A 71,762-nucleotide genomic window follows, 5' to 3' on the forward strand; every position below is an offset into this window, starting at 1 on the left:
TTAGCTGGGAAGTATTATTAAGTTCAGGCTGTCAAATTGTATGCTTGTTTTGCTTTCCTTGCTGATACCCTTGGTTGCTATTCTATCTTATCCAGAAGGAATTGCTTCCTACTACCACAATAACTTAGAGGGGATGAAGTAACTGCCAAATGTACACAGAGCTGATCATGGGGAGGCCAGGAGGCCCACTGGGTCTCAAATGTAGACTCATTTGGAAGCAATTCCATGGAGGTTTCCCAAATATATATCGATAGGATTGAAAGAAAGTAATGTTATGTTTATCTTATGACTTTAAATTTGTGTGTTGGTACCAATACGTTATAAGTTATTATTTCCTACTGTAACCAAACCAATGTGAATTCCTCCTTGGTGAGTCAGAAACTGCACCAGGTTCAGTTGTTGCACAAAGAAAACTTTATTTGTAGCAAATAAGAAGATGACAGGGAATAACTTCCAAAACCATGACTCTGAGCAAGGGTGAGTTTATTTAGGGTTACTTATTTAGGGTTAGGATGAATATTTAGATAAGGAAACTTTGTCATCATATGTAGAGGTGGGCACAATGTCACCCATGTGTCTTAAGGAAACATGCATATAAACACATTGTATGTTATGTAAACGAGGCTTATGCTCCTCCTTGGATGGAGATTTTAGGATTATAATGAGGTAAAGGTAGTTGTCAGTCATTCTAGGGGGTCACTCCATGGCCCATCTGTGCAGGTGTGAGTCAGGGGTGAAGCTCAAGCTTGTCTGGGTGGCCTGGGCCAGCTGGATCTGTCAGGGTGGTAGCTATTGCTGGAGGTGCAGTTTCACTTTCCATTTGCCAGAGTTAAGAGATAAGCCGGCAAGAAGAGCTTAAGGAGACATACGGGACAAAGGCCCTTTAGTACAAGCAGGTGGACAGTAAAGGTCAGGTCTTGAGTTCTAGCTGGTGACGCTTCATTTTACCTCGACCTTGAGTACCATATGTGGAAAACTCATGTTTCTGACTCATCATTCTATGACCTGCAACTGAGTTTGTCTCTTGGAGGGTGTCAAGCCAAAAGACAATCGAGCCAAAGAATACGAAAATCAAGTTTTACTTGCAACAAGTAAAGGAGAACACTGGGGATATTTCCCAAAGCAGAGTCTCCTTAATGACAAAACTGGGGAAGTATAAGTTAAGAGTTTATGCATATTAATGAAGGGGCTTGTGCATGGGGAATTCAGCAAGGAATTTGGGAGCAAAAGTCATGTCAAGGTGACAGAGTCCAGGTTAAAGTTATGAGGGTCAGCAAGGATCACTATCATCAATTCTCTGGCTTTTTTGGGTCAGTATCTGACTGCTCAAAAGGATTTAGATCATGCAAAGATAAGTCAAGAATGTATGTCAGGTAGGGGTGCCTGAGTGGCTCAGTCGGTGAAGCAACCAACTTTGGCTCAGGTCATGATCTCACGGTGGGTTCCAGCCCCACGTGGGGCTTTGTGCTGACAGCTCAGAGCCTGGATCCTGGATCCTGATTTGGATTCAGTGTCTCCCGGCTTGTTTGTTTTTATGTTCTTTCACATAAAAGATGGATAGGGGCCTAAAATGACTTTTCTTATGTCAAGAAAGCTATTGAGACAGGAAAGCTTAAGGACTCCATAAAATCTGCTTTTGCTCCTTTTCCTGCATCTCTTCTTGCAACCCCACCGGGCTTTACACAAACCTTGTAAGGCAAATCATGTTTGTTCACCTTGCAAGGGACAAGAAATTAATGATTTCTCTCAAATAGATAACATCTGAGGAAGGACCAGGTAGGAACGAAAGGAAGAAGCTATCATATGCATAGTCCAAACCACTAGCGCTAGATATCTAGATACTAAGGCCCCTTGGCTCCAAGGAATAACACCTGGAAACCTGTCTTTGTTCTAACGGGTTCCTGGATGTTTGAGGGGGACATGTACATCAATTACCCTCAATAAAACTTCCCAGAAACAGAAAAAGAACAAAGACAAGAGTCATGCTCCTTTCCTTTCCAAGTCTCCCAGATGCCTCGACTGTATCAGCTCTTTATCTTCAATAAACTCTGCTCTCATTTCCGGCTGGGCTGGAAATGATTTGATTTTCATCCTGCCCTAAGCTAAGGATTCTCAGGGCCGGTCCTGTAGGACTCCTTCTGGGTCCTCTGGCTCAGCCTGTAGGCATCACTACATCTGGCCTTTCTTTCCCCCAAGACCCTTAACTCTTTCTGTTTACAAACCCAGCCAACTCTGCAAGCATGTTGTACATGGAGTACCCAATTTCCTGGCAATGATGTCTGTGTTACAGTATCATTATGTTACAGTGGAGTGAGAGAGACGCTATTCCTTGTCTCATGGAGTCGGAGGATGAATTTCCCAACAACAGTGAGCAAAATGATAAGGTTTACTGAGGAAAAGTATAAAGCTCTCCAGAGTGAGAGGGATCCCGAATGGGTAGCCGCTGAAGATTTTTGTTCCTGCCTTTTTATCGGGACCTTATCATAAAGTCTGTGAGACTCCACGCGTGGCACCTAGCCAAGGAAGGTCCCGAATACATTTTATCTTACCCTTTTTCAACCCATTCTCCGCTGCCGCTCCTTTAGCCTCCCACTTGTGCTGCTTCTTGTCTTCCCTAAGGTCCTTTATCTCTCCCTGCCTAATGTTTTTTTTTTTAATAGTTTATTGTCAAAGTGGTTTCCATATAACACCCAGTGCTCTTCCCCACAAGTGCCCTCCTCCATTACCACCACCTCCCTTCCCCCTCTCTCTCCCCTTCAACCCTGTGTTCGTTGTCAGTATTCAGTAGTCTCAGGTTTTGCGTCCCTCTCTGTCCCCAACTCTCTTTCCCCCTTCCCCTCCCCTTGGTCCTCCATTAGGTTTCTCCTGTTCTCCTGTTAGACCTATGAGTGCAAACATATGGTATCTGTCCTTCTCCGCCTGACATTTCGCTTAGCATGACACCCTACTCAGTTAGCTGTATGGACTCTACATCTGGATTGCCTAGGTTTGAATCCACCACTTGCAAGATCCGAAACCCTAAGGAAGTTACGAAACCTCTTTCTGCATCATTTACTTCATCTGTAAAACGAGGAAGGCAATACCTACTGTTGAGTTTTGTGACCACTATTAGTTAACACATGAAAACTGCTATTTGTTTGCTATTCGCATTGATTGTGTCAAAACCAGAACAAAGACATTGTAGTTTTTATTATAAAAAAAAAAGGAAGCTCGGGGACCTAAGCCATTCCCGAATTCTGAGAGGTCTTAATTATTAAGACCGATCAGCAGCCTTACTTAGAATTCCGTTTTGGGCAGCCAGAAAACCAGATTCGTTTTCCAAAAGGAAATGCCCTTTGCATCCATCCTGGTAGGGCTAATTCCGTGGGGTGTGGGGCGGAGCTTTTCGCCTAGCGGTCTGGGGTGTGCCGGGCGGCGCGGCCGCACGGGGCCAGGCAGACGCAGGGCCCGGGCGGAGGCCTTGGGCCTCTCACTCTCTCCACGTCGGTCGGAGGAACCACCCAGTACCCCCCTACCGCTGCCAATCGCGCGGCACCACCTCCTGCTCCCGCCCTCAAATCACAAAGGTCTCCAGCGGCTTGCAGCGTGCTGGACGTGACAAATGAAAGCCGCACGTCCCACCAGTGTCCTCGCAGACGGACGGCGCCACAAAGCAATGGCAGGGCGTCGGCGCCTTCGGGCCGCGGCCAATAGTGGCGGCTCTGCGGGGCGCGCGGGAGGGGAAGGGGAGGGCTGGTAGGCGGGGCGGGGTGGCCCAGCCGCTCTCTGCATTCCGCACGCGGCTCGAGTGCAAGTTGACTGCTTTCTTCTCCGCTGTTTAAGCCTTCAGCCTTGCTGACATTGAATTGCCAAGATGTCGCTTTCTAACAAGCTGACTCTGGACAAGCTGAACGTGAAGGGGAAGCGGGTCATCATGAGGTAATTCTGCACATGTGCTGGTGCTCCCTCAAGGACTCTGCCGCAGCCTCTCTGGCCGCAGCCAACTTGCTTCCTTGCCTGCCCAAAGTTGCTTTAGTCCTTGGCTCGGCACGGTAGGGTTCTAGCCCTGCTGAGTGAGGCTGTCCACCATCGTGGATGAGGCTTTGCCCCAGTTTTACGATTTGTAATCTTTTGTCCCAGCCCAGAAAGGGAGCCGGTTTTGCCCTTTGAAGGTGGATTCGCCGCGGAAGGGCTCAATTCCGGGATCCATTTTGCCCTCTTTTCTATTCCTGAGATGAAGTTCCGTCGCCTCCACTCCCTAGACGGCGAGGTGGGGCCTAATGCTTAGCCTGCAAATCCCTAGGCCCCCAAGAAGGGGACCTTGAAAGGTTATTTGGTTAGTTTCCCTTCCCCCACCGACCTAGACCATCCCAGATAAACGAGAAAAGGCCCACAATCCAAAGGTCCCTGCACAAAAGGAAAAATTTCTGTGAAGATGCTGTTGATTTAGATATTCAAGAGTGAACCCCCAGAAGCATTGGGGATGGGAGGGTGGGATGGTGTGCACAGAAGGAGGCCCTACAGAGCTTATGTAACAGGCCTCTATACACAACACCGACACCGTTGAACTACAGACATGGGGTTTACATCAGAATTGTGACACATGGCTTGGTGATGGAAGAGTAGGGTGTGGTTGCTCACTCTTTTTTTCCAACCTTACCTCACAGGGGGCTAGAGGGACAGGATATTAGAAGTGAGGATGACTACCCAGGCACTTCGGGGTCTTGTACCCTGCACATGTGGATCCCTGATCACTTCCAAATATGGTTTCTCCCTTGTATGCCCAAATTAGTAGTTTGGGGCATGGAACTTTTGCATTTATCCTTTTTGTAACGTGCACTATATTTGCATGCCAAGAGCAAAGTGCAGGAGGACACTTAGGTATCTAACTGCTGGACTTTATTGTTGATATTCCTTCATAGGATCCAAGGGTGGTGTGTTTTGGGGGCCACAGGGCTTGCATTGATAGCGTTGTACAGTCTTGTCCTTTTTGGGAAATGGTTGATTGATGGGCAGGCATGTGAATGGTGTGATCCAGCCCCTTTCCCAATTCGGGATGGTTCAAGTGAGGGCATCTTTTGGATATTAACAGACACATAAGGCAGTAGGGAATCTCCCTTAACCCTAGGCTTAAATATAGGGGGGCACTATGAAATTCAGAACTCTGTGGGCACTGTAAAACTTGACGCAGCTCTCCCTTTTTCTCTAATTTCATGATGGCCACTTTTAGTTTGCAAGTTACCTTCTCTGCTTTGTCGTGGAATAGAAAAATATAATTATTTTAGGGCCATGAGAAACACCTGGCGTCCACATTTCCCCAAATGATCTAGGCATTTGCATTCTGGACTGAGTAGGAATCATAAGCCATCCTGGTATTAAAAACGGGCCCTTTCTACCCCTCTGATGATCTTAAGGAAAGGGGATAGATTCTATAAAAATCGGCCAGATGGACATTGGCATGCAACCGGATCTTAGGTTTTAATTATTGCCTCCCATCTTTACTGGGCTCAAGCTGACCTTTCTTGAGATACATAAACCAGCTGGAAGACAGGGGTTGGGGCGTCACACTCACTAGTCACCTTCCTGCAATTCCAGTCTTGGGTTTTATTTTCTCTCAGGGAAACTTGTTTGAGGAATTAACTGGGCTGGCAGAGAGTGGGTCTTTAGGAGGTGCTTATCTTGTCTGCCTCTGGACCCAACTTGCTGTCCAAGGGCTCAAAGTTTCATTCAACACAGATTAACCCTGAAATGATTGGCTAGTCCTGTTTTGCTGATGGAAAATTACCTGTCTAGGGTCACTGAACTACCAAATTAGTGGCAGAGCTAGGACTAGAATTTGGGTCTCTTTGACTGCCAACCAGATCCTCTAAATACTCAACATTGTAAAAAAGGACAGGTTCAAAGAGACTGTCTGCTGAAGGTTGAAATCCATATTCCCCTACCCCCCCCCCCCCCCGCCCCATATGCTGGATGAATTCTATTCATTTGGCCTGAGGACAGGAAGTGACTTTGTTCCCTGATTATTAATGTATCTCTTGTGAACAGTGTCACATTTGGTAGGACTACTTTTTGGAAGAGCCTAGGCCAGCTATGCCTTGTCAGCTCAAACTTCTTTTTTGATTCAATGCCTTTGTGTGGTGGTTGCTGGCAGTGATTCAGAAATGGGGCCTCCTGAGTCGTGGCTTCACTGACCTCCTCTCTTTGTCCTGCAAAAGAAAACTGATGTTTGCTGAGTCTTCTGGCTCCTGCTTCGAATTGCCCAGGGATACTGACTGATTTGTTGAAGGAACTTCAGAGAGCCAGAAACCTCTGACTAGTAATTACCAGGTTCCACCTCCGTTTTTGAAAGGATTCCCGTCGACTCTACAGCCTTTTGAGTAAACTTCCTGCTTATTTTTGCAATGTCATTTCCTTTCTTCCCATCAAAGATTGCCAGTCTTACTCCTTTGCTGTCTTGTGAAGCACTTCCCTTTTACCTGCTTCTCCACACCCTGTTTTGTTTTAAACTTCAGTTTCTCACACTTGTTATAACTTGTTAAGCAACAGCTTTGATGTAGTGGAAAAAGAAATGGAGAGGAAAAACTGAGCAGAGAAAAAGTCTTTAAGATCCTTATAATACCCCAGTTTTCCAGTAAGGGGATATTTCCAGTGAAGCAAGAGTGGGCATGGTACTCTTGAGAGGTTTTAATGGGCCTGGAGCCCTGAAATTTCAGGTGCCAGAGACTTGATATTCTGAATCTAAATAAATATTTTAACATTTTATTTTTAAATACTCACAGATTCACAGGAGGTTGCAAAAATAGTACAGAGAAGTCTTTGTTCACCCAGTTTCCCCCAGTGGATACATCTTACAAAATTCTGGCACAATATCACAAGTAGGAGGGTGACATTGGAATAAAGTTCTGTGCTGTGTTATCACACATGTAGATTTGTGTAACTCCCACTACAGTCAAGGTGCAAAACTGTTTTGTTTGGTCACCACCAAAGCCTCCCTCATTCTACCCCTTGAGAGCCACGAGCCCACCCCCGCCACTCCTTCCATTCCAACCCTTGGTAACTACTGATCTGTTCCCTGTCCCTAAAATTTTGTCATTTCAAAAATGTTACATAAGTGAACCACACAGTATATGACCTTTTAATATTGGCTTTTTGTTTTCACTCAATACCCTCAAGATTTACCTAAGTTGTGTGTATTAGTAGTTCATTTTTTATATTTGCTGAGCAGTATTTTATGGTATGGATGTTGCACAGTTTGTTTAGCTATTCACCCATTAAAGGACATCTGGCTTGTTTTCAGTTTGGGGCTATTACAAATAAAGCTGCCACGAACACTGAAGATTTATGCACAAGTCTTGATGTGGACATAGGCTGTCTTTTTTTTTTTTTTTTTGGGTAAACACCTAGGAGTGGAATCACTGGGTCATATGCTTAACCTTTTGAGGAATTACCAGGATGGTTTCCAAAGCAGGCACACTATTCTACATTCCCATCAGCAGTATGTACGTGAGTGATTAGTTTTTCTGCATCCTCACCAGCATTTATTTGGTGTTACTGTTTTTTTATTTCAGCCATTCTGATAGGTGCATAGTGATATCTGAGTTCAGGCCTGAGGCTAAGTTCAGGAGTGTTTTCAGGTGACTGGAAATGGAAGGGGTGCTGATTTTACATAGAACAGAAGTGGAATGTGTAGGCAAGAGTAGTTTCTGTGGTAGAGTCCTCAGAAAGAAGCTTTTTAGCTCTTGTTGAGAGTCTGGGAGATGATGAAGAGAGAGAACCTAAAGGCAAGGAGAAGGGAGAAGTCCAGTTCTCATCAGTAAGCTATGCCACGGCAGCTTGGATAGATGACAGAGAGTCTTGAGTTTTTCTGCCGAAAGAATTTCCTCCTTGTAAGGGACGGAATAGTGAGCCCCTCAAAAGTTGTCTTAGGGCTCGGCCTATTGCCATGAGCACTTTTGACCGTGGGCCTTTCTGGGAGGCTGCAAGAAGGGAAAGGACACGGGTAATGCAATACTCTGTCCTCTTTGGAATGTACTTTAAGGCTGGCAGGGGCCTTGTTCAGGATATTTAGAGAAGATGCTTGGAACCACAATCAGGTAGCCTGAAACTGAGTAGAGTGTATTTCTGAGCAGAGGCATACTGCTTTTATTTTTGAACATTTTTTTAAATAAAATGTTTGAACATAGAATTATTCCTTCAGCCCACCTTTGCAAAGGCTGCTCTTCAGTGAGGTAGAGTGGAGTACTGTCCTAGGGGATATAGGAATTTGGTGGTCTTCCTAATAGGTCTAGGGTTTTGTAATTGTCTGCCAGGCCTCAAGCGTGGCAGCAGTCTTTTCCACTAGGTCATGCCTTCCTTGCAGTGTGCGGCCTGCTAGCTGTTTTTGTAATGGTTGGAGAAGCGTTAACGTACATAATAGTAGCTGACATTTGTATGGCACTTACCATGTACCGGGTACTCTTCTAAGCCCTTTACAAATCACTAACTCATTTAATTCTCACAATAACTATGAGGTAGATACTATTATCTCTATTCTACAGATGAGAAAGACAGATATTTGAAGAGGATTTTGCAGGCAACACTTAGACCTTACAACCGGCTATCCCACATAGTTGTTTTCAGTCAGATTGAATTAGGCTCATGTTCCAAGGAGTTCAGAAGAAGAGAGGAGGGATCGTTGGTTCTTAAAAAATGAATGGTAAAGCAGTAATTTGTTTGGTGAGAAAGAGAAATTATTGGCTTGTGCCATCTTCATCACTTCTCTTGCAGTTGCCTGTTTGTCAGGTAGGCGGGGTCACATACATGTTCCACCCTCTCCTATAAGGTTTTTTAGAAAGAAGCTATCTTATTTTTATTGTGTGTTTTGCTTGAAGAATCCTGAGAACTCAGAATTCGACACTGGGTTTTTTTCTGGTCACAGGCCTCATGCTTTCTCCAAAAACAATGATATTCAATTGATGTTTTATTTTTCCAGTTATTTTTTTTCCTTTGAGTGATGTTAGTTAGCTTCATTAGAACCCAGAAATAATATCAAAGGAATCAGAATCAAAATGTACTCCTTAATTACTCCTTACCCCATCCAGCTGCCATGCATTATTAGCTCCTATCATGCTAGGTCCACATAAAAATTTTTTTAGATGAAACTGGTTTTAGTTTACCAGGTCTTCAGGGCTACTTCCTATGATTTCAATTGGGTTTGATTTTTATTTTTAAAAATTCCTCTTTTGGGGCACCTGGGTGGCTCAGTCAGTTAAGCGTCCGACTTCAGCTCAGGTCATGATCTCACGTTCGTGGGTTCGAGCTCCGTGTCAGACTCTGTGCTGACAGCTAGCTCAGAGCCTAGAGCCTTTCTTCGGATTCTGTGTCTCCCTCTCTCTCTGACCCTCCCCTGCTCACACTGTCTGTCTGTCTGTCTCTCTCAAAAATAAATAAAAAACATTAAAAGAGGGGGGCCTGGGTGGCTCAGTCGGTTAAGCCTCCGACTTCGGCTCAGGTCAGATCTCACGCTGGTGGGTTCAAGCCCCGCATCAGGCTCTGTGCTGACAGCTAGCTCAGAGCCTGGAGCCTGCTTCCGGTTCTGTGTCTCCTTCTCTCTCTGCCCCTCCCCCTCTCATGCTCTGTCTCTGTCTGTATAAAAAATAAATAAAACATTAAAAAAAATTAAAAAAACCCAAACATTAAAAGATTTAAAAAAAAATTCCTCTTTTATAGTATGAGATACGTACCTAAAAGGACACAAATCATAAGCTCAAAGGCTTATCACAAAAGGAACACATTTGTTTAATCACCCCGGTCAAGAAATACACCGTAATCCCAGAAGCACCCTCTGGTGTCCTATCGCAGGCACTACTGCCACCTTCCTCCCCATGGCTACTATCTTGACTTCTAATAGCACTGATTTTTAAAAATTTTTTAAATGTTTATTTAATTTTGAGAGACAGAGAGCATGAGCAGGGAAGAGGCAGAGAGAGAGAGGGACACACAGATTCTGAAGCAGGCTCGAGGCTCTGAGCTACCAGCACAGAGCCCAGCGTGAGGCTTGAACCCACTAACCGTGAGATCATGACCTGAGCCCAAGTCGGTTACCGACTGAGCCACCCAGGCACCCTGAGCACTGATTATTTTTAACGTGGATTATGAACTCCCACCGTATTTACCTGGCTCACTAAAAGTGCCTTTCCTAATATTTGAGAGAACAGCAAATCGATCATGGCTCTAAACCTGAAATTTTCTTTTTTTTTTTTTTTTTAGAGTGGACTTCAATGTTCCTATGAAGAACAACCAGATAACCAACAACCAGAGGTAAGGTCTCTGCTAAACCTCGAGCTTGGTTTAAGATGTGTGTGTCCATGGGTAAATAGGATGAAATGGTTTTCCTTTCTTATTGTAGAACTGTGGTAACTTAAGCCATATAATCGTGGCTTTCCACAAACCCATAACTGGTCTGCTTTCTTATGAGGATATAAAAATTGGGAAAAGTCATCTTAAGAAAGTGATTTTTTTTATCATCTCTCCATTTATTGAAAAATTGAGGGATATGGGGTTATGCATTAAAAAAAAAATAATCCAAGTTGAAGGTTACTTGCAAAATGAAGAACTGTGCAAGAGGATTGTTTAATACTAGTAATTTTTAAGTTTGCATGTATTTTTCCAGATGGCCGAGATACAATCAGTTTTTGAGCATTTTGATGTAAAAAAAAAGGACTTGAGAAGTATTTTCAGAATATTTTCAGTCATTTTAGGCTGTTCTAAATATCTTGGTTCCAACATCAGGAACAGAAGTTTTACATGGTAGTATTGATCTTAATGTTTTTATTAATTTTGAGGGAGAGCGAGACCTTATGAGTGTGGGAGGGGCAGAGAGAGGAGAGAGAGAATCCCAAGCAGGCTGCATGCTAACAGCACAGAGCTTGATGCTAGGCTCCGTCCCATGAACTGTGAGATCATGACCTGAGCAGAAATCAAGAGTTAACCGACTGAGCCACCCAGGCGCTCCCCCTTTTGTAATTAATTTTTAATTTTAAATGAAGGGTTTGAGCTGAAAAGGTATTTTTCCAATGATCTAGAGCAGTGTTGTCTAATAGAAATATAATATGAACCAGATATAATTTAAAGTTTTCCAGTTGCCCCATTAAAAAGGTAAAAAGAAACAGGTGAACTTAATTTTACATAATATATTTTATTTAATCCAGTAAGTCCAAAATAATAATTTTAATATGTAATCAATAAAAAATTAGAGGGACATTGAGTCTTTTTGGACATGTATTTTTTTAAACATTTTTTTATATATTTATTTATTTTGTGAGAGATAGAATGAGATAGAGCATGAGCAGGGAGGGTCAGAGAGAGGAGACACAGAATCTGAAGCAGGCTCCAGGCTCTGAGCAAGCATTCAGCACAGAGCCCGATGCAGGGCTTGAACCCACCAACCGTGAGATCATGACGTCAGCTGAAGTCAGACGTTCAACTGACTGAGCCACTCAGGCGCCCCCCCCCCCCCAACATGTATTTTAACAACATTTTTCAGTCTGGACTAGTCGCATCTCTAGTATTTAAGAGGCACATGTGGCTAAAGGGTACCTATTGGACAGTACAGGTCTAGATCCAAAACACTTTCAGATATTGGCCCCAGAGTAGAGTCTGGCATTCTACCAGGTATATCCCTGCTGCGCCATAGTGGAAGGTCTTTGTTTTATACAAGGCAGCTCTGACCTTTCTTGATTTTCATTTTCTTCAGCACACAGAAAAGATAGGAAACAGGCCTATCAAGGTATTTTATGACTAAAAGGCAGATAAACATGTCTGAGTACATTTTTTTTCATTTTCAGAAAATCTGTGGAGTTCACAAACTGAAACATTAGAAAGAATAGAACTTGCCAATAAGTGATAGCCCTGAATGTTAATTTGTTTTTTTTTTTTTTTGGTCAAACTATGTACCTAATGAAGATTTCTTCTTTATTTGGTATTAGTGAGTTTTTATATATGTCAAATAGCATAAGATATTTTAGAAACATAAATTGGTTTTTTATTATTCCATTCTCTGCTGCAGTGTCACCTTATGAGACTTGCCCTGGCCTCCTTATCTAAAACCCCCTCCACCACTATTCCCCAGTCATTGTCTCTCTACCTTTAGTTTTTACACAGCGCTTATTACCACCTGATACACACATGCACACACACACACACGCATATTTATATATATATACATACATACATACATACATACATATATTGTCTTTCCATTAGAATTTCACTTCAATGAGAGCAGAGACTGTTTTATTCATTGTTGTATTTTCAGAATCTGGAAAGGTATCTGACATAAGAATTCAATAAATATTTGTTGAATAAATGAATGATTTTCTTCATTATCAATTTTAATTTTGGAGAAACTAGAAAAAATGGAAAGCTAGTATCAAATCTTTAACAAAAACTCAACATGTTTAAAGGAAGTTTAATAACATTTTGGTTAAACTATAATGTAGATAATGTGATACATTATTTAAACTATGTTCTACATAATTATTTTTTTCCTACAAAAAAGTGCCTTAGGATCTATAATGGATGCAAAAATGTTACTACAGATTTTAAATTTTTCCTCAAATTTCCTTTAATAGTGCTAAGATTTGGGAATTTTATGGTTTTTGGTTTTTTTTAATTTAAAAAATGTTTATTTATTTTTGGGGGAGACAAAGTGTGAGCAGGTAAGGAGCAGAGAGAGAGGGGGAGACACAGCACAGACTCCAAAGCAGGATTTTGGCTCCGAGCTGTCAGCACAGAGCCTGATGTGAGGCTTGAACTCGCGAACTGCAAGATCATGACCTGAGGTGAAGTCGGACACTTAACTGACTGAGCCAGCCAGGTGCCCCAAGATTTGGGAAGTTTGGATTTCTTCCTAAGTCACATAAGAGGGATGTTTTGGGGGTCCCTAAGACCACCCGCATATTTGGTGATTCACTAAAAGGACTCACAGGACTTCGCATATAGTTCTCACTGATAAGGTTTATTATTATAGTGAAAGAATGCATGACAAGATCAGCAAGGGGAAAGGACAGATAAAATCTGGACAAATCCATGCATGGGCTTTGAGTACTCTTTCCCTCTAGCAGTAGAAAGTGCAGTAGTTGTATGAGTTGTTTCTGCCCAGAAAAGCCCATTAGAGACTGGGCCTCCAAGATTTATTCGGGAGCTGGTCATATGGGTGCCCTCTGCCTAGCAACCAACAATATTCCAGACACTTAGAGGAAAGCAGGTGCTCGGCATAAATCAGGTAGTTTGTATACTCTCGGAGCAGTGGACAGCCCATATCAGAGCACCAAGGGACCACTTTGAAAGCCAGGTTCCCAGACACTGGCCAAGGGCCAACCTTGCAAGCAAGTCTTTCTATAGATAGCAGCCTCAGGCCTGCTGTGTTAACTCTTCTGCCTAAGGGGCAAAACATGATCAGATTGAACAATCCTAGGTAGAGAGTTGGCATCATAATTGATTTCTTTTCCTGAATGCGAGGACCATCACTGAGTTGCCAGCAGATTTGAAGGAATTTAAGAGAGGAAAAGGGGTTTTATATTTTATGAGACCATAAATAAAATAGCTCCCACTAATTCCTAGGAGTAACCTTGCTCTACCTCCTGTCTCTTTTTGGTTACAGAATCAAGGCTGCCATCCCAAGCATCAAATTCTGCTTGGACAATGGAGCTAAGTCAGTTGTTCTTATGAGCCATCTGGGCCGGCCTGATGGTGTCCCCATGCCTGACAAGTACTCTTTGGAGCCAGTTGCTGTAGAACTCAAATCTCTGCTGGGCAAGTAAGTGCCAGGGTCTGGAGCTGGTGGACTCTGACAGGAGATGTGTGAAGCATGTTGTTACTGGTTCTTTCAGAGTGCTCACGTGTCTCCATCTTGTGCTCTCTCCAGGGATGTTTTATTCTTTTTTTTTTTTCAGGGATGTTTTATTCTTAAAGGACTGTGTGGGGCCAGAAGTGGAGAAAGCTTGTGTTGACCCAGCTGCTGGGTCTGTCATCTTGCTGGAGAACCTTCGCTTTCATGTGGAGGAAGAGGGGAAGGGAAAAGATGCTTCTGGGAATAAGGTAGGATCTGGGACTTTGACATTACTGGGGGTGAGGAGGACTGAGTCTGTAGAAGACTGTGAACAGTAGAGGTAGTTCATGTTTACTTTTTCCTTAGACACTTTTTTATTGAAATAGACAACACTCCTGTATATGTATATATATGTATATATATAAATGCATAGCTGGGTGAATTACCAGAGTCCACACACCTGTGTAACCACCACCTAGGTCAAGGAATAGAGTATTGGCTACACTTGGGTATAAGAGTATTCAGTGGATATGCTTTTGCAATTGTTCCTTTGGTACCCACTTGGCCTATGATAACATAAGAGATTTTTTTCTGATATTATGTGATGATCCTCCTTGGGCTATGATTCCCGAGTGCTGAGAGCAGACATTCATAGGCAGTTGAGGGGGTGGGTGTCCATGCTGTATCAGGTAGGTGTTCTTTCAGCAGAGCCAGTTTTAGATTCTTTTAAGCCTGGGATGGTTTTTTTAAGCAATAGGCCCTAATGTATTATGGAAGGACAATGAATATTCTTATTTAGAAGAGGAATTAATTTAATGGTTGAGCTTAGTACTCATAAAACCATAAATTAAATGTGATATAATTGGGATTTTCTTATAAAAGAAGTATGTGAGTAGAAAAAGTGCTTTCTTAAGTCAAGTGGAAAGGGACTATTTGGGAAAATTGGTTATAGTTGGGTAAATGATGTTCATGATGATCGTGCCTTAGATTTAAGGCATTTTTAAAATTTTAAATTCTCTTTAAGATAAGGAAGTACAGGTATTACCATCATTTCATGAAGAAATTTAAGTCTCAGAAAGGCACTCATTTTTACTAAAGTTAGAGGCAGTGGTACTAAATCAAAATTTTTCTATCAAGGGCCAGACAATAAATATTTTAGGCTTTGTGAGCCATACATTCACCACTGTATATGGTCCTGTTGGAGCTATTCAACTCTGGTGTTGTGCAGAAGCAACCATAGGAAAAAACCACCAAAACCAAAAATAAACAGCGACTGTAGATAATCCACAAAATAGATTACTGTGACCTGACAACCAGAATTCAAATATTAAATGATAAAGCTGGCTCTTTGAGAATGGTTTAGAATTTGCCTGTTGGTAGAAGAGAAACCGAAGTCATCACCCTTTAGAACTTTCCACTCTTAAGGTATTTAATGTCTTGGGGAACAAGATTCTCTGAGGCTAGTTTCTCAATCTCCTATTGTACTTCTGGTGTTTCTTTTTATTTACTTATTTTTTAACATTTTATTTATTTATTTATTTTGAGAAAGAGCACTAGCAGGGGAGGGGCAGAGAGAGAAGGAGACACAGAATCCTAAGCAGGCTCCAGGCTCTGAGTTGTCTGCACAGAACCTGATGCAGGGCTTGAACCCACGAATTGTGAAATCATGACTTGAGCCAAAGTCGGACGCTGAACTGACTGAGCTACCCAGGTGCCCCTCTGGTGTTTCTTAAGGTCATTGGAGTACCTGCTTTCAAGCAGTTTCTTTTCTTAGCACCTCAAGCCTTATCCTGCCTTTGGCATGGTCTTGGTACAGTATTAGGAGTCAAGTGCTGACCTCAAATTTGGTATCCTTTTAGAGTGAGACTCACTTGCATAGACTCTAGGACTTAGAAATGGTAGCAAATTGAGGCAAAACCTTTTATTCAGGGAGTGATTAACTGTGCGAGCCTATGGCATTTTTAGTTAGTTAACTTTGCATTTAAACACACGTTAGTGTCAAGTGTCCAGTGGCTTTGATGCTTGAAATTTCAAGAGCCAGTAATAAGTTCAAAATGGATAAAAACAACAACCACAAAGCAGGGACATAAAATTTTTCCTTTTTCCAGTGTGCTCACATTGGTATTTTAGGAACATTTTCTTCTAGTTATTGGCAGATCAATAATGAGAAATGGGTTCTGATGATTGTTAATTTCTAACGTGCCTTTTTCTTGAAGAACTTCAATTTGCCCGCTTTTTCCTTAGAGGGGTTATCATGTCTTTTTGATAGATGAGATTTCAGGAACAGAGATCAACTTGCCAAAGGTTCTCCCAGTGAAGTATTGTTAGAGTTGGGCCTAGAACCCAGGTGTTCTGCCCTTTGGGCAGTGTTTTCGTTACTACATGAATAATCTTCTAGCCACCAGAGGCAGGTGATATTCCATTCTAGAAAGATTATGTGTGTTCTACAGTTTTTAGTTTTAGCATTAGGACCCCTGGATTCTTTGGGTCATTAGAAGAAAGCCCCTGTTCTTTGTGCAGCCTCCTTCACCTTGAAACATAGGAAGGTGGGATTGGGCAGTGACTAAAATGAACATCTGTGCTGTCTATTCTACAGTGCCACGTCCCCCTGTGCGTATTTCTCGGTCTCTTTCTGGGGATTCTTCGTCGATCCTTTCATCCTGCTTTATGTCCCTTTTTGGGGGGGGATCTGTAGATCCTCTTTTCTCTTAAAATGTCTCTCTAAAAGTGAGACAGTTTTCTTCTTTGAGAGAGAGGGTGCAAGTGAGCTAGGTGCATAAGGGCAGAGGGAGAGAGGGAGGGAAACAGAGAGGGAGAGAGAGAGAGAAAAAAGGCAGGGTTCAGCTGATACAAGGCTCGAACTTACCTGAAGTGGGACTTGAACTCTCATTGTGAGATCATGACCTGAGCCGAAGTCAGATGCTTAACGACTGAGCCACCCAAGGCACCAAGGTGACATTTCAAAGCCATGTTTTACTTCTACATTTTGCTTCTCTTTTTGGTAGAAGCATATTTCTTGTTTTCTTAGATGCCTAACTTCTAGGGAAGGTTCTAGGGAAGGTTCTAGAGGTTCTAGGGAAGGTTCTACAGGTCCTTTTCTGTTGCCATGTTTCCACCTGCCTTCTCCGTCCCAGCCTCATGAAGTATATGTGTAAGGGCCTCTCCCTTTGCAAAAAGGCCTTGGTAGCTAGAAGCCTGGGTCAAATATAATCCTGACTTTTACAAGGAGAGTATGTTAAAATGAGGATATGAGTTAAAGTAAGGAAAAATAATCAAAATCTTGTCCTAGGAGTTGAGGAAAGGTCAGTGGGATGTGGTTAGCTTTGTGTGACTAGAGGTTAAGCCATGGTTCAGAAATCTTAAGTTTAGAGTTTGAAGAAAGATGAATGAGAGCAGAATGTAGAAGTGACCAAAAGACCTGGAATATTTGGAAAAATAAATACATCCTATTGCTAGTTGTAAAAATTGCTGTCCCACCAACACTGACTGGGTCTTGAGAGATGTTCAAGAAGACTCTTGGTATGAAATGCTTTTATAGTTGTCTTTGGAGCAATCAACATTTTCTGTGTTTGTTTTTGCATTTTTGTGTTGTTGTTGCAGGTTAAAGCTGAGCCAGCCAAAATAGAAGCCTTCCGAGCTTCACTTTCCAAGCTAGGAGATGTCTACGTCAATGATGCTTTTGGCACTGCTCACCGAGCCCACAGGTACTAAGGGTCTTGTTTGATGTTGAACTGAGAACAGTAATCCTCTCTTTACTCGAATAGCCCAAGTTCTGGGTTGTTTTTGGAGATTTCTGTGTTATACAGAATGATATATTATTGACGTATTATCTACAACAGCCTCTGCTTGTAATTGGAACTTCCAGTTAGACTGTGGTTCTTTTTTTTTTTAACTTTTTAATGTTTATTTATTTTTGAGAGGGAGAGAGAGAGACAGAACACAAGTAGGGGATGGGCAGAGAGAGATGGAGACACAGAATCTGAAGTAGGCTCCAGGTTCTGAGCTGTCAGCACAGAGCCCAAAGAGGGGCTTGACCTCATGAACTGTGAGATCATGACCTGAGCCAAAGTCAGACACCCAACTGAATGAGCTACACAGGTGCCCCGAGACTGTGGTTCTTGTTGAATATACTTGGTCCTCATTTTATTGAGAAAATAAAAGTGAACATGTTGAGAATTATGGACCTTTTCATCAAACTTTAGGAAGAGGTTGTTCTTAGGATATTTCAGGTAGAGCCCTCCCTTTGTTAAAATTGTAAGATCAGAGTCTTTTAAAGTTATTTATTTATTTATTTTTGAGAGAGTGAGCATAAGTGGGGGACAGGCAGAGAGAGAGGGAGACACAGAATCCGAAGCAGGCTCCAGGCTCTGAACTGTCAGCGCAGAGCCTAATGTGGGGCTTGAACCCACGAACTGAGATCATGACCTGAGCTGAAGTTGAATATTTAACCAACTGAGCCACCCAGGTGCCCCGTAAGATCCGGGTCTTAAGCTGTCATTAGGAAGCAATCGAAGAATTTTCTCCTGTTGTCACCAATTGGCTGATTTGCTTATTATGGTTTAACCCTTGACTTGAAGATTATTAATTGGGTATCTTAAATTCTACTTAAGGTCATTGCTTTTTATTTGCTCCCTTTGGTCCTGCGTTATTAGTCAAAAACCTTATGTGTTTTTGTTGCAGTTTAAGGATGAAAACTGAAAGTATTTCAGAAATGAAAGTATTCCAGTGATAAGGAGATGGCTTCTAGAATTGGGAGAATTGGTAAGGGATTGACCAAAGGTTAAATGTCTCTGTTCTTTTCTAGTTCCATGGTAGGAGTCAATCTGCCACAGAAGGCTGGAGGTTTTTTGATGAAGAAGGAGCTGAACTACTTTGCCAAGGCCTTGGAAAGCCCAGAGCGACCCTTCCTGGCCATCCTGGGCGGGTATGAAGAACGCTTCTGAGATCATGCTTTAAATAGTGTATTTTCCTGGTAGTAGGCCATGACTTGGGAGGTTTTTTGTCAGAAAGCACAACAAAGTGAGTAACTGAGGAGAATTTAATAAAGGGGCTATCTACCATGGTGTGGGTAGGGGTCAGAGAAACCCCCAAAGGACAGTATAGTAAAATCTTGGGCTAGAAACAGCCATCACCATCCCTAGGCCTGAAGGGACAAAGGGAAGGCGTGGTTAGCAGAACCCAGAAAGGGTAGATGTCTAGAGAAAGCCCTCTGATGGAAACTGTAGCCTTGGTCAGGGGGCCTTGAGATAGCCAGGAAAATAAATACTCTCCTCTCCCTTCAATCTTCTGATGTGCCTCCTCTCACTTAAAATTGGCTGCAACCCAACTAGTAGCCAGATAGCCCCTTGATGGGGGTCCATGCAGGTCAGCCTCCTGGGACAAAACAAGGCCAAGAAAGATAGCAAGTGGTTTTGGAGGGAAGAATGGGAAAGATTTACTTTAGGTGTTCATCTCACTCTTTTTGAAGCCTTTGAGCCTTTCATGTACATACAGTCTGGCAAGAATAACTATGAAAATCTCCTCATATGTTTTTAATCTATCATTTGGAACTCATTTCTCCAAATTATATACCTTTTCATATTTTTCTCCTATGGGGAAAGGTACCCCATAGATAATATTCTAATGGCTTAGTTAGAATAGAAATTTCAGAATTGCAAAAGTTAAGAGGCTAGGAAGATAAATTTTCGGTGACAGAGTGGGCACAGGGACCTAGTGTGCCGCTTGGATAACATGAACTTCCTGTCACTTGACATGGCTCTCTAGGTGGCACCCTCTTTATGGCTGGATGCCACTGACCCTTCTGTGAGCATGTTTTTTTTTTTTTTCCATGGGATTGAACACACTCAGCATTTTCCTATGAAAGCTGACTCTGGAGATGAGTGTCAATTTCAGGTAGCACAGTTGCTCTTTAGGCTTCATGAGCCTAGTTTCAGGGTCCTAAAAATAATTCAGGTGGCTACAGGTTGTCATTTGTATCCTGTAAGCATTGCCCCTCTTGTGCACTGAGTTCTAAAGGTCAGACTCTGCTGCTCTGGAGATTAGGATTTGAGCTGCTTTTCTTCATCCTTCTGTAGCCCTGTAATATGGGAATGAGTGCCACCTAATGGTTATGATTAAAGTGTTAGGCTGACCTTGAAATAGCTGTTTTGGGGAAACTTGACGTGGAGGGTCTTTTTTGCCACCTTTCTTCCAGTTTAGTCTTAGACCATTCACAGTTTTGGGGGAAATTTCGCCTTTTATTTAAAAAAAATTATTGTGGAAGCACCAAACATGTACAAAAGTTGAGAGAACAGTGTAATCAACTCCCAGGTACCTAATACCTTGCTTCAACTATTACGGACATTTTTGTCAGGAGTACAGACTTTTCAAGCAAATCTTAGACATATAATTTCATGTAATAGTTCAGTATGTGTCTCATAACTGATCAGGAGATTTCTTTTTCAATAACCACCAGGTTACTCTTAATACAATTTAACAGTTCTCTTACTGTCATCTAATATTGTTTGTGTTCAGAAGTTGTCATCTCAGAAATGTGTTCTTAGAGTTGGTTTGGTTGAATAAGGATCCAGATGAAGCCCATGCCTTGAGTTTGGCTATTAGACATCTTTTATTATGTAATAGTCCCCTTTTCCTTATTATTTTCATTCCATTGATTTGTTAAAGAAGTAGGGCATTTGAGCTGTAGAATATATATGCCACATTCTTCAAAAGAGATTGAGTCTCTTTCCTTTTCTTCCTCTTGCTCATTTTCTTTCTCTTGTGCTCCTGTTCTGTGTGTGTATAGTAGTTAATCCATGTTTAACCCTTGGTGGTGACCAATCTTTATAGGTGAGATAAACTGTCTCTTGCCATTCAGTACCCCACATCACTGTTGTTTTGAACCTCCATTTCACAGACCGTAGCATAGGGCCTCTCACAGGGTAGGCATCATCTTGTATATCGAATGAAGATGGAAACAGGCCCAAGGGGATCTCTTGTTTATTTAAGTGGAATTTAGATATATAGGAATGTTTATGTTTAGGTCTTTTTTCTCTCACAGGGAGGTGAAAGGTATGTCTGTATTTATTGTCTTATTTACTTATACTAGAATAGAAGCTCTGAAGGTGTAGGGGTCTTTGGTTTTTGCCATGATATTTCTCAAAGAGCTAGAGCACTCTTTGGCACAGAGGAGGTACTCGATAGATATGTTCTGTTAAGTTGTCCAATAGAATAATGAATGCCATGTCCCAGCAACTGAACACAGATCTAAGAGTGTGGATATCTGTTTTTGCTCAGTATATAGTTGTTTGTTTTATGATCTGATCCCTGCTGTAGGGTTGGGACAATTTTGAGTGAGCTAAGGGAGCCCACAGTTACTAGTCTTCTTCAGGTATAATTACCTGTCTTGACCTCTGGTTTTTTTGGGGAGGCAAAATAGGCCTGTTTAGGTCTAATGGTATCTTTAGACAGTAGTAGGTCTTCTTTCTTTCTTTCTTTCTGTCTGTCTGTCTTTTTTTTTTTTTTTTTTGAGCTTGAGTGTGAATGGGGGAGGGGCAGAGGGCAGAGGGAGAGAAAATCTCAAGGAGGCTTCACGCCCAGGCCTAGCATAGAGCCTGATGTGAAGCTTGATCCCAAGACTGAGATCATGACCTGAGTCAAACTCAACTGTTGGATGCTCAACTGACTGAGCCACCCAGGTGCCCCAATAGTAGGTCTTCTAAGTCCTTTTTGGTGTAGAGGTTTTCTTAGAAATAGATTGGCCTTTTGGGTTGAAGAAACATAGGGCAAAGTTAGCCAATACTCTTTTTTTCTTCCAAGTTTTTATTTAAATTCTGGTTAGTTAACATACAATGTAGTATTAGTTTCAAGTGTAGAATTTAGTGATTCAGCACTTCTATAGAACACCTAGAGCTCATCACAAGTGCCCTCCTTAATACCCATCACCCATTTAACCCATTCTACCCATCTACCTCCCCTCCAGCAACCCTCAGTTTCTTCTCTATATTTAAGAGTCTGTTTTTTGGTTTGCCTCTCTTTTTTGCTTCCCCCATGATCATCTGTTTTGTTTCTTAAATTCCACACGAGTGAAACCGCCTGGTATTTGTCTTTCTCTGACTTACTTTTCTTAGCACGATACTTTCTAGTTCCGTCCACATCATTGCAAATCGCAGGATTTCATTCTTTCTGATGGCTGAGTAATATTCCATTGTATGTATATACCACATCTTCTTTATCCATTCATCACTCCATGGACATTTGGGCTCTTTCCCTAATTTGGCTATTGTTAATAATGCTGTTGTAAACATCAGGGTGCATTATCCCTTCAAATCAGTACTTTGTATCCTTTGGGTAAATACCTAGTAGTGGAATTGTTGCTGGGTTGTAGGGTAGTTCTATTTTTAACTTTTTGAGGAACTGTTCTCTAGAGTAGTTAGCCAATAATTTTGTCACTTGGGGGACATTGTCTTGTTCCTGTGCCTTGATATAAAAACTCAGGTACTATGTAATATTACTTCTTTAGTCCATCTGTTCTTTTGGTGATGTTCTTGCTTTCCCTTCTAGAGCTAAAGTTGCAGACAAGATCCAGCTGATCAATAATATGCTGGACAAAGTCAATGAAATGATTATTGGTGGTGGAATGGCTTTTACCTTCCTTAAGGTGCTCAGCAACATGGAGGTAGGAAACCAATGCCAAGTGGATGTGAAATGGCTTTCCATGAGAAATAGCAGGTTATGTAAATTTAAAAAGAAAAGCAGCTTCTGACATGAGCCCTAAAAAACTCCAATTTTTATTTATTTTGAAAAGTTGTTTTTCTTTTTTCTTGGAATTAATTCTTTATGCTGTATTATATCTTATTCCTGTGCTTTGTGAGGTAATTATGTTCTTAGTGTAGAGGCTGATCTTCATTTTGGCTCCTGTGTGTAGATTGGCACTTCTTTGTTTGATGAAGAGGGAGCCAAGATCGTCAAAGATCTGATGTCCAAAGCTGAGAAGAATGGTGTGAAAATTACCTTGCCTGTTGATTTTGTCACTGCTGAGAAGTTTGATGAGCATGCCAAGACTGGGCAAGCCACTGTGGCCTCTGGCATACCTGGTGGCTGGATGGTGAGTCACTTGAGTGGTTGGTAATATGAGTGAACAAAAATATTTTGATTTCACTCATTCATTCATACAGTCACTCACTCCTTCAACCAACCAGCAAACATTTTAAAAGAAGCTCTACATGAAATCTGTCACAGAGGGCTCCAAATGAAGCAGAGAGAATCCATGGGGGGAAAGCAATAGTATGATTGCTTCTGTCTTTATCAGTAATGTGGGGGCAAAACCATCTTTTATTCTACATTTATTTAAAGTTTATTATCAAGTACTTGACTATGTGCTGGGGATGGTGCTATGTACTGTCATGATTTGGGCTGTTCTGGATTATGTTGGTACCCAGAAACCTGTATAAGAAATCTTATATGAAAACATTGACATAGAAATATACAGATTATAAAGAGGGATAAAGATGTATGTACATTAAAGACTAAATAGTGGATTGTAGTGTTCTCCACATATTATCATTTTTTTAGAGAGAGAGTGTGTGAGCAGAGAGGGGCAGAGGGAGAGAAGAAGAGAATTTCAAGCGGGCTCCACACTCAGTCCATAGCTGGACTTGGAGCCTATTCTACAACCTTGGGACTATGACTGCTAAGCCAAAATCAAGGGTCAGATGTTCAACCAACTGAGCCACCCAGGCGTCCCTCCACATACTATCATTTTAATAGTTGTATAAAATCATATCATGTTGACAAACTAGTTTGTTTACTCATTTTCTTTTTGTTAAGCACATAGGTATTATTTATTTCAGTGTTTCTCAAAGTGTGGTTCCTAGAATAGCAACATCAGCAACATATTTGAACTTGTTAAAAAAAATGCAAGTTTCAGGGCCCTCCCCCCAATTTACTGAATCAGAAACTCTGGGAATTGGGCCCAGCAATTTTTGCTAGAACAAAATTCTAGCATGGTGATTCTGATGCATGCCAAAGTTTGAGAACCATTGAATCTAGATCATTGTTTCTCAGTTTTGGTACTGTTGGCATCTCAGGTAGTTTTTGTCGTGGGGAGCTGTCTTGCACCTTGCAGGATGTTGAGCAGCATCTCTGACTTCTACCTGCTAGGTGCCAGTAGAACCTCCCCCTTGTTCCCAAACTGTGACAACCAAATGTCTTCGGACATTGCTACGTGACCCCTGGGGATGGGCAGAATTGACCCTGGTTTAAAACTACTGATTAGTTCTTCACAGTCATAAATAGTGTGTTTAAGAATTTCTTTTAAATCAAATAACCTGAGGTTTTCCAGGTTTATAATTTTAAAGACTGAAGGGTATCTTGTGGTTTTACAAGAAACTCTAGTGTTCAGCCTTGAGTTCAGGTCTTGGTGGAGGTGGTATTTGCTCCTCTAAGTAGCTTTTCTTGGTAGCTCATCTTGTTTATCTCTGCTCCCTAGGGTTTGGATTGTGGTCCTGAGAGCAGCAAGAAGTACGCTGAGGCAGTCGCTCGGGCTAAGCAGATTGTGTGGAATGGACCTGTGGGTGTATTTGAATGGGAAGCTTTTGCTCAAGGAACCAAAGCCCTCATGGATGAGGTGGTGAAAGCCACTTCCAGGGGCTGTATCACCATCATAGGTAAAGGATCCTCTACAAAGTTAATGCCAGTGTGATCTGGCTGAATTCTGATCAGAAGGAAGTAGAAGGGAAATTATTGACTTTTAGTGGGTTTCTTGGTGCTGGTTGAATCTTGAGAGCTGAATGGGTATGTATAATTCATGGAGGAACGTATTAATGAGATGCAGTTGGCGGTTCATCAGCTACCTTTTGGGCTTAAGAGCATACTGTCTTACAGTTTGGTGCCACTCCTTTTTAGTTTTTTTCTTTTCACTTCGTTTAACTTGGCTTTCATTCAACAGGTGGTGGAGACACTGCCACTTGCTGTGCCAAATGGAACACAGAGGATAAAGTCAGCCATGTGAGCACTGGGGGTGGTGCCAGTTTAGAGCTCCTGGAAGGTGAGACTCTTCTGTTTCTTGGCTCGTTTGGGGGAAGGTTGGGGGTTATACAGTGAGAGGTGGGTAGAATGGAGTGGAGCTAGTAGGTAGTGCTATTGTTAGCATTCATTATTAGTTGGGCAGTGCAAATGAAGGAACTTGAAATAAGGCTCCTGGCATCCATTTTAGGTGGGGAGGGGCAGAGAGGAAGACTCTAGTAGACCTGGGATCCAAAATGTAAAAGTTAACCAATGCTTGGTCATGGATCTATCCTAAGGAAGAGCAGACATGTTATTGGGACATGTTGGGAAGGTAGGAGGCATATCTGGCTTAGTGGTTCCTATAGTAATGCTGTCTGTGTGTGTGCTCTCTCAAAAACAGGTAAAATCCTTCCTGGGGTGGATGCTCTCAGCAGTGTTTAGTACTTTCCTGCCTTTTGGTTCCTGGGCTCAGCCCCTAAGTCAACTTAGCACTTGTTGCATCTCTACTTGGCATTAGCTAAAATCTTCCCCTATGTCAAGATTCAGCTAACGGACAAAAGATATAGTACCAGGAATCCTTAAACAGTTGCACAGCATCTCAGCTCTCCTTTACTGCACCCTGGATTTGCCTACGTTCTGCAAGATCCCATTTGAATTTCTTAGTATAAGCCATTGTGCATTCTAGATTGCATATATTCATATTTTGTCTGTTAAAAGAAAATGAGCTGTGTTAGCTTTTCTTTTTGAAGTAGCTTATTCTGATTAGCTTTGTCATTGTTCACTGCTCAGCATGGAAATAAGATGACATTCTAATTGTAGGTAGGTAGGGAGACAAAGTTGGTGATCTACTCAATAAATAATAAATGTATCCATTGAAACTGGGATTATTTTTTCCTGTCATACTTTGTTAGGTTGAGAACTGAATCTTGAGGAAGAGATCAAATCAGCTACATTGTGAATGCAAGAAATGGGGCAGCAGTGGTGGGGGTGGTAGGGGAGATTAGATAAATGTATACTTTTATTTAAAGTCTTAAAATTTTTTTAATGTTTATTTTTGAGAGAGAGAGAGAGAGAGAGAGAGAGAATATGAGTGAAGGAGGCGCAGAGAAAGAGGGAGACGCAGAATCCAAAACAGGCTCCAGGCTCTGAGCTGTCAGCACAGAGCCTGATGTGGGGCTCGAACCTGTGAACTGTGAGATCATGATCTAAGCGGAAGTCGGATGCCTAATGGATGGAGCCACCCAGGCACCCCAGATGTGTATTGTTTTCTAAATGTTTATTTATTTCTGGGAGAGAGAGAGACAGAGAGAGTGAGTGAGTGAGTGTTGGGGAGGGAAGAGTGAGAGGGGGACAGAGGAACTGAAGCAGGCTCTGTGCTGACAGCAGAGAGACTGATACGGATCTCAAACTCATGAACTGTGAGATCATGACCTGAGCCGGAGTCAGATGCTTAATTGAGTGAGCTACCCAGGTGCTCAATAATTGTGTACTTATTTTATTGAATCCCTACTTTATTGCAGATAATGTGATAGGTGGTTTATTTTATTTTTTATTTATTTTTTGTGTTTTAAGGAGAATGAATGAGCAGGGGAGGGGCAAAGGTAGAGGGATAAAGAGAATTTTAAGCAGTCCTCGTGCCCAGCACAGAACCTGACATGGGGTTTGAGCTCAGTGAAATCATGGCCTGAAATCAGGAGTCAGACACTTAACTGAGCCACCCAGATGCTCTAGTGCTGTATTTTAAATTTTATTTTTATTTGTTACACATGACCATAATTTTAAAACGTCAAGGCTTATGACAACAAAATAGGCTTCAGCCCATTCCTCCCATTTGTGATTCCCATGCCCTGAGACGGCTGCTTTCAACTTTCAGCTTTTTTTCTGGTGTTTACCTCCATGTTTCTGTAACATACTTGACACTATTAAGCTCTTGATTTTTACAAAAGAATGATTATTAATGTCATGCATGGGAAGATTTAGCTTATAGCCTCTGTTCCACATATACTTCCCCTTCTTCATTCACCCATTATAGTTTTGTTATAATCCTAGATTACATCAGTATTCTACATCTACATTGTGATTATAAATAGTATTCACAGCTGAGCTATAGCATATGCTATGATTATATAATGTACCTTTTTATATTCTTTGGAGTTAATAAGTTTTGAAAATTTACTTTTTTTCTATGTACCTATCGCTGATTCATACCCAGAGTATTCAAACATGTGAGACAATTCTGTTCATTTTTATTAGAGATATCCTTCCTGGAATCCTCTGCTTCCACTCCAGGCTGCCCTGGCTGCCTTCTAGGTTTGCTGTTTAGCTGTTGCTCTGGGATTTCTTTTTCCAGAAAAAAATCCCTTTAGGGTAATCCTGTTGGGGATTCCTTTTACATCCTGTGTTGAGCCTCCCTTTTCCTGGATCCCTTTTCTCCCTTTTTCTTCGTTTATTCTCTTTTTTATGAAACATAGAACTCTATCTTCCTGAGGAGGAGAGGAGTACCTGGGAGGCAGAGTTTTTGAGACCTTGTATGTCTGAAAATGTCTTTATTCAACCCCTAATACTTGCCTGTTTGACTATATGTAGAATGTCAGCCTACATATCATTTCCCCAGATTTTAAGGCTTTGCTTCATTGTCCTTGCTTAAAACCTAATGACATTCTGCACTTGATCTTAGTGAAAAGGCAGAGAAGTGATTCTAATGACATTCTGATTCATGTATTATCCTTGTAACTTTCTCTCCCTTTTACTTTCCCGTCATTTTAATGGAGCTTCGGGAATGAGCAGAGGTAAACATGAGATTTCAAAAGACTGTTTCGTCAGTATTTCTCTGCATGGCATTTTACATATGAGGTGTGTATTTCACTTTTCTTAAGAAGATCTTGGAAATTATCACAGAGCTAGTATATAATAGCAGGGTTTCAAGTCTAGGTTTGTCGGACTCCAAAGGCTGCTTTTTCATTGTGCCTTACTCCCTGAGATGATGCTTTTAGTCTAGGATTATTTGATTAACCCTAGAGCGAACAGCAAAAGAAAATTTTGGTGGTTTCTTTAAAGAATTTTGAAGGCTTGAATTTTTTAAAAATTCATTTGCATTTTAATGCTGTCCCCATAGTTGTAGTAAATTTTAAAATGCACCATGTTTCTGCATACCTCTAATAATGGTGCACTATACCCTGGTGTGAGAAGCAGGAATTCTAGGCTAATCTTTTTAGAGGCAGCCCAGAGGTGCTACTCATAGATCCGGCAAATTAATGTCACAGCTGGGCTAGAACTGTAGTATACTGATGACTTTCCCCCCCTACTGATTACCTTTCCTGCAATATTTTATTATTTCATATGTACAGAGGAATTAAAATAATTGTACAAACAGCTGGAAACCTAACACTTAGACTCTACAACTCTGAATTCTTCCATCCACCAATCCCGGATCGTACCTTTTAAGTACTTTCTACTAGACTCTGCTTCCAGGATCATATTCCCCATTTATTTGAGTCGTTAATCCAGAGAAGGGGAAACACCAGTAGCCATTTGAGACCTGTTATATGCTTATTAGGACATAACTGAGGAAATAGAAGATAGCATTTATGTCCTGAAGGAATTCACCACCTCATTGGGAAGGATGGTATGTAACAAACAACTTGTGATCACATAAACTAGAATAGTAGTACAAGAATGTGCTTCCTAATTTAATACAGAATTCTGAATTATTGATAAAATATTGTAAAGTTTTAGCATTCATGTCACAGATTCAGTTTTAATCTCCCGATGATAGATGTATATGCCTGTATAGAGAAATTGTGATCTTTGTGTCATCAACTAAGTCTCTTAAGCTCAGTATTTCCTGCTTCCCTTGTTTTTTTTTTATGTCCAAAACTTCCCTCTAACATATGATAAAAAGTCAAAAGGGCTATACAATGAGAAGACCTCTTCCTACCTCAGTCCCCCAGCCACCAGTTACCCTCTTTAGAAATAGTCACCATCAGGGACACTCAGTCGGTTGAGCATCTGACTTCAGCTCAGGTCAGATCTCACCATTTGTGAGTCTGAGACCCACACTGGGCTCTGCTGACAGCTCAGAGCCTGGAGCCTGCTTCAGATTCTGTGTCTCCTGCTCTCTCAGCCCCTCCCCAACTTCTCTCTCTCTCTCTCTCAAAATTAAATAATAAAACAAAACAAAACAAAACAAAAAGAAATAGCCACTATCAGACTGGTTTCATTCAGTCTAGAGCTCCTAATATATATAAAAAGCTTATATTGATATACATATAAATTAGAATTTATATGGTAGCCTACTAAACACTGCTTTGAACATGTTCTGATTAGTGTCTTTACTAACTCTTGAGTACTTTCACTCTGGACTCCTTGGGACCAGTGTGCATTGTTTTTTATTTCCCCCACATACTGGCTGTATTCCTATATTCCTATTCACATCAAAAACACTTGTTTTCCACTTGTAAAAGGGAGATCTTGGGACAAAAATGTACTCACCACATTTATCATCAGTAACTCTTTTTATTTTAACTTAAAAAATTTGTTTACTATAGATTCAAAGAAACATTTAAGTATATAAGAAAATTTACGTATTTTTTCACATAAAATAACTTCAAAGGGCAGAAAGGTGTAATTTCAAGCTGCTTTCTTCAAAAATACAGATAAGATCATAATGGCTGGTTTGAGCAGTTTTGTTTTTTAGTGTTAAATTTTAGAGTTGAGTGATACGGATTTCAGAGCTGAAATAAACACCGTGTCATTTCCATGATGGATGATTCCCCATAGAGTATATTCATCCACTGGGAGAAGATTGGGGGACTTGATTTGGGAAGCAGAATGATGGTCAGTCAAGGGAGATCAATTTCAGTTAGTGAAAGTACTTGGATAATTTTTGCTCATATCATCCCTGTCCTTTTTGTTTGTTTTATTTTCCCCATGACACATCAGGGATCCTGTACTTGAAGTTATCTATTGCTTTCATGGATTTTTATGTACTTACTATTTACCTTAGCCTCTCTACTTTTTATTTTCTTTTTACCTTGTCTAAGCCCTGAGAAGAAATAATCTTTCATACACACCTTGTGCTGTTTTTCCCAAAATTATTCTTTGGGGTTATTGCAATAAAATTATATTTTTATGTAAAAAAAGTTTTTTTTAATGTTTATTTATCTTAGAGTATGAACAGGGGAGAAGCAGGGAGGGAGACATAGAACCTGAAACAGTCTCCAGGCTCTGGGCTGTCAGCACAGACCCGGATGCTGGGCCTGAACTCACAAACCACAAGATCATGACCTGAGCTGAAGTCAGACCCTCAACCGACAGAGCCAGCCAGATGCCCCTACCATCAGTAGTAACTCTTAAAAAGTTCCACCTAGAATCTAGAGGACAAGAGCTGCCTTAAGTCATTCTAGAAGCTATGTTGGGTGGACAGAATTACTAGGAAGAGAGCTCTGCATTCAAATGCATCAAAAGCAGTCTGCATTTGAAAGAGCAATGCACCCCCTGGCTGACCTAGCAAGTGAATGAACACTCCAACTGCAGCCTCAATTATATGTACAAATTCCTACCAAAGACAGCATGATAGGTTTTTAACTGACTCAAGCCCATATTCATTTTTATTTTGCTTCACTGTGTCACACACTGATTCCAAATAAAAGCAAGCAATTCTCTGATTTATAATTAAGTCACCCATTAAATCTTAACTTCTTGGACCTCAGAGTTACTGGATCTTGTTCATCTTCCTTGAATCCCTTAAATCAAAAGTGAAAGAAATGGTAAGTTCAACTTTTTATTAACAATCTTGGAACAAATACATTAACAATTCCTTAGAGTTATAACCATTTTACAGTTTTCAAAGAACTTTCACATACACCAATTAAACCCTCACAACATCCCTGTGAGGTAGGGAGGGTTGGTGTTCTCCTATTACAGGAATAATAATCGCTATTATCCTACTTCAGTATATTAGCCTAGAGAACTAGGCTCAGAGGTGAAGTCACATAGTTGGTAAATGATGGGAGCCAGGACTAGACCTAGGCCTTTGGACATGTTACCTCCCTGAGAACATTCAAGTAATGATATCCTGTGCTATATAGTGAACATTTTCCTCCTATGATGATCAGATCTGTTTTGATATCACCTTCTTCCCAATATCTAAAAACACTCAGACTATGATGAGACATGTCTTTCTCTGTTACCGGATTATTTCTCTTCAATGTATCAAACACCATCCTAACATGAAACTTTTCTTGTGTTTGAAATTTTGAGGATCCTTGGCTACAAGTTCTAAATTATGATACAATATGAAAATTTATTTCAGAAAATTCTGCAAAAGCATTCCGATGTTGAATACATCAAACTTAAAAACAAGCCTATTTAATATTTTTGAAAGCTTTGCAATCTTTCCCACTAAGAAGTTTAAATGTGCATAAATGGAAAATAGAGAAAGGTGTTTAGCAACATTACAACATTCATGGGAAATCTACTGGTACACCTAACTGCAAGTCCCTTTACACTGATTTGTTTTTGTTGTTGGCCTTCTAGAGGAAGGAAAAATCATTAGAGAATTTTCAGGTTTTATTCCATCTCATGTGATATCCTCAGCAACAACCTAGAAAAATGAATTATACCGATAGAAGGGTTCAAGCAGTAGTGATCATAGGATACATGATGTGATAAAAGGAAGAAAACACTTGCTCTTCAGTGGTGTTTGCCTGCATCCAGTGTAAATATACTTCTCAAGGCAGATTTTAAAGCTATAGCATCTTCTATGTTAAATTTAGAAATGTGAAATATGATGGAGTTATCAACTTGGAATATAAGATCAAAACTGACCCCAAAACTACCTTGAGTAAAGCTCAAGGAGCATAAAAGGCAAGGGATAAAACTCAACTGTTCTGGTATGGAGAGAAAAACAGCAAAGCAAACCTTTGGGCTAAAGTGAACAACAGAATATCGGGCATGTAAAAGCAGGTTTTAAAAATACGGGGCGCCTGGGTGGCTCAGTCAGTTAAGTGGCTGACTTTGGCTTAGGTCATGATCTCGTGGTTCGTTGAGTTCGAGCCCCATGTCGGGCTCTGGGCTGACAGCTCTGAGCCTGGAGCCTGAATTCTGAAGCCTGCTTCGGATTCTGTGTCTACCTCTCTCTGCCCTCCCCTGCTCATGCTCTGTCTCTCTGTCTCTCAAAAATAAATAAATGTTAAAAATTTTTAAAAATTAAATAAAAAATAAAAATGGGAAAATGACACTGAACTGTAGTATCAGGAATTACACTTTTTAAATTCCAGTTTTGGCCTTCTAAGAGCACTGGGAGAAACTTAAGCCTATAGAGAAGAGGTGGTACAGAAAATGGGATCCAGAAATGTGGTTGAGGTGGGAGGTTAGAGAACCAAGAAACAAATACATTCAAAATGGATTTAGAATCCCTTTAAACCCATCTTTTCCAAAAAATACTTCCTAAACTTAGAGACTTGGTCAAGAAAAGCTGGTAAAAACCAAAGTTGTGACAGTTTTACCTTGAAAAGAAAGTAGTATTTAAATGTTGATTAGATATGATGTTGTTAAAGATTAGTCTACTGATCAGGCTGTAGAAACTAAAACTTAAGTGCTGCTGCTAGTGATACATGGTAGAAAACTGCCTCAAAATCGAAATCTGTCATGATAGAATTTAACATTAATGAAACTATTAAGAAACAAATACTTTTTTACTTGAAGCCTAATGAAAAAACACTGGTGTGCTTATTTAAGAAATCTAACAGTTTAAGCTAATGTGAAAAATACTGCAGCTACATTTAAGTTTTCTAAGATAAAACTTGAGAAGATAAAGAATATTCTAGTTCAGTGGGCTCCAAACCAACTACATGTTTGAAATGCATCTTGATTGTATTCCTTACATAGTATCATTGTCATCATCTTCTTCATGTTTTCTCTTCAATGGGTTTGATTCATTGGCCGTGTTCTGTGATGAAACCATGTTGGTGGTAATAAGAATATTTTTGGGCCCAATTATTGAAGGATTAATCAGAACATTTTGAACTGCAGTCGTTGCAGGAACTATAAACAGGAAAAAACACCTTCAAACTGAATTACGCCAAATCAGAAACATGGTAAAAACTATTCAACAAAGCTAAATTATAATTCTAACAATAATTTTAATAGTATGAACTACAACTACATCCTAGAAGAAACTAGGTTATTTATACTGCATTAGGAGTTGAATAAATTTTTAATAAAGTATTTAAACTAGTATTCAGTACAACATTAAAGTTCTGTGTTTTTTCTTTAACTTAACTACCTAAGATTTTAGTTAATACTTAGCCATGGGAAGCAGTACACTGGATTCACCACGGAACATACTAAAGGCACATGTTCAAGGTCAGGAATCACCTTCCCCTTATAAGCCAGTGTTTTATATAAGTAGTTTACTATGTACATTTAGGTTTCAGACGATATTCAATTGAGATACATGCAGTAATTATGACAGAATTCTACTTATATATTATTCCAACTTAATACGTATCCTTCCATAACATCAGTAAAAGTACAATTTTTATTTGATGTACACTAAGTTATTTTTTGTGAGCTTTAACCCTAAGTGCTTCTCCCTGAAGGTGGGTGGATCCTAACTTATTTTAGTTGTGTTCTTTGAGAATCTGATGATCATGCTGAATACTCTCTGTTTCCAAAACATTACATATTTGTAAAATTTCATACAATTTTAGTGGGCTCATAGACCCTTCTGAGGAATACTAATTTGCAGCATTGCTGCCACTTTCCTGGCATATTAAAACAACTTAACTCTTCCTATAGGAATACAAACTATTCTCTAATCACAAATTATTCACAAATTTTAGGATTCAGAAAAATATTTTAAAAGATCCACTTTCAATGCCACCCTCCCCATCATGTTACCTGGTTTGACAGGTGTGGACTGAGAAGGTGGAATCTGCACTGTAAATCTTTGGCTTGTCACTGACACTGGAGGTGCAACTTTACTTGGGACAGATGCTGTTTGTGGGGTTGCTGTAGTTGTAATGAACAGACCATGTTAGTTAGCTGGCTTCATTACACAGGTTCATATTCTGCACTTCTTAGCGTGTCAGAAACTACCTTTAAAGCACAGGGAACTAATGAATGGTGAGAAAAAAAAACCATCAGAAATAAGCAAGGTATAAACTTGATGGTTTAGATGCTAAGACTACACAACAGTATAGTAGTAAAGAATGTAGGCTATGGAGTCTACCTACTTGAATTTGAATCCAGGCTTTATCACCTACTAGATGAGTGTCTTTAGGCAAGTTATTTAATCTTTTAGTACTTTAGTTCTCTCACCTGTCAAATGGGGGTAACAGTACACTTAACAAAGATTCTTGTGGAAATTAAAATAATCTATGTATAGCTCTTCAAAGAGCACCTGGCACTGAATTTTAGCTAGATGAGTTGTGACACTGAGTGTCCAAATAAACTAGCAGAATAAAGACCCGAGTTTTCTATTTATTTAGGTGGCACTTTTCATCTGTCACTTACTGAGAATTAGATGATGTCTACTACGCCCGTAAAGCTAGATCAACATGCATCTAACAAAAGCCTATCAAATATACCTCCTAGGGTTCCCAGGTGGGCACAAAAGTCATATTCCTCTTCTATGTCTAGGTACTTTTTTAAGCAGAAAGGGATCTTGGAGATAACCTAGTCTAAATTCCCTGCATCTTAATTCTACCAGTTATTCCAAGGTACAACTCAAATACCACCCAAATTTATAAAATTTCCTTAATTTGCTTAGAAGTCAATGCCTGCCTCTGAAATTGCCTTGTCACAGGAGCCTTTATTAGTATCTTCTCTTGTTCACTAAATTACAAGCTTGGCTAACACTTTTTTTTTTTATCCTTATTAACATGCAGCCTTTATGCCTTACTCCTAATAGGCACTCAACAAATTTTTCTTAATGAATGAATTTTGCAAGACTCAAAGACACATGCTGACAGCACAGCTCTCTTACAAAACACATTTATAGAAACATGTCTTCCTAGTTTTTCCTCTGGGGATGCAGACTTACCATATATCCCTTTCCCGAGGAGCCAGCAGTCTAGCCAGGGAAGAGTTGCTGGGAAAAACTACAACTATCATCATCTCCAGGAAAAAAGGAGAAGAAAGCCTAAATGGGGGAAGAAAGTTCAAAGGTACCCAGGAATCTGGCTCAAATGCTTTCTCTCGATCAGTTCAAAGATTTGGTGAAGCTTAATGAAACTGTTTTGTCAAGAAAATTCAAGATAGGTAGATGTTTTCTTGGCCATTGCCATAACGATTTAACATTTAAGTAAGGTATTTAGGTTTTAAAATTGAACAGAGGAGATGCTGAATAGGTCTTGAATACTTTACAGAATTAATTTTTTAAACAAATTTTTAAAATATTTTATTTATTTTTGATACAGAGACAGAGCAGGAGAGGGGGAGGGGCAGAGAGAGGAGACACAGAACCGGAAGCAGGCTCCGGGCTCTGAGCTAGCTGTCAGCACAGAGCCTAATGCGGGGCTCGAACCCATGAACGTGAGATCTGACCTGAGCTGAAGTCAGAGGCTTAACCGACTGAGCCACCCCGGCACCCCCAGAATTAAATTTTTTTAAAGTTCAAAACTTTAAAAAACTTTTAGCAGCTCCCTCATTCTAGTTTTTAAAAATCTCTAAAGCATGTATTATAAATGTCTAAAATTCACAACTGATATGTAAAATCAGTTAGCTTGCCAACATGTGCAATGGATTACCACAGCCTAGAGGTTTTTTAAAAATTGGTATTGACTAAATATGAATCCACAGGTAAACAGTATATGACCCAAATGTTAAATTATATATGCGAATTTCTGCCCACAAATGTCACATGCAGGCAACTGGACGTGTACAACTAATACTTTACCCGGTTGGTTTTAAAATATTTAAATGAGACTATGAAGAGATTGTCTACACACTGCAAAAATCAAATGCTGCTTATATTAGAGCTGTATGACATCTATAGGACCCAAGTTATAAACCATACGAGCCAAGAAATCAGTACTTGTCAAAGAGGATTATTTCTGAAAATACCTTGATTATCAAAGAAATCCAGCGGGAATGTAGGACCAAAAGAATATCAGGAACACTAAATCCATTTATGTTTCCCTTATTACCTAAGCAAGAACATTAAAAAGAAATCTAATGGGTTTCTAAATACCATTCTTCACTAAAAGGAAGTAGGGCTCTTTGGAGAAATGGCTGGTTGTAGAACTAGGGTAAGGCAAAATCTAAGATGAGCTTAGGTCATCTTGTGCCAGGAAGCAAGAAATGCTCAAAGAATGATGGACACCTGTCACAAAGGACACAGTAGACACAGAAGGGACAACACAGGACAATCAGTACTGCTTCTGAAAAGATTAGTATGAAAAACAATGAGTTTTTCTTTGATATGCTTTTTGTACATTTTAAACTTCTTTGAGTTGCATTCTCTTGCCAGTTTACTCTGAAATTTCTTTAATTTCTGAAAATAAGTAGCCTACTGCCATGAGTATGTCTGGCAACTTGATTTGTATAGAAGGCAGAAAGAACACAGCTTACACCGTTTTGGGATCCCAGTTTATTCCAACAACACTGGGTAATGTCTAATTCAATACTCATTTGGGATTAGATATTCCTTGTGGCTTTCTCATTTTGAAATCTGATAGGATATATGTTAATAGTTTTACTAGAGGATAAGTAAATGTGTCAATGGCAACACATATTTGGGAATTTCTGACTCAGCTTTTGACTTGATTACAGTTCAAAATTAAGTGCCAAGGAACTTCTTTACCAGCCAGAAAAACCATTTCCCTCTCTCACTTACCTATAGTAGGGGTGGGAGGTCTGCTACTAACAGCACCAACACTTAACCGTGGAACTAGTCTTCCTTGGTTAGGTCCCTAGGGGATTTCAAAAACAAATTAATTTTAATGTTGTTTAGATCTGACCCCTAAACTTACCAGAAATGAAATCAGGATTGCTGATGTGAATTATTAATGAGTAAACCCATGGCAAGAATCTTGTTTTTGTTCCAACAGTGTTCTAAATCCAACATGAAACTAGTTTTCACAAACATATATATAATATAAACATATTATATATGTATATTGACAGATATAAAACATACATAGAACATTATATATAGTATTTAGGTTTAAGATAGTGTCTTACTTGGGGATAAGAGTTAACATCCTTATGACTTTTAATCTTAGCTAGTCAGTATCTCAACCTAAAAAGAAAGAAACTCTTATAGAAGAATTTCAGACAACAAAGGCAGCTAGCTGAATGTGGGGAGAACTTTCTCAGTGGTGAGAGACTTAGGTCATATTTCAGAAAGTAAGTCCAATTCCTGATGGTATATCATTTACTCTGTTATCAGGTGTCACAAAAAACTGGTAAACAGTGGAAATATTTGGAGGCATGAGACCTGGGAATCAGTCCCAGCTTTACTACTAACTCCATAGATAAACTGAGGCTCAGTTTCCTGATGTGAAAATTAAGTGTTGGGTTAGATGAACATTAAAGTTTCTTTTAGCTCTAAAAGTTTTGTATTTTAATGTAGTAGCTGATTGCAGACATGGTACTTTCAAGGCTATAAATTTTAAAAATCCTAGTAAATTATCTTGGTCTTTATTCTACTAATCTATCTACAGGACCGTGCTTTTTACAAATTCCCCTAACACATCTCATCTTTTTAAAAAACTAAGTTAACTAAAAATTCTTACCTTTTTAATTAAGGACTTCAGCCTGTAGTTTGGAGCTGTTAAGCAGTATCTGTCAGGTGGCAGTCTGGGTCCTGCATATGGCTTAATCAGTGGTAAAGGCGTTTGATTTTTCTGCCTTGCAATATCCAGTAAAAACTAAAAAAAAATTCTTATTAGAACCACAATTTAACAAATTTTTAAGTATAATGAACTTCACATAAGTTTGCTCACATCTCTCGGAGGAGGAGAAGTAAAAGATTGATCAGCTCGACACTGAATTGCCAGTCTCACATCATCTGCATCAACATTAGGTTTCTTAGCATGGCTTGAATAAATTTTTGCATCATCCAGAATTGTAGTCACATATCCTTTAAGAACAAAACATTATTTTCTTAAACCTATGAAAACAGCTTAACGTCTGGTTCTATGAATATGGTAGTTTCTACTAGTAGAAAGTTTATGAATTTTAGTTCATAATATCTAATTGATCTATATAATTAAAAAAATATTGTTTATTTATTTTGAGAGAGCGCGCGTGAGCAGGGGAGGGCATCGAGAGGGAGAGAGAATCCTAAGCAGGCTCTGTGCTGTCACAGCAGAGCCCAACACGTGGCTCCATCTCAAACTAGGAGGGAGATCATGACCTGAACTGAGGTCAAGAGTCAGAAGCTTGGGGCGCCTGGGTGGCTCAGTCGGTTAAGCCTCCGACTTCGGCTCAGGTCAGATCTCACGTTCGTGGGTTCGAGCCCCGCGTCAGGCTCTGTGCTGACAGCTGGCTCAGAGCCTGGAGCCTGCTTCCGGTTCTGTGTCTCCTTCTCTCTCTGCCCCTCCCCCTCTCATGCTCTGTCTCTCTCTGTATCAAAAATAAATAAAAAACATTAAAAAAAAAGTCAGAAGCTTAATGAGTGAATCACCCAGGCTCCCCTCTATACGATCGATTTTAAACAGATATCACAGTTTAAATAAATACCTCTGTCCCCTAGCCCAAGCTCCTATATACTGCTTTAGGTCAAATTCTTTGAGATTTATTAACTATTAGAGCAATTTAGCTGAAAATGTTCTTACAATAAAACAATCTTTTCAGATTCATAAGTTAGGCAAATTTTTGGCGTTTTGTTAACTTACGGAAAGCGAATTCCAACATTTGATTTATAACCCTTGGTTCATACTCCGTAATTCCCATATCCTTCAGGATTTGTGCCATCACCTGTGGATTCGAATAAAAACTCCAGCTGTATAATCTAGGTACTAGAAACCAAGACTGGACTGAAGGCAGTGGTTATATTTATGATACTAGATTCCCCTTTCTCTGGGTTCCAAACTTGTATTCCTATGCTTTTCCTCTACAGTGTGTGTCAGAATCACACTCAAACCCGTCGCTACCGCTGCTGAAAACATTTTTATTTTGGGGGTGGGGTGGGGGCGGCGGCAAAGAGAGAAGAAAAAGGCCCCCGTTGCCTTTCCCGCCCGGAAAGGCAGGGGTGGCTACAGCTGGTTGTCATTTTCCTATGCGGCGATGGGGGAAGCTAGCATCAGAACCCCGGACGCGAGTCTCAGCCGGCCAACCGGGCGGGACCACAAAGCGCCTGGGGCCCAAGGCCCAGGAGACAAAGCCGGGTGGCTGGACTGCGCACTCCTGCGGGCCGGAATCCTCCCTCTAGCGGGGCCGCGGGGGTTGCGGGAGAAGCGCCCCAGAGTCCAGGGCACCCCTTATCCCACTCCTGGCTGCCCTGGCTGGGATGAAGCTATCACGCGAACCCAGCCTGAGGACCTCCGCCAGGTCCTGCCTCCCAAGACGCTGGCCGCGCAGAGCTTCACGCCCCGCCTCTCATCCTTCGCACTTACCAAGGCATCTCTCGGAGCGTTCTTGGGAGGCGCCATCTTGCTCGACTCCATGTTATCCTGCCACTCGTCATCCGGGGAGAGAGGGCTGCTCGCAGGCTCCTCGCTCAGGCTCCACCCCTGCGGGGTGCGGAAGGCGGGGTTACAACGCCAGGCCCGCGGGCGGCTGCTTTTACCCGGCTACTCAACCAGGTGGAGGCTGCAGGCAGCAGGGTTAGCAGAGTCGGCGGGCCCCGGGGGATTTGCAGAGCCCAGTAAGCCTTCCCCGGAGACCCCTTGGCCAACGTTTGGAAGAGCCGAGGAGCTCGTCTTTCTAGAGCTGTTCTTCGGTAAAATGTACCAAACGGGTAACCCTTGGCTTTGCTAGGACCCCCTAGGACCCCCTCTTCACACTTTCCCTGCTGCCACTCTGGCCCTTGCATCACCCTGTAATGCCTGCACAAGTCCTGCCTCCATGTGCCCTTGTGATAGTGTTGCCTGTGTAAGGTACACCCAGTTAGATTTTTCAGATACGTTTTCAGCCAAAGTATATCCCAAACACTACACAGGCTATACTTATAAATAAAATTATTTGTGGTTGATCTAACATTTAAGTTTAGCTCGGCTTCTGTATTTTCATTTGTTAAATCTGGCAACAGCAGGCCTTTGGTCAACTCTCGTCACACTCAACGTCCTGTCTTCATCACCCATTTAATACTGATGAAAAGCTAAAAAGCCTTTGTGGGCCTGCAAGATTCCCCAGCCTTGTTCCTTGTCATTCAGTAATTTTCTCCTCTCCCCAGTCTTCACAGAATAACCTGAGTGACTTTCAAAAAGACATGCATCAGTTAACCATCTCTGGCTTAAAGTGTCCCTAAGAGAGCTCATTTTTTAAAATGTGTATTTATTTTTGAGAGAGCAAGACAGAGAATGAACGAGGGAGGAGCAGAGAGAGAGGGAGACACAGAATTGAAGGAGGCTCCACTCTCTGAACTGTCAGCACAAAGCCTGACGTGGGGCTCGAACTCACGAACTGTGAGATCATGACCTGAGCTGAAGTCGGACACTTACCTGACCGAGCCACCCAGGCACTCCTAAGAGAATTCATTCTTCCACAATCCACCAACGTCCTAATGTTGTCTATCCCACTCTGAACTACTGAGGCCAATAACAGTAGTCAGCCATGTTATGTACCCTCCCCGCAATCCACAGTCAATCTGTAACAAGTCGTATCAGGGCCACCTCCCAAAGTCGGACCATGTCTGTGTCTCCACATCCTCATCCAGTGCTAAGCACGCTAACAGTCCAAACCAACAACTGCACTCAACAGGACTATAGACAAAGGTCCCGGAAATAGGGCTATCCCACGTTCTTCACACAATCAAATGCATCTCTCAGTCATCAACCACGTAATTGTATTCCTTCCTTTAAAACCCTCTAAAGGCTTCCTTCACAAAACAAATTCATACTGATTTCTGGGGCTTAGCAGGCCCTTCAGTTTTGGACACCAGCTCAACTCTTTGGGCTCATCTGAATCAGTCATCGACCAGTCAGCCATCTTGAATATGGGGCAGATCCTGTAAGAATCACTTGTTCTTAACACGCTGTTTCCAGGGGGAACACTGATCCCCGTGGTCCCACAAGCACCTTTCTCGGCTGACCGTGAACAACCACTGCGTAAGACTAATAGTGACTTTCTCGCTTTGGAATAGGTAGTACATGCACAAGGTACAAAAATTTTAAAGTATATTTAAAAAAGAAAAGAAAAAAAATGCTCTCTGGCCACTAATTTATCTTTCACAGGAGGCACCACTGTTTACCAGTTTCTTGTCTATGTAATTTACAAACACCAACTTTCTAATATTTTGTTCCCCCTTCTGGATGGTACTATACAGTTGGGGTGATGAACCTTTAGAGTGCCAATGCAGGACCGTCTACTAGATGAGAAGACCTATAATATGTAATGAATAACTGTGCACATGTTATAAAATAACATATAAAAATAATGTTAATATAAAAATATAAAAATAGATGTTTATTTAAAATTATGTTTTTCTATATTTTCTGTTACATACATGCTATGATTTAAACAAGACAATAGAAAATTGAGGAGGGCACTCGTTGGGATGAGTCCTGGGTGTTGTATGGAAACCAATTTGACAATAAATTATATTAAAAAATGAACAAGACAATAGGACTAGTTAAGAGTGACAACTAGTATTAATAGTAGGACTAATTAAATACTTTATGTGAGAAAATATGACTATATTTTTCATATTTCTGTCCCATTACAGTAATTTATTTTAATTCTTAGATATTAAAATTTTATAATTTGTGGTATGTATTCTTAGTTTACATAAATGTAAGACTTTTAGAAAGGAGAATGTGAATATATTGTGACACGTTAAACACATCTTCTATTGCTTATATTTAGTAAAAATAACAATAAAATGTTTCTCTTGGCTTCATGTTACAGTAGGATAATTTTACTCTTTCTATTTCTTTTCCAGTAATACTTCTCTGAACTACCTGCAGCCATTAACATCCTTCTTTTCTTTTATGTAGTGGTAAAACTGAGTACAGTCTAACATAATATTCGCCTTGATATGAATTTTTGGTCTTATCAACTCCACATTAGACTGATTCTTGGTGTCAGTTCAGTTCGGTGACATCAACCTAAATGTCCTTTTAAAAATAAAGTGTTTGTGTATATAATATTCCTAAGTGTTACTTGGAATAGCAAGCAGGTTTTTAGATTTGTAGGAATTAGTTCTGAGCTCTCCAGAAATGTCTATTCACTTAATACTGGAGGTTTTGTCTTGGTATAACAGTTGTTTGTCAGTTAAGTAGGCACTTTGCATCTATACATTTATCCTTTTTTTTTTACTTCAAGTTTTTATTTGTTAATTTTTCTTTTTGCTTTACTTTAAATTCAAGTTAGTTAACATACAGTGTAGTCTTGCCTTTAGGAGTAAAACACAGTGATTCATCTCTTACATGTGACAACCAGTGCTCATCCCAAAAAGTGCCCTCCTTAGTGCCCATCATCCATTTAGCCCATTCCCCCACCCACCTCCCCTGCAGCAACCCTCAGATATTTCTCTGTATTTAGGAGTCTTTTATGGTTTGCCTCCCTCTCTGTTTTTATCTTATTTTTCCTTCCCTTTTCCTATGTTCATCTGTTGTGTTTCTCAAGTTCCACATATGAATGAAATCATATTTGTCTTTCTCTGACTGACTTCTTTCGTTTAGCATAATACACTCTAGTTCCATCCACATTTGTTGCAAATGTCAAGATTTTATTCTTTTTGATTGCCAAGTAATAGTTCGTGTGTGTGTGTGTGTGTGTGTGTGTGTGTGTGTACATGTACCATATCATCTTTATCCATTCATCAGTCAATGCATATTTGGACTTTTTCCATAATTTGTCTATTATCAAGTGTGCTGTTATAAACGTTGGGATGCATGTGCTCCTTTTAATCAGCACTCCTGTATCCTTTGGAAAATTCTTAGTAGTGCTATTACTGGGTTGTAGGGTAGTTCTATTTTGAATTTTTTGAAGAACTTCTGTACTGTTTTCCAGAGTGGCTGCACCAGTTTGCATTCCCATGAACAGTGCAAAAAGAGATCCTCTTTCTCCACATGGTTGCCAAAATCTGTTTTCCTGAGTTGTCCATTTTAGCCATTCTGATAGGTGTGAGGTGGTATCTCATTGTAGTTTTGATTTATATTTCCCTGATGATAAGCGATGTTGAGCATCTTTTCATGTGTATATTAGCCATCTGGATGTCTTATTTGGAAAAGTGTCTATTCATGTCTTCTGCCCATTTCTTCACTGGATTATTTGTTTTTCGGGTGTTGAGTTTGGTTAAGTTCTTTGTAGATTTTGGATACTAACCCTTTATCTGATATGTCATTTGCAAGTATCTTCTCCCATTCTGTCAGTTGCCTTTCAGTTTTGTTGAATGTTTCCTTTGCAGTGGAGAAGCTTTTTATCTTGATGAATTGCAATGGTTAATTTTTGCTCTTATTTCTCTTGCCTCTAGAGACATGTCAAGTAAGAAGTTGCTGTGGCCTAGGTCAAAGTTGCTGCCTCTTTTCTCCTATAAGATTTTAATGGTTTCTTGCCTCACATGTAGGTCTTTCATCCACTTTGAATTTATTTTTGTGTATGGTGAAAGAAAGGGGTCCAGTTTCATTCTTCTACGTGTCACTGTCCAGTTCTCCCAGCACCATTTGCTGAAGAGACTGTCCTTTTTTCATTGGATACTCTTTCCTGCTTTATCAAAGATCAGTTGGCCATATATTTGTGGGTCCATTTCTGGGTTCTCTATTTTATTCCATTGATCTAGGTGTCTGTTTTTGTGTCAATACCATACTGTCTTGATGATTACAGCTTTGTAATACACCTTAAAGGCTAGAGTTGTGATGACTCCAGCTTTGGTTAAACATTTTTAAAAAAATGTTCATTTATCATTGAGAGACAGAAGGAGACAGACTATCATCATGGGAGGGGCAGATATGGGGAGACACAGAATCTGAAGCAGGCTCCAGGCTCTGACCTGTCAACACAGGGCCTGACATGGGGCTTGAATTCACAAACCATGAGATCATGACCTGACCCAGAGTTGGACAATCAACCGACTGAGCCACCCAGGCACCCCTGGCTTTGGTTTTCTTTTTCAGGATTGCTTTAGCTATTCGGGGTCTTTTCTGGTTCCATACAAATTTTAGTATTGCTTGTTCTAGCTCTGTGGAGAATGCTGGTGTTATTTTGGTAGGGATTGCATTGAATGTGTAGATTGCTTTGGGGATTGTTGGCATTTAACACTATTTGTTCTTCCAATCATGAGGATGGAATGTTTTTCCTTTTCTTTGTGTCGTATTCAATTTGTTTAATAAGCTTTCTGTGTTTTCAGCACATAGGTATTTTATCTCTTTGATTAGGTTTATTCCTGGGTATCTAATGGTTTTTGGTGCAATTGTAAATGGGATCAATTCTGTGATATCTTTTTCTGCTGCTTCATTATTGGTGTATAGAAATGCAACTGATTTCTGTACATTGATTTTTATATCCTGTGACTTTACTGAATTCATGTATCAGCTCTAACAGTTTTTTTGTGGAGTCTTTGAGGTTTTTCATGTAGAGTGTCATGTCATCTGTGAAGAGTGAAAGTTTGACTTCTTCACTGCTGATTTGTATGCCTTTTATTTCTTTTTGTTGTCCGATTGCTGAGGCTAGGACTTCCAGTAGTATGTTGAACAAGAGTGGTGGGAGTGGTCATCTCAGTTGTGTTCCTGACCTTAGGGGGAAAGCTCTCAGTTTCTCTCCATTGAGGATTATGTTAGCTGTGGGCCTTTCATAGATGGCATTTATGATGTTAAGATATGTTCCTTCTATCACTACTTTCTTTTTTTTTATAATAGTTTATTGTCAAATTGGTATCCATATGACACCCAGTAGTTCTCCCCACAAATGCCCCCCTCCATGATCATTACCTCTTTCTGCCTCCCGCTCCCCCTTCAGCCCTCGGTTCGTTTTCAGTATTCAGTAGTCTCTCATGATTTGTGTCCCTCTCTCTCCCCAACTCTCTTTCCCCCTTCCCCTCCCTATGGTCCTCTGTTAGGTTTTTCCTGTTAGACCTATGAGTGCAAACATATGGTATCTGTCCTTCTCTGCCCGACTTTTTTTGCTACTTTCTTGAGGGTCTTTATTAAGAAAGGATGCTGTATTTTGTCAAATGCTTTTTCTGCATCTCTTGAAACAATCATATGGTTCCTATCCTTTCTTTTATTAATGTGGTATATCACATTGATTGTTTTTCAAATATTGAACCATCTCTGTGGCCTAGGAATAAATTCCATTTGATTATGGTGAATAATTATTTTAATGTACTGTTGGATTTGATTTGCTAGTATCCTTGTTGAGATATTTTGCATCCAGCTTCATCAGAATTATTGGCCTGCAGTTCTCCTTTTTATTGGGGCCTTTGGTTTTAGATGCAAGTTCATGTTGGCTGTGTAGACTGAGTTGGGAAGCTTTCCTTCCATTTCTATTTTTTAGAACAGTTTGAGGAGAATAAGTTTTAACTCTTCTTGAAATGTCTGGTAGAATTCCCATGGGAAGCCATTTGGCCCAGGACTCTTATTTGCTTGGAGATTTTTGTTAACCAATTGAATTCCTTCACTGGTTATGGGTCTGATCAAGTTTGCTATTCCTTCCCATTTGAGTTTTGGTGGTAGTGTGTGAGTATCTAGGAATTTGACAATTTCTTTCAGACTGTTCAGTTTGTTGGCATATAATTTTTCATAGTATTCACTTATGATTGTATTTCTGTAGTGTTGGTTGTGATCTCTCCTCTTTACACACCAGTGACTTATTTATTTTTTGCTGGAAGTCTGTACCTCTTAATCCCCTTCACCTCTTTCACTGATCCCCCACCCCCTCCCTTCTGGAAACCAATTTGTTCTCTACATTTATGAGTCTGTTTCTGTTTTGTTTGTTTTGTTTTTTTAATATTCTGCATGTAAAGTGAAATTATATCATATTTATCTCTCTCTTTCTGACTTATTTCACTTAGTACAATATCCTCCAGGTCCATTCATGCTGTTGCAAATGGCAAGATTTCACTCTTGTTTCTGGCTGAATAATATTCTATTGTGTGTGTGTGTGTGTGTATACATATATATGTATATGCATACATATGTGTGTGTGTGTGTATATATATATATATATATATATATATATATATACTGCATCTTCTTTATCCACTTATCTGTTGGTGGATATTAGATTGCTTCCACTTCATGGCTACTGCAAATAATGCTGCAATAAATATAGGGGCGCATATATCTCTTTTTTAAATATTTTATTTATTTATTTATTTATTTATTTATTTATTTGGAGAGAGAGAGAGTGAGAGCGAGAGAGAGCACGAGTACACAAGAAGGGGAGGGGCAGGGAGAGTGGGAGAGAGAGAATCCCAACCAGGCTCCACACTATCAGCACAGAGCCTGATGCGGGGCTTGATCCCATAACCATGAGATAATGACCTAGGCCATAATAAAGAGTCAGGCGCTCAACCGACTGAGCCACCCAGGTGCCCCTAAGGGCACATATATCTTTTTGAATTAGTGTTTTTGTTTTCTTTGGGTAAACACTCAGAAGTGGAATTGCTGGCTCATATGGCATTTCCATCTTTAATTTTTTTTGAGGAACCTGTTTTCCCCACAAGATATATATTTTTTAATCTGGTTGTTTTTTTGGCATTGAGTTGTATGAACTCATTATATATTTTGTATATTACCCATTTTCAGATATAGCATTGGCAAATATATTTTCCTCTTTAGCAGATTTCCTTTGTTTTGATGGCTTCTTTTGCTGTGCAAAACCTTTTTAGTTTGTTCTAGTCCCAATTGTTTATTTTTGCTTTTGTTTACTTTGTCTGAGGTGACAGATCCAGAAAAATATTGCCAAGATTGATGTCCAAGAGTTTACAGCCTATATTTTCTTTTATGAGTTTCATGATTTGAGGTCTTTAATTCATTTGGTTTATATTTGTATATGGTGTACAAAAGGGGCCTACTTTCATTCTTTTTATGTTGTATTTTATTTTTCTCAGCACCACTTATTGAAGGGACTGTCTTTTCCCCATTGTGCATTCTTGCTTCCTTTGTCATAGAATACTGACCATATAAGTGTGGGTTTGTTTCTGGGTTCTCTATTCAATTCCATTTATCCATGTGCTCATTTTTATGTCAGTATAATACTGTTTTGAGTACTATAGCATTGTCACATAGTTTTAAATCTGGGAGCTTGATATATCCAGCTTTGTTTGTTTGCTTTTTTCTTCTCATGCAATTTCAAGATTTCTTTGGCTATTTGAGATCTTTTTTGACTCCATACAAATATTAAGATTATTTGGTCTAGTTCTGTGAAAAATTCTCTTGCTATTTTGATAGGGGTTGCATTAGACTTGTACATTGCTTTAGGTAGTATGGACATTTTAAACAATATTGGTTCTCCCAATCCATGATAATGGAATGTCTTTGCATTTCTTTGTGTTGTCCTCAATTTCTTTCATCAGTGTTTTATATTTCTCAGAGTACAGGTCTTGCATCTTTTTGGTTAGGTTTATTCCTAAGTATCTCCTTGTTTTTGGTGCAGTTGTAAATGGGATTGATTCCTTAATTTCTCCTTCCACTGCTTCATTACTAGTGTATAGAAATGAAACAGATTTCTGTACATAGATTTTGTATCCTGCGAATTTACTGAGTTTGTGTATCAGTTCTATCAGGTTTTTGGTAGAGTCATCTGGGTTTTCTTTTTCTTTTTTAATGTTTATTTATTTTTGAAAGACAGAGAGAAAGAGAGAGAGAGAGAGAGAGAGAGAGAGAGAGAGAGAGAGAGAGAGAGAGAGAGAGAATATGAATGGAGAAGGGGCAGAGATATAGGGGAACAGAGGATTCAAAGCAGGCTCTGCGCTGACAGCACCAAACCCAATCCAGGGCTTGAACTCACAAACCATGAGATCATGATCTGAGCTGAAGTCAGATGTTCAACCAACTGAGCCACCCAGGTGCCCCAGGGTTTTCTATATAGAGTATCATGTCATCTGCAAATAGTGAAAGTTTACTTCTTTCTTACTGATTTGGATACCTTTTATATTTCTTATTGTTGGCTGATTGTTATGCTGGGACTTCCAGTATTATGTTAAATAAATGTGGTAAAAGTGGACATTGTTGTCTGGCTCCTGATCTTATGAAAAGACTCTGAGTTTTTTCCCAATTGAGGATGATGTGAGCTGTGGTTTTTTTTGTGTATGGCCTTTATTATGTGGAGGCAAGTTCCCTCTAAACCTACTTTGTTGAGGGTTTTTAATCATAAATTTATGTTGTACCTTATCAAATGCTTTTTCTGCATCTATTGAAATGATCATATGGTTCTTATCTTTTTTCTTAGTGATGTGATGTATCATGTTGATTGATTTGCAAATATTGAATCACACTTACAATCTATGAATAAGTCCCACTTGATTGTGGTGAATGATTTTTTTAACAGTATTACTGAATTCAGTTTGCTAGTATTTTGTTAAGAATTTTTGCATATGTTCATCAGGGATATTTGTCTGTATACTTTTTTAAACATAATTTATTGTCAAGTTAGCTAACATACAGTGTATACAGTGTGCTCTTGGTTTCAGGGGTAGATTCCCATGATTTACCAATTATATGCAACACCCAGTGCTTATCCCAAAAAGTGCTATCATCAATGTCCATCACCTATTTTCCCCTCTCTTCTGCCTCTCCCCCCATCAACCCTCAGTTTGTTCTCTGTATTTAAGAGTTTCTTATGGGTTTGCCTCCCACTCTGCTTGAAATTATATTTCCCCTACCTTGTCCCAATAGTCTTCTGTTAAGTTTTTCACGTTCCACATATGAGTAAAGTCATATGTTCTCTGACTTTCTCTGACTGACTTTTCCACTTAGCATAAGACTCTCTAGTTCCATCCATGTTGCTGCAAATGGGAGGATTTTGTATACATAAACCACATCTTCTTTATCCATTCATCAGTTGATGGACCTTTGGGCTTTTTCTATGATTTGGGTATTGTTGAAAGTGTTGCTATGAACACTGGGTGTAAGGTTAGGTTATTTATTTGATTTTGATATTTTTCTTGCTTCCTGAAGTAGGCCTGTTATAAACTTCCCTCATGACCGCTTTTCTACATCCCCCAAAGTTTTTAGACCATTGTGTTTTCATTTTCTTTTTTTTTTTTTAATTTTTTTATGTCTTTATTTTATTTTGAGAGAGAGAGACAGAGAATGAGCGGTAAAAGGGCAGAGAGAGAGGGAGACACAGAATCTGAATCAGGCTCCAGGCTCTGAGCTGTCAGCACAGAGCCCAAAGCGGGGCTCAAATTCTTGGACTGTGAGATCATGACCTGTGTTGGTCACTTAACCAAATGAGCCACCCCGGCGCCCCTGTGTTTTCATTTTCATTTGTTTCTGTGTATTCTTTTACTTCTTTTATTTCCTTGTTGATCCATTCATTGTTTAGTAGCATGTTATCTAACCTCTATGTATTTGTGGTCTGTACAGATTTTTTCTTGTGGTCAACTTCTAGTTTCATAGCATTGTGGTAGGAAAGGTGCATGGTACTACTTTAATCTTCTCTAAGTTGTTGAAGCTTTTTTTTGACTGATATGTGACTTATTCTGGAGATGTTTCATGTGTACTTGAAAAGAATGTGTATTCTGCTCTTTTGGGATGGAATGTTCTAAATTTATTTCTTAAGTCCATCTGGTACAGTGTATCATTGTTCCCTTGTTGATTTTTCTGTTTGGATGATCTTTCCATGGATGTAAGTGGGGTTTTAAAGTCCACTACTGTTATGGTATTGCTATTGTTTAGTTCCTTTATATTCGTTATTAACTATTGTATGTATTGGGGTGCTCCTATGTTGAGTGCATAAATATTTAAAATTGTTAGATCTTCTTGTTGGATTGTACCCTTTGTTATGGTATACTGCCCTTCTTTGACTAATAGTCTTTTTAAGATATTCTATTTTTTTATGTTTTATTTATTATTTTTTTTGAGAGAGAGTGCGCACATGATTGGGGTAAAAGGGCAGAAGGAGACAGAATCTCTAGCAGGCTCCATGTTCAGTGTGGAACTTGATGTAGGGCTTGATCCCATGACCCTAGGATTATGACATGAGCCAAAACCAAGAGTTGGACACTCAATGGGCTGAGCCACCAAGGCAGTCCCAACAGTCTTTGTTTTAAAGTTGATTTCATCTGATATAAGTATGACAGTTCTGGCTTTCTTTTGACATCCATTTGTATGATAGATATTTCTCCATCCCCTCCCTTTCAGTCTGCAGATATCTTTAGTTCTAAAATGATTCCCTTGTAGGCAGCATATAGATGCCTTTTTAAAAATTCATTTTGTCACCCTATGTCTTTTTTTAAAAAACATTTTTTACTTGAAGTATACTTTAGAATACATAGTTCTAAAAGATATATGTAAAACATTCCATTCAAGAAAAGTAGAATGCACATTTTCTTCAAGTACACAAAGAAGATACTCTTGGTTAAATCACATAAAAATATAACAAGTCTTGCAAATTTAAGAAAACTGAAGTCATATAAAGTATATTTTCCAGCCACAATGGTACAAAACTAAAGATCAACAATAAAACAAAGCTGGAAAATATATAAATATTAAATATTTAATATGTAAATATTACACATCACACTGCTGCAAAAGCAGTGGGCCAAATAAGAAATCAAACAGGAAATCAAAATGTCTCAAAAAAAAAAAAAAAAGAAAACCATTATCCCAAAACTTTAGAAATGCAGCAAAAGGAGATGTTACAGTGAAACTTATGCTTTTATAAATGCTTGTATTAAGAAAAAGAGTTCCAATATACAATTTAACATTATGCCAGACAGAACTAGAAAAAGAAAAAAATTAGCTGAAATGTAGTGGAGGAAGGAAATAACAATGAAAAATCAGAAATGAGTAAGACAGAGACCAAAATAAATGACATAATGTTGAAAATAATGACCAGTTTAAAAAAAACCCACAAAATTGGCAGTACTTTAACTATATTAACTACGAAACAAAAGATGACTCAAAAACCAAAATGAGAAATGGAAGAGAAAACAATTTAACAGATAACCACAGATAGACATACTGTTATAATAGATTACTATAAATATGTACTAACAAATCAGATAACTTAGAAACAACGACAACAACAACAACAACAACAACAACAGGTAATTCCTAGAAATGCACAAATTGCCAAGATTAAATCATGAATCTCGAGTCCAAGAAGTAGGGAGTCTTTTTAGACCAATAGCAAGAATGAAAGTTGAATTAGGAATAAAAAAATCTACCAGCATAGAATAACCCAAGTCCACATGGACTCCTTGGTGAACCTCACCAAACATTAAAAAAACATAGTTAATGACAATCTTTATCAAAAGCTCACAAACAGTGGAATAGAGGGAACACATTCAAAATCATTCCATGAAGCCGGTACTACCCTGATACCAAAGCAGGACTAAAACAGTAAAAGAACAAAAAAGGGTAGCTTGTCTGCAATAAACTGTGCTACTCTGACTTTGTTTTGACATCCATTTGCATTATATGAACTTCCTTCATGAAGTTTTCTATAGTTTTCAGCATACAGGTCTTTTACATCTTTGGTTAGGTTTTTTCCTTTTGAAGGAACACATGCACCCTAATGTTTATAGCAGTGCTGTCGATAATAGCCAAAGTATGCAAAGAGCCCAAATGCCCATCAACAGATGAATGGATAAAGAAGATGTATACAATGGAGTATTACTCAGCAATCCGAGGTATCTTTAGGTCTAAAATGAATCTCTTGTAGGCTGCATGTAGATGGTTCTTGTTTTTTTCATTCATTCTGACACCTTGTTCTTTTGAATGGAATGTTTAGTCCATTTACATTCAAAGTAATTATTGATGGATATGTATTTATTTTCATTTTATTATTTGTTTTGTTTTTTTAATAGTTTATTGTCAAATTGGTTTCCATATAACACCCAGTGCTTCTCCCCACAAGTGCCCCCCCACTATGACCATCACCCCTGCCCTCCCTCCCCCTCCCCCTTCAGTCCATGGTTCGTTTTCAGTATTCAGTAGTCTCCCTTGATCTGTGTCTCTCACTCTCCCCCGCTCTCTTTCCCCCTTCCTCTCCCCATGGTTCCCTGCCAGGTCTCTCCTGTTAGACCTATGAATGCAAACATATGGTATCTATCCTTCTCTGCCTGACTTATTTCGCTTAGCATGACACCCTGAAGGTCCATCCACTTTGCTACAAATAGCCATATTTCATTGTTCCTCATTGCCATATAGTACTCCATTGTATATATATACCACATCTTCTTGATCCATTCATCAGGTTATGGACATTTAGCCTCTTTCCATGATTTGGCTATTGTAGAAAGTGCCGCTATGAACATTGGGGTGCATGTGTTCCTATGCATCAGCACTTCTGTATCCCTTGTGTAAATCCCTAGCAGGGCTATTGCTGGGTCATAAGGGAGTTCTATGGATAGTTTTTTGAGGAGCCTCCACACTGTTTTCCAGAACGGCTGCACCAGTTTACATTCCCACCAACAATGTAGGAGGGTGCCCGTCTCTCCACACCCTTGCCAGCATCTAGTCTCTTGATTTGTTCATTTTAGCCACTCTGACTGGTGTGAGGTGGTATCTGAGTGGTTTTGATTCGAATTTCCCTGATGATGAGTGATGCTGAGCATCGTTTCATGTTTTCTGGTTTTTGAAGATTATAGTCTGAACCTTACTTTTTATCTTTCATGGTTTGTTGATTTTCTTTGGTGATATATTTGGATTTCATTCTCTGGACTTAATTGCACATTCATTCATGGTTTTTATATATGGTTATCATTATTAGGTTTGTATATAACCTATTCTGCATATAGCAGTCTCTGTGTTAAGTTGATGGTCATTTAAGTTTGAACTCATTCTTTATTCCTCTCCTCCACATGATTTAGGTATATGTTGTTATATTTTATATCCCTTTATTTGTGAGTTTCTTGACTGATTTTTCAAAAATTTTTTATGCTTTTATTTTATTTTTGAAGGGAGAGACAGAGTGCAAGTGGAGGAGGGGCAGAAAGAGAGACACAGAATCCAAAGTAGGCTCCAGACTCCAAGCCATCAGCAGAGAGCCCGACGTGGGGCTGGAACCCACGGACTGTGAGATCATGACCTGAGCTGAAGTCCAATGCCTAACCAAATGAGCCACCCAGGAGCCCCCTTGACTGATTTTTGAAAGAAATATTCATGGGGCACTTGGGTGACTCAGTTGGTTAAGGGTCCAACCTCAGCTCAGGTCATGTTCTCACGGTTTGTGAGTTTGAGCCCTGTGTGGGGCTCTGTGCTGACAGCTCAGAGCCTGGAGCTTGTTTCAGATTCTATGTCTCCCTCTGGCTCTCTACCCCTCCCCCACTTGCATTCTGTCTCTGTCTCTCTTAAAAATAAATAAACATTAAAGAAAATTTAAAAAAAATTTTAAAAAGAAATCTTTATTTTCATTGCCTTTATGTTTGCTACCTTTATACTGTCAGTTTTGGTCGTTTCTTTCCAGTCAGAGTTCCCTTTAATATTTCCTGTAAGACTATTTAATGGTCATGAGCTTTTTCAGTTGCTATTTGTCTGAGAAACTCTCTCTATTTTGAATGATAGCATTGCTGGATATTCTTGACTGCAGATTTTCCCCCACTCAGCACTTTTGATTGTATCATGTCACTTCCTTCTGATTTGGAAGTTTTCTGCTGAGAAATCCCTTGCTAGCCTTTTAGGTTTTCTTTTGTAACTCACTGTCTTCTTTTGTCTTCCTGCTTTAAATTGTTTTTTCTTGGAGCACCTGGGTCGCTCATTCGGTTGAGTGTCCGACTTTGGCTCAAGTCATGATCTCACAGATGGTGGGTTCGAGCCCCGTGTCAGGCTCTGTGCTGACAGCTCAGCATTCTGTGTCTTCAGATTCTGTGTCTTGCTCGCTCTCTGTCCCTCCCCCACTCATGCTCTGTCTCTCAAAAATAAATAAACGCTAAAATTAAAAAAACCCTCCTTATCACTATATTTTGCTGCTTCATTACAATATGTCTTGGTGTGGATCTGCTCTTGTTGATTTTGATGAGAGTTCTCTGTGCCTCCTGGATCTAAATAACTGTTTGTTTTCCCCAGATTAAGGAAGTTTTCAGCTATTATTTCTTCAAATAAAAATCCCCCCCCCTCTCTCTTTCTTCTTCTGGGACACCTATAATACGAATACTCTTATGTTTCATGGAGTAATTGAGTTCCCTAAGTTATTTATTTATTTATTTATTTATTTTTACATCCAAGTTAGTTAGCATATAGTACAATAATGATTTCAAGAGTAGGTTCCAGTGATTCATCCCCTATATATAACACCCAGCACTCATCCTAAGAAGTGTCTTCCCTAATCCCCTTTATCCATGGAGCCCATGCCCCCACCCACAACCCTCAGTTTGTTCTCTGTATTTAAGAGTCTTTTATTTTGCCCCCTCCTTGTTTTTATATTATTGTTGCTTCTCTTTCCTTATGTTCATTTGTTTTGTATCTTAAATTCCACATATGAGTGAAGTCATATGATATTTGTGTTTCTCTGACTAATTTTGCTTAGCGAATAATACCCTCTAGTTCCGTCCATTTAGTTGCAAATGGCAAGATTTCATTCTTTTTTTATTGCTGAGTAATACCATATTGTATACATCTTCTTTATCCATTCATCTGTCGATGGGCATTTGGGTTCTTTCCATACTTTGGCTATTATCGATAGAACTGCTATAAACATTGGGGTGCATGTGTTCCTTCAAAATAGCACACTTGTATCACTTGGATATATATGTAGTAGTGCAATTGCTGGGTTGTGGAGTAGTTCTATTTTTAACTTTTTGAAGAATCTCCATACTGTTTTCCAGACTGGCTGCAACAGTTTGCATTCCCACCAGCAGTGCAAAAGAGATTGTCTTTCTTTGCATCCTCGCCAATATCTTTTGTTGACTGAGTTGTTAGTTTTAGCTATTCTCACTAATGTGAGGTGGTATCTCATTGTGATTTTAATTTATATTATTTTAACTTGTATTTCACTGATGAAGAGTGATGTTGAGCATGTTTTCATGTGTTAATTAGCCATGTGGATGTCTTCTTTGCAAAAATGTCTATGTCTTTTGCCCATTTCATCACTGGATTAATTGTTTTTTGGGGTGGTGAGCTTGATAAGTTCTTTATAGATTTTGGATACCAACCCTTTATCTGATATGTCATTTACAAATATCTTTTCCCATTCCGTCGGTTGTCTTTTAGTTTTACTGATTGTTTCCTTCACTGTGCAGAAGATTTTATTTTGATGAGGTCCCAATAGTTCGTTTTTGCTTTTGTTTCCTTTCCTTCCAGAGATGCTTTGAGTAAGAAGTTGCTGCGGCTGAGGTCAAGGAGATTTTTGACCTCTAGGATTATGATGGCTTCCTGTCTTACGTTTAGATCTTTCATCCATTTGAGTTTATTTTCGTGTATGGTGTAAGGAAGTGGACCAGGTTCATTCTTCTGCATGTCGCTGTCCTGTTGTCCCAGCACCACTTGCTGAAGAGACTGTCTTCATTCCATTGTATATTCTTTCCTGTTTTGAGAAAGATTAGTTGCCCATAGGTTTTTTGGTCAATTTCTAGTTTCTCTATTCCCTAAGTCTATTTTAATGTTGCATAATTGTTTTTTTCTTTTTCTTTTTGTTCAGCTTGATTACTCTCCATTCATTACTCTGTCTTCTAGATTATTAGTTTTCTTCCTCCATTTCTTGCATCTTGCTGTTCATTCCATCAAGTGTATTTCTCATTTTGTTTCCTGAGCCCTGTATCTCTGCTATGTTATTCATATCTCTGTTAAGTGTCTCACTCATGTTTTCTACTCTTTTCTCAAGTGCTGTGAGTATTCTTAAGATCATTACTTTAAATTCTCTATCAGACATGTTACCTATATCTATTTTATTCAGATCACTGGCCATGGTCTTGTCCTGTTCTTTCATTGGGATATATTTCTCTGTCTTCTCATTTTGTCTAAGTCTCCATGCCTGTTTCTCTGTGTTAGGAAAGGCAACTATATATACTGTACTTGGAAGGTAATGGTCTTATGAAGAGGTCCTACTGTAGCACCCTTCTGTGTAATATCCCCTAGTTCCCAGGCCTGGCATGTTTGGGAGTGTCTCTAATGGGTACTGCATGCGCTCTGCTGTTTTGTCTTTTATACTTCAGGCCAGTTCTCTATGGAGGCTTTCTTGGCCTGTTGTGGACAGTGTTTGGTTCCTGTCCTGAATGTGGCACATTTTAACTAGGTGCGCTCTAGTCTGTCTGTGAAATAAGATCTGTTGTCACTGCCACTGGAACTGAGGCTTTGCAAAACTCCAATGTTGGGATATGTGGTGTGAGCAGGCTTTTGGCTGGTCTTCTGGGGGGTCGGGCCTACTGTGCTGGGATTGAGGCAAGTGTGTCTGGATGGGGATGTTCCATAGGAGTGTAGGGAGTGGGGCTTGGTGTAAGTAAGTTAGATAGTGAGTGTTGGTGCTACAGGGTCCCTGTAATTATGCTGAAGGTTAGGTAAAAGGAAATGATGCCTGCCAGTTTCCTGGAGGGGTCTCTCCATGAACACTCTCTGAGATGGGCTCTGAGATGAGTGAATAACCTCTCCACTGTGTGGTCCAGGCACTCTTCAGATTGCTGTTTCCATGTTGTATATCAGCAGGTTGTTTGCCTCCTTTTTTTTTTTTTTCCAGGGCAGCACACTGCCCTCTGGGCTTTATTCCAGCCAAGACCATTGACCTTTAACACTGCAGGCTTTAAGCCCTGTTGGTTGCAAGGAACCACAAAATTTAGCCTCTGTCACTTTCCAAGCCAAATGCTATGGGGATTCATCTTCCCCATGAACTACCTTGTGTGCTATCTATCACCAAAAGAAATCATTAAAAAATTTAATGTTTATTTATTTTTGAGAGAGAGAGTCAGAGTATGAGCAGGGCAAGAGCAGAGAGAGAGGGAGACATAGAATCTGAAGCAGACTTCAGGCTCTGAGCTGTCAGCACAGAGCCTGACGCGGGGCTTGAGCTCACGAACTGTGAGTTCATGACATGAGCTGAACTCAGGCACACAATGGGCTGAGCTACTCAGGCATCCCAAAAGAAATAATTTTAATATGCTATGTACAAATGTGATTATGTTTGGTCATTCTGATTAGAAGGTAACTACCACTGCATGTATTTTAAGAAGTTTAGAATAGTATAAAATGGCTCCCCACTTTCCAACTTCTACTCCCAAAGTGCCCTAAGTTATTATTTACTTACTATCAAAGTATTTGTCAAAGCACAAGCCGAACAGCTAAATACTTTACTTTGAAAAAATTACAGTATAGATAGGTGGTATATATGTTTTTATTATTTCATATGATTGTAAGTTGACATATAGAATTGATTTTTCCACTTTTTTCTAAATGAAATTCCAAAATGCTGTTATCCTCCCATAATTCTAAAAAACTTGTGAAATATTAATTAGAAAAATTAGGTGGAAATAGTTTTCATGAGAGGTTCTAGATAGTTTTACATAACAGTGGAACTGTTTTTGTTGCTAACATTTTCAAGTTTAAAGTAGACCTATTTCCTAAAATCTCTTCTATTGTCACGATGAATTTCTTGAGTCTAAATCAGTTCTTTTGCTGTTTGGTGAATGCTTACAAAGATTTCTACCAAATGAGATTTACTTTTAAGTAAGAATTGAGATGTATCTAGAAGTATCTATTTTTGATGTAATTCGTTTTAGAACTTCTTAAAAAGGTAAAATTCATAAAAATTAGTTGATTATAAAATACTGAATTACAACAGCACACAAAATAGCAACTAGTGCAAATCCCATCACAAGGAATAAAATAAATGTATCATCACTGATCTCTATTCTGGGCTTTACTTTTTTCTCTTCACTAGGGCTGTTTCTCCCCTTTCTTCCACCGCCTTTTCCAGGCCCTGGATGTTGCTTATGTGGTGAGAAGAGAGTGCTGGGGCTATATGGTCCCCAGAGCTCTTGTATCCCAGCAGAAGTCTGATATTGGCGTCCAGCACAGACCTTGAAGCGATAATGTGAATTTGTGACAAATTTTGAAAAGGAGAATGAAGTGTTTGGTCCTTTGTAAATCTAAAGAAAATTGAGACAAAATGAAAATTAAATTGTTTTGCCAAACAAAATAATATGGTATAGTTTTTTGATGGCAAGAAAAATATGAATTAAACCATTCATCTCATAAATATGTTCACAACAATAACAAAATTACTCTTATAGACTATAATATCATGAGGGCCCAGTACTGTTCAGGTAATTTTGTCCAGTGTAAGAAATAACAAAGGCTTATAATTGTTAAACTTTAATTGCATTTGGTTTAGAAGGAGTTGTGCATGTGGTCAGTGAAACCTAGAAATATCAAATCATTCAGTCAAGATATGCTAATTAAGTGAATAAGCAAATTGTTCCAAAATAAGTAATATATACATAAAACTTTAGGGAGAAGGTAGGCCTTTTGGATAAGATTTCATTACTTTAAACATTCTAAAGGATGTCTTATTGCATAACAAGAGCTCAATCCAAGTAGGATATAAAATTATGAAATTTTAAAGACTAAATTTGTGAGAATTTACCAGGTCAGTTCCTTTATCAGTGATGAGTTGAAGGTTGTAAACAATGGGATCTCCTTTTATTGGCTCCAAAGACTCCCATTTGACCTCACAAGTATTACTATTCACATGCTGTAATTTAGGTGCTAGGAAAAGAGAATTCCAGTATAGAAGTTTTAAGTTTTCTTACATGACCTTGAACATGTCAAAATCTGATACAATGTTCCATGACTATTAAAAAGCAGTCTATATAGGCTTAGTCTAAGAAATATACAGTATAGCTCTTAATGTAAAGCCTTTTGCAGTACCATTAGGTATCTTATTGATTGTAATAAAATTTTTAAGAACTTAAAACTATCAATTAATAATGAATGTTTTTATTTTTTAGTAAGATCTTACTACAAATTTTATTACTGTTTAATCCCTACTGGTATAATCTTTTGTATTGTGCTTATATGGTACATCATACATTTGGAAGCATTTCACACATATTAATGATTTTATTTTAGGATCACAGTAACTCTGTGAAGAAAGGAAGGCAGAATCTTTATTTCATATTATTAGTCTCTCTACATTTCAGGAAAATGGGGCTTAAATATGTCAGAAGAGAACAAGGCATTGTGGACTAAGTCATGTTCAATTCCAATATGTACCAGTTAGCTTTTCACTGAGAACAAACTACTTCATAATAGTGATTGGACTTATGTGTGGAAATATTGAAACAATGGAATTTCACATCTAGGAAGGAAAAAACACTCAAAGCTCAAGCTTTCATGACTATAAATTGGCCTTGCTTTGTATTATAGAAAACATTTTATTTCACTGTTCAAATAAGGAGATTAAATCCAGAGTTTCAGAAATTACCAAATATGTACTAATTATGAAATATGAAATTACAAATTTTTACTATGTATGTACAAATATGTACCATATACTAAATTCATTTTTTAGCTTTAATTAGTATAATTATACCTATCAGGTGATGTTTTTGTGTATTAATCTGTTTCAGAAAATGTGAGATATAGCAAGAATGGATACCATGATAAAGTGGAAAGAGAACTGTGATGGGGATCAGGAACCTACAATTCCAATTTTGGCTCTGCTACTGGCTCATAGTGTTCTTTAGTTAGGTTACTTACCATTTGGGGACGTTGCTTCTTTCTATTAAAAAATAGCTGTGGTAATAGAATGATTGGCTGGATTAATTTATTTCAAAGATATTTAAAAAATATTTTCATGGGCAAAGTAGTAGGATCCTAGGCTTGTTGTGTCCAATGAGCACAACTAGATAACTATCAAATCATCCATACCCCAAAAATAAACCTGAAGACTGACAGAAAATACTACACAGCTAAAGGGAGAGAAGAGCCACAGTGAAAAAGGTAGAATGTGTGGAGACATGGTTTAGGGGAGATATGGATCACTAGTACTACATGGGGGAGGGAGCTGAAGTTGGAAAGGGTGAGAAAGAGAGAAGCACACAAGGAAACACACAAGGAGAATGTTTCCCCAAAGCTGTTGGAGTGGAAAATGAGAGAGGTCGAATTTCTTGCAGGTAGGTGAGTTCTTGCAACCAGCAGGTCTTAAAGCCTGTAATTTTTGTTTTTTGTTTTAATTTTGTAATGTTTACTATTTTTGAAAGAGAGAGAGTGCACAAGCAGGAGACACACACACATACACACACAGAATTTGAAGCAGGCTCCAGGCTCTGAGCTGTCAGCACAGAGCACGGTGTGGGGCTCAAACCCATGAACTGTGAGATCATGACCTGAGCCAGAGTCGGATACTCACCTGAGCTACCCAGGTACCCCCTAAGGGCTGGAGTTTTTAAGGTTAATAGGCTTGGCTGTGATAGAGCCCTGGGGGCACTGCCCTGCTCTTGGAGGCAGGCAAACAACCCAGGGGCAGACAGCAAGGAAACAGGGATCTGAAGAATGCCTGGGGCACATGGGAGGGAGATTATTCACTCTTCTTGGATTGCTTTCCTGAGAGGCAGTCATTTATGGAGAAGCCTCTCTGTGAACAAAGCAGCTGGCTGGCACCATATTTCCCTTTTTGCCACTAAAGCATAAACACAGAGCCACCTGCAGGAAGCAGCATGGCATCTACACTGGCTGCCTAACTTGCTTACACCAAGCCCCACGCCCCTGTCCTCTGGCAATTCTGCCCTTCTCAGTCAAGCTTGTTTCAGTCCTAGTGTGATGGGCCCTTCCCCTAGAAGACCAATACAAACCCTTGCCCACGCCACATTTTCCAATCAGAGACTTCTGCAAGGGACTCGGTTTTAGTGGAAGTAGTAGCAGGTCTCATTTCTCAAGCAGACCAGAGCACACCTAATTAACACTCACCAGATTCAGGATAGAGCCAAAAACTGCCCAGAGCAGGCAAGGGGAGCCTGTGAAGATGACTAGCCTGAGGGATAAAGCAGCCAAAACACAAAAGCAGAGCACACAAAGCACACACCAGAGACACTCCCTGACTTGCCAGATCCTGGACATTAATTACATGGGCTTTTCTTCATAAAGTCATTACATCCAGAAGTGTGAACATAACTGGCTTTTCTAACACAGAGAAGGCAGAAACTTAGACAAAATGCCAAGATGAAGGAATTTTTCCCAAATGAAAGAAAAAGATAAGGCTATGGGAGAGATCTAAGTGAAGCAGATATAAGTAATGTGCCTGATGGAGAATTGCATGCAACAGTTATAAGGGTACTCACTGGGTTTGAGAAAACCCTTGAACACATGAGAGAGACCCTTACCACAGAGATAAAAGAATTAAAAAAGAATCAGAAATGAAGACTCCAATAGATGAGATTGGAAATAGGCTCAAAGCAATGGACAGCAGGCTGTGAGAAACACAGGAATGAATTACTGACCTAGAAGAAAAAATAATGGAAAATAATGAAACTGAGCAAAAGAGAGAAAGAAGAATTATGGAACATGAGAGGAGACTTGGGGAACTTACTGATTCCATCAAAGGTAGTAACATTCATAGTATAAGAATCCCAGAAGAAGAAGAGAAAGAAAAGGGGGCAGAAAATTTATGTGAGGAAATAATAGATGAAAACTTCCCTTATCTGGGGAAGGAAATAGACGTCCAGGTCTAGGAGGCACAGATAACTCGCATCAAAATTGTAAAAAAAAAAAAAAAAAAGCAGGCAATAACAAGAGATAAAAAATCTTAAATGCAACAATACAAAAGAAATCCTTAATGTACTAAGGCTAGTTAGAGATTTCTCAACAGAAAGTTGGCAAGCAAGAATGGAGTGGTATGGTATATTAAAAATACTGAATGGGAAAAATCTGCAGGCAGGAACACTCCATCCAGCAAGCCTATCATACAGAATAGAAGGAGAGAGAAAGAGTTTCTCAGACAAAACTAAAAGAGTTTGTGACCACTACATCAGTCTTGCAAGAAATATTGAAGGGGACTCTTTGAGTGGAAAGGAAAGACTAAAAGTAACAAAGATAGTAAAGGATCAGAGAAAATCTCTAGAAACAATGACAAAACAAGTAATAAAATGGCAATAAATGCATATCTATCAATTACTTTGAAAGTGAATAAATTAAATGTGCCAATCAAAAGACATGTGAGACTGGATTAAAAAAAAACAACACCCATCTATATGCCGCCTACAAGAGACTCACTTTAGACCTAAACACACATGTAGATTGAAAGTAAGGGGATGAAGAAACATTTATCATGCAAGTGGATGTCAAAGGAAATCCAGAGTTGCAATAATTATATTCGACAAATTAGACATTAAAACGAAGACTTTAGCAAGAGATAAAGAAGGGCACTATATCATAATAAAAGAGAAAGTCCAACAAGAAGACCTAACAATAGTAAATATTTATGTCCCTAACTTGAAAGAACCCAAGTATATACAACAATAACAAACATAAAGGAATTAATTAATAATAATACAGCAATAGTAGGGGGCTTTAACACTCTACTTATGTCAATGGACAGGTCATGTATGCAGAAAATCAACAAAGAAACAATGGCTTTGAATGACACTCTAGACCAGATGTTCTTAACAGATATATTTGGAACACTCCATCATAAAGCAGCAAAATACACATTCTTTTCAAGTGCCCATGGGATATTAGTCAGAATAAATCAGATGCTAGGTCACAAACAAGGTCTCCACAGATACAAAAAGATTGATCTCATACTATGCATATTTTCTGACCATAACACTAAGAAACTTGAATTCAACCAGAAGAAAATATATGGAAAAGCCACAGACACATAGAAGTTAAACAACATGCTACTAAACAATGAATGAGTCAACCAGGAAAAAAAAGAGATAAAAGAATACATATAAGCAAATGAAAATGAAAACACAATGGTCCAAAACTTTTGGGATGCCACAAAAGTGGTCCTAAGAAGGAAGTATATAGCAATACAGGAAGATCTTAAGAATCAAGAAAAATCTCAAATCAACAACCTAACTTTACACTTAAAGGAACTAGAAAAAGAACATTACATAAAGCCTAAACCCAGCAGATGGAAGGAAATAATAAATGATAGAGCAAAAATAAATGATATAGAAACAAACAAACAAAAAAGCACAATAGAACAGATCAATGAAACCAGGAGCTGGTTCTTTGAAAAGGTTAACAAAATTGACAAAATTATAGCCAGAGTTATCAAAAAGAAAAGAGAAAGGACACAAACAAATAAAATGACAAATGAGAGAGGAGAAATAACCAACACCACAGAAATATGAACAATTGTAAAAGACTATTATGAAAAACTATATGACAATACATTGGACAACCTGGAAGAAATGAATAAATTCCTAGAAACACATAAAGTACCACAATTGAAACAGGAAGGAATGAAACAAAAAACTTCAAAAGACCAAAAACCAGCAACGAAATTGCATCAATAGTCAAAAAACAAAAAACAAACGTATGTCCAGGCCAGATGACTTCACAGGAGGATTCTTCCAAACATTTAGAGAAGAATATTAACTCCTTCTCAAGCCATTCCAAAAATCAGAGAAGGAAGGAAAACTTCCAAACTCATTCTGTGAAGTCAGCAGTGTCCTGATACCAAAACCAGATAAAGACTCCATTAAAAAAGAGAACTACAGGCCAATATTCCTGATGAACATGAATGAAAAAATTCTCAAAAAATACTAACAATAGCACTGCTAGGGATTTACCCAAGGGATGCAGAAGTGCTGATGCATAGGAGCACATGTATCCCAATGTTCATAGCGGCACTTTCTACAATAGTCAAATCATGGAAAGAGCCTAAAAGTCCATCACCTGATGAATGAATCAAGAAGATGTCGTATATGTATACAGTGGAGTACTACATAGCAATGAGAAGGAATGAAATCTGGCCATTTGTAGCCAAGTGGCTGGACCTCAAGGGTGTCATGCTAAGCGAAATAAGTCAGGCAGAGAAGGACAGATACCATATGTTTGCACTCATAGGTGTAACAGGACAAACCTAACAGAGGACCATAGGGAGGGGAAGGGAGAAAGAGAGTTGGGGGGAGAGAGGGACACAAATCATGAGAGACTATTGAATACTGAAAACGAACCGAGGGTTGAAGGGAGAGGGGGAGGGGGAAGGGGATGATGGTCATGGAGGGGGGCACTTGTGGGGAGAAGTACTGGGTGTTATATGGAAACCAATTTGACAATAAACTATTATAAAAAATTACTAACAATCCAAGTGCAACAACACATTAAAAGAATCATTCACCACGATCAAATGGGATTTATTCCTGGTTGCAAAAGTTGTTCTGTATTCACAAATTAATGATTGTGATACACTACATTAATGAAAGAAAGGATAAGAACTATATGATTATTTCAATAGATGTGGAAAAAGTACAAAGTACAGCATCCATTTATGAAAAAATCCCTTAACAATGTAGGCTTAGAGGGAACATACTTCAACATAATAAAGACTATATATAAAAAACCCACAGCTAATATCATCTTCAATAGGGAAAACCTGAGAGCTTTTTGTCTCTGGTCAGGAACAAGACAGGGATGTCCACTCTCACCACTGTTATTTAACAGAGTATTGGAAGTCCCACTCTCAGAAATCAGACAGTTAAAAGAAACAAAATGCATCCAGATCAGCAAGGAAAACGTCAGACTTTCATTCTTTGCAGATGACATGACACTCTATATGGAAAATACAAAAGAATCCACCAAAAATTGCTATAACTGATACATGAATTCAGAGAAATCACAGGCACAAAATTGATGAACAGAGATCTGTTGTACTTCTATACATGAATAATGAAGCAGCAGAAAGAGAAAGTAAGGTATCAATCTTATTTGCAATTTCACTGGAAACCATAAGATACCTAGGAATAAACCTAGCCAAAGAGATAAAAGGCCTGTACTCTGAGAAATATAAGACAGTGATGAAAGAAATTGAAGATGACACACAAAAAAGGAAAGATATTCAATGCTCATGGATTGGAAGAACAAATATTGTTAAAATGTGTATACTACCCAAAGCAACTACACATTTAATGCAATCTCTACAAAAATACCATCAGCATTTTTGATAGAGCTATTACAAACAATCCTAAAATTTGTATGGAGCCACAGAAGATGCCAAATAACCAAAGCAATCTTGAAAAGCCAGGCCAGCTGCATCACAACTCCACACTTGAGGTGCTATTACAAAGTTGTAGTGATCAAAACAGTATGGTATTGGCACAAAAAGAGACATGGATCAAGGGAACAGAATAGAAAACCCTGAAATAACTCCACAACTTCACAACCGTATGGTCAGGAAAGAATATCCCGTGAGAAAAAGTCTCTTCAAAAAATGGTGTTGGGAAACTGGACAGCAACATGTGAAAGAATGAAACTGGACCACTGTCTTACACCATACACAAACATAAATTCAAAATGGATGAAAGACCTAAATGTGAGAAAGGAAACTATAAAAATTCTAGAAGACAACACAGACAGTAGACTCTTTGACATTGGCGGCAGCAACTTTTTAGGTATGTCTCCTGACGCAAGTGAAACAAAATTAAAAATAAACTATGGGGATTTCATTGAGATAAAAAGCTTGTGCACAGCAAAGGGAAAAATCAGCAAAACTAAAAGAAAACTTACTGAATGGGAGAAGATATCTGCAAATGACATATTTGACAAAGGGTTAGTATCCAAAATATACAAATACCTTATAAAACTCAACATATAAAAAAGGATAATGGGCAGAAAACATAAATAGACATTTTTCCAAAGAAGACATTCATATGGCCAACAAGCACATGAAAAGGTGCTCAACAACACTCATCATCAGTGAAATACGAATCAAAACTACAGTGAGATGTCACCTCACACCTGACAGAATGGCTAAAATCAACAACGCAAGAAACAACTGGTGTTGGCGAGAATGTGGAGGAAGGGGAACACTCTTAAACGGTGGGTGGAAATGAAAACTGGTGTAGTTATTCTGGAAAAAAGTACTGAGGTTCTTCAAAAGTTAAAAATAGAACTATCCTCTGCAGTGCAGAAACTTTTTATCTTGATGAGGTCCCAATAGTTCATTTTTGCTTTCATTTCCGTTGCCTTTGGGGATGTGTCAAGTAGGAAATTGCTGTGGATGAGGTCAAGGAGGCTGTTTCCTACTTTCTCTTGGAGCGTTTTGATGGTTTCCTGTCTCACATTCAGGCCCTTCATCCATTTTGAGTTTATCTTTATGTATGGGTGTAAGAAAGTGGTCTAGTTTCATTCTTTTGCATGTTGCTGTCCAGTTCTCCCAGCACCATCTGCTAAAGAGGCTGCCTTTTTTTCCATTGGATACTCTGTCCTGCTTTGTCATGTCCATCACCTGATGAGTGGATCAAGAAGATGTGGTATATGTATATACAATGGAGCATTACATGGCAATGAGGAAGAATGAAATCTGGCCATTTGTAGCAAGGTGGATGGACCTCGAGGGTGTCATGCTAAGCGAAATAAGTCAGGTGGAGAAGGATAGATACTGTATGTTTGCACTCATAGGTTTAACAGGACAACAGGAGAAACCTAATGGAGGACCATTACCTTTAAGTGTGGCTGGTGGAGTTTTGGCTGTAGTGAAAGTATAGATACCAGACAGTGGTCCCTCATCAGCTTCACTGCATGTTTGTATTTTAAACTTGTATTGAGTATATTCACTCAGTCTGTTCACTTTGTGAGTCTGACAAGGTCCGTGGTAAATGATAGAAAATCTAGGAGTGGGAATCAAGATGGGAAAAGCAATATTATTAATCAACAGGTATTCAGGTACACATAACTCTATATATCTGACTAGAAACTAGTACCTCAGTAAGGCCTAAATAAATCAACTTGAAGCCAGGTATGTACAATATAAAAGGAAAAAATTCAGGTTGTGCATATTATAATGGTAAGGTGTTGGCTTTCGTATTCCTTTGGTAACCTCTATTCCCTGGTATTAATGTATGTTATATAAAGGAAGAAGTGTTTTGGAAGAGGCAAAAATAGAGAGCTAAATTATCAGTAGGAACTTAAGAAAGTATGTTTAACACAATAATATACTGATTTCACATCCATCAGTTCATTGAAATCACTTTGGATTATAGGTTTCATAGGAAATTTTAAAACATTTTTATTGTAATACATGTTTAATAGTACAAATAGCTTACCTGCCAGATCGATCTTCTATTAACAAATTGTAGCTTATAAGGTTGGAAAGTAATCCTTTGCTTGAAGAGTTGCCCCATTTCAGTTTGAGGCTCTGGTGTCCATAGACCACACAATCAAGATGTGGAGGATCAAGTGGTAGTGGCTTGGTTTTGGTTCTTATTAATTGGCTAAAAGGGCTTAGTCCATAATGATTGATAGCTTGAATTCTGATTCTAGTGGTAAGAAGAAAAAAAATTAAACTATATTAATCTGGATTTAGAAAGGAAAATAAATTTCTACATTTAAGCTGTGCCTCTAGTAACCCTGTGAAAGAATATTGACCATCATGTTACACTAATTATTAGAGATAAATTTGTGAAAACAAAATCTTGAATTTGCATAATCACTATTGACAATTTTTGATGAGTAGAAATTCACTTTTAGTAACGTTAAATTTTTCTGAACCAGTAAAATTCTCTTTCAAAAAATACGTAGACATGCAGATGTAGACTTGTTCAAAATTCTCAAAAAACTTTTTGTCTACCCAAAGTAAGATATAAGCAACTTACTTGTATGTGGTATCAGGCTGCAGATTTTTCAGAAGACACTCTGTTACTCTTTGAACAGTCAGAATTTTTCTGTCTCCGTATTCAATGTTATATCCAGTGATTGGAGAGCCACGGCAATCTGGTTCCTCCCATTTAATAGCAATGCAAGATGATGCCAACTTGGCAGGAACTTTGTTTTCAACTTCATATAGCATTGGTACTACTGCTGGTACAGTTGCTGGTGTGGTTACTCTGCCAGTTCCTCCAAACAGTCCAACTCCAGCTACGTTTACAGCCTGAAAATGTATACTCTGTTAGAGCTTCATTGTTCTTTTGTTTTGTGCATAAAAAGACAAATTTTTAACCTCAAATTCTACGAAAATGGCTTTAAAAATTGAGATATAATTGATCTATAACATTGTGTAAGCTTAAAGAGTATAACATGTTAATTTGATATGTTTATACATTGCAATATGAAACAAAATGATTCAAAAATGCTCATATAGACACCAAAATCTTTAGGTTGCATATTTAGGGAGGTGAAAGAAAAGTCTAAATGTGTGAAGGTAAGTGAAGAGTGCTAATATGGATACGTCAGGAAAAAAATACCCAAACTGAACTCATCACTTAGTCCACCAAAGTTCCTTCCTTTATTTCATTTTGTAGTTTCTATCTCTGTTGGTGGTAGCCTGAAGTTCACATTCATTCACTAAGTTTTATTGATTTTTGTAAAAATATTTTATTTTTATTTTGATATCATTGTGGATTCAAATGTACAATTTACACATTTTACCCCAAAAGGAACATTTTGTATAACTATAGTACAGAATTACAATCAGGAAATTGACATTGATAAAATATATTGACATTATTCAGATTTCACCAGTTTTACATGCACTCGTTTGTATAGTACTATGCAGTTTTTTCACATGTGTATCTTAATGTGATCACCAGCAGTTAAGATATCCCACTGCAAGAAGTCCTTGTGCTACACTTTTATACGCACAGCAACTTCCTTCCCTCTTTTTCTAATTCCTTACAACTAGTAATTTATTATTCAGTGCTATAGCTTTGCTATTTCAAGAATGTTGTATAAATGGAATAATGCGGTATTTAAAATTTTCAGATAGGCCTTCCCCCCCACCCCCCAGTCAACATAATTCCTCTGGGATCCATCAAAGTTGTTGTGTATATCAATAGTTTGATTCATTTTATTACCAAATAGTATGCTATGGAATGAACATACTACAGTTTCTTAAACTCTTTACATGTTGAAGGAAATCTGAGTTGTTTCTAGTTTTTGGTTTTTACAAATAAGGTTTTATGCACATCCATGTACAGGTTTTTATTGTGGACATAAGGTTTCATTTCTCTGGGTTAAGTGCCCCCAAAGTGCTGGGCATATAATAAGTGCATGTTTAGTTTTGTAAGAAATTCCCATACTATTTTCCAGAGTGAATATAATTCCTACGAGAAATGTATGATTAGTTTCTTTACATCTTTGCCAGTATTTAGTGTTGTTACTATTTCTTATTAGCCCATTCTGATAAGTGTGTCATGTTATTTCATTATGCATTTCCCTAATGACTAGTAGTATTGTAGATCTTTTCTTGTGTTTATTTGCCATCTATATATCCTCTTCTGTGAGTGGTATGTTTATACGTTTTGCCCATTTTGTAATTGGGTTGTTTGGGTTTTTAATTGTCAATTTTTTAGAGTTCTTTATGTATTCTAGGTATTAGTCCATTGTCAGATATGTGTTTTGTTACGATTTTCTTCCAGTCTTTGCTTGTCTTTTTTGTCCTCCTCACAGGATTTATGCAGAGTAAAACTTAAGTTTGAGAAGGTCAATTTTATCAATTTTTCATTTTATGGATTGTGCTTTTGGTATCAAGTTTCAGAACTCTTTGCTTACATTAGATTCTGAAGAACTTCTTTGATTTTTTTCCTAACAGTTTTATAGTTTTATGTTTTAATTTTCAGTTTTCTATGGTCCATTTTGAGTTAATTTTTGTATAAAGGATGACATTTATGTTGATTGAAAAACTTTTTTTTTCTGCCTATAGATAACCAGTTTCTCCAGTATACTTTGTTGAAAAGGCCATTGTTAACTCATTTCTATCTTGCCAAAAATTAGTTGGGCTTGTTTGTGTGAGTTGATCTCTGGGTCCTCTATTCTGTTTCGTTGACTTAAGTATCATTCCCTCCACTAATACTACACTGTCTTGATTACTGTAGTTAAATAGTAAGCTTTAATATTAGGTAGAGTGGTTTCACCCACCTTTTTCTCTTTCAAGATTGATTTTTCTATGTCTGATGACTTTCCAGATGAAATTTAGAATGAGATTGCATATACCTATAACTAAACTTGCTGAGATTTCCATACAAATAACATTGAGTTTATAAATCTACTTGGGGAAAACTGATATCTTTACTATATTGAGTCTTCCCATCTATGAACATGGTATGTCTCTTCAGGTATTTAGGTCTTTCTTGATTAATGAGCATTATGTAATTTTCAGCATACCCATACAGTACATGTTTTGTTGGATTTATACCTAAATATTTTCTTAGAAGCGATTGTAAATGGTACTGTGTTTTACAATAAATGTTAGTTATTTATTTATTCTTATTTCAAATTTCAGTATAGTTAACATACAGTGTTATAATACTTGCACGTGCACAATATAGTGATTCAATAATTCCATGCATCACCTGGTGCTCATCACAGGAAGTGCACTCCTCAGTCCTCATCACCTATTTAACCCCTCACCCCATCCCCTCCCCTCTGGTAAGCATAAGTTCATTCTCCATAGTTAAGAATCTGCTTCTTGGTTTGTCTCCTTTTTTCCCTTTGCTCATTTATTTTCTTTCCTAAACGTTACATATGAGAGAAAACATGTATTTTTTAATAAATTGTTTCACTTAGCATTATACTCTCTAGCAATTTGCAATGACATGGATGGAGCTAAAGAGTATAATGGTGTTGTGTTTTAAATGTCTGTTTATAAATATTTGTTGTTAGTACATAGAAATATGGGTTATTTTGGGGTGTTGATCTTGTATCCTGCAACCTTGCTGACTTCACATATTAGTTCTAGGAGATTTTTGTACATTCCTTGTGGTGGTGTATGTAGATGTTATCTGCAAAATAAGTACAGTTTTGGGATGCCTGGGTTGTTCAGTCGGCTAAGCATCCGACTTCAGCTCCAGTCATGATTTCACGGTTTGTGAGCTCGAGCCCTGTGCTGTCAGCACAGAGCCTGGAGCCTGTTTCAGATTCTGTGTCTCTCTGTCTCTCTCTCTCTGCCCTCCCTCCCTTGCTCGTGCTCTCTCTCCCTCTCAAAAATAAAAAAGCATCAAAATTAAAAAAATAGTAAGTACAATTTTATTTCTTCCTTCCTAACCCATATGCCTTTTATTTACTTTACTTACCTATTACAATGACTGAAATAAGATTAAGAGTGGTGAGAGTGACATCTTTGCTTTGTTTTTGGAGGAAATCACTGTTAAATATAATGTTAGTTGTAGGGTTTTTTTTTTTTTTTTGTAGATGCTCTGTATAAGTTGAGGAAGTCCCCATCTATTTCTAACTTTCTGAGATTTTTTCATTACTAATGGGTGTTGGATTTTGTTAACTGTGTTTTCTGTGTCAATTAATATGATCACATGATTTTTTAAATCTCCAGCCTGTTTGTATAAAAAGTTATATTAATTTTCCATTTCAAACTAGGGTTGCATAACTGAAATAAATCCCACTTAGTCATGGCGTATAATTCTTTTAGTACAGTGCTGGATTTGATATGCCATTATGTTGTTGAGGGTTTTTTGCATCTAAATGAGTTATTGCTCTTCAGGTTTTTTTCCTACACTTTTTGATTTTGGTTTTAGGGTGATACTTTCCTAATAAAAGGAATTAGTAGCTCTTTCATCTTTATTTTCTGGAAAATACTATTTTAATTTTTCTTTAAATGCTTTGTGGAATTCTCCAGTAAAACTATCTGGATCTGGAGATTTCTTTTCCAGTGGATTTTT

At 38.9% G+C, this 71,762-nt stretch overlaps 3 protein-coding genes across 4 annotated transcripts in view; 1 reads left to right on the forward strand and 2 right to left on the reverse strand.

Moving 5' to 3' along the window:
• The first annotated feature begins 3,742 nt into the window (after positions 1–3,742).
• PGK1 (phosphoglycerate kinase 1) lies at positions 3,743–25,659 on the forward strand. The gene is made up of 11 exons (XM_029930336.1): positions 3,743–3,918; positions 10,228–10,278; positions 13,622–13,777; positions 13,914–14,058; positions 17,390–17,493; positions 18,594–18,713; positions 22,331–22,445; positions 22,695–22,874; positions 24,258–24,435; positions 24,717–24,815; positions 25,176–25,659. The coding sequence occupies exons 1-11, from the start codon at positions 3,854–3,856 to the stop codon at positions 25,214–25,216; spliced, it is 1,254 nt and encodes a 417-aa protein (XP_029786196.1). The 5' UTR covers positions 3,743–3,853; the 3' UTR covers positions 25,217–25,659.
• A 4,691-nt stretch (positions 25,660–30,350) lies between these two features.
• TAF9B (TATA-box binding protein associated factor 9b) lies at positions 30,351–39,442 on the reverse strand. Of its 2 annotated transcripts, XM_029930573.1 has the most exons (8): positions 39,343–39,442; positions 38,623–38,704; positions 37,729–37,865; positions 37,519–37,653; positions 36,618–36,693; positions 33,680–33,790; positions 32,662–32,821; positions 30,351–30,519 (listed from the first exon to the last, which is right to left on the reverse strand). In XM_029930573.1, the coding sequence occupies exons 1-8, from the start codon at positions 39,391–39,393 to the stop codon at positions 30,489–30,491; spliced, it is 783 nt and encodes a 260-aa protein (XP_029786433.1). In that variant the 5' UTR covers positions 39,394–39,442; the 3' UTR covers positions 30,351–30,488. The 2 variants fall into 2 exon arrangements, with proteins under 2 accessions (XP_029786433.1, XP_029786434.1); XM_029930574.1 differs by lacking the exon at positions 33,680–33,790.
• A 17,859-nt stretch (positions 39,443–57,301) lies between these two features.
• Positions 57,302–71,762, reverse strand: part of LOC115283417 (fibronectin type III domain containing protein 3C1-like) — a 122,132-nt gene continuing 107,671 nt past the window's right edge. The window contains exons 22-26 of the mRNA XM_029929663.1: positions 67,749–68,023; positions 67,200–67,412; positions 66,598–66,764; positions 58,571–58,692; positions 57,302–58,073 (exon numbers count right to left, since the gene is read on the reverse strand). Of these exons, the coding sequence (XP_029785523.1) occupies positions 57,735–58,073; positions 58,571–58,692; positions 66,598–66,764; positions 67,200–67,412; positions 67,749–68,023 (1,116 nt within the window). The 3' untranslated portion in view covers positions 57,302–57,734. The remainder of the gene's footprint in view (positions 58,074–58,570; positions 58,693–66,597; positions 66,765–67,199; positions 67,413–67,748; positions 68,024–71,762) is intronic.

The sequence above is a fragment of the Suricata suricatta genome, chromosome X (genome assembly GCF_006229205.1).
Source record: "Suricata suricatta isolate VVHF042 chromosome X, meerkat_22Aug2017_6uvM2_HiC, whole genome shotgun sequence".
Classification (NCBI taxonomy): Eukaryota; Metazoa; Chordata; class Mammalia; order Carnivora; family Herpestidae; genus Suricata; species Suricata suricatta.

Bases quoted from the DNA above. Each gene is read 5' to 3' on its own strand.
- PGK1 (XM_029930336.1), top strand. From the start codon at position 3,854: ATGTCGCTTTCTAACAAGCTGACTCTGGACAAGCTGAACGTGAAGGGG. The intron at 17,494-18,593 runs GTACTAAGGGTC...GTTCTTTTCTAG, and splicing joins ACTGCTCACCGAGCCCACAG to TTCCATGGTAGGAGTCAATC. The intron at 24,436-24,716 runs GTAAAGGATCCT...TTCATTCAACAG, and splicing joins GGGCTGTATCACCATCATAG to GTGGTGGAGACACTGCCACT.
- TAF9B (XM_029930573.1), bottom strand. From the start codon at position 39,393: ATGGAGTCGAGCAAGATGGCGCCTCCCAAGAACGCTCCGAGAGATGCC. The intron at 36,694-37,518 runs GTAAGAATTTTT...GAAATCCCCTAG, and splicing joins TGAAGTCCTTAATTAAAAAG to GGACCTAACCAAGGAAGACT. The intron at 33,791-36,617 runs GTAAGTGAGAGA...TTACAACTACAG, and splicing joins ACCTCCCACCCCTACTATAG to CAACCCCACAAACAGCATCT.